At 44.4% G+C, this 72,089-nt stretch overlaps 1 protein-coding gene across 9 annotated transcripts; it reads right to left on the reverse strand.

The window, feature by feature from the left end:
* Window positions 1–4,845: 4,845 nt before the first annotated feature.
* RNF152 (ring finger protein 152) lies at window positions 4,846–59,566 on the reverse strand. 9 transcript variants are annotated; one of them, XM_074899553.1, is made up of 4 exons: window positions 59,495–59,566; window positions 46,798–46,881; window positions 18,849–18,973; window positions 4,846–16,538 (listed from the first exon to the last, which is right to left on the reverse strand). In XM_074899553.1, exon 4 carries the CDS (start codon window positions 16,377–16,379, stop codon window positions 15,768–15,770), a length of 612 nt encoding a protein of 203 aa, XP_074755654.1. In that variant the 5' UTR covers window positions 16,380–16,538; window positions 18,849–18,973; window positions 46,798–46,881; window positions 59,495–59,566; the 3' UTR covers window positions 4,846–15,767. The 9 variants fall into 9 exon arrangements, with proteins under 9 accessions (XP_074755654.1, XP_074755653.1, XP_074755660.1 ...); XM_074899552.1 differs by lacking the exon at window positions 59,495–59,566 and adding an exon at window positions 58,955–59,242; XM_074899559.1 differs by lacking the exon at window positions 18,849–18,973.
* Between the last annotated feature and the right edge of the window lie 12,523 nt (window positions 59,567–72,089).

Below are 72,089 nucleotides of genomic sequence, written 5' to 3' on the forward strand. Positions count from 1 at the left end.
AGCTGCCACAAAAAGCTGCACAGGTTGCATTGTTCTCCTTCCGTAGGTATGACTGGGACTGGTCAAAAGTGATACATTGGTGCAATTAATGTGCCCATCTGCACCTGTGACCGATTAATTAGGCTGGGGACACAGCTGAGCTGAACAGTAGCTTGGGAGCTGCTTGCGTGCCACAGACAATTGTCCGGGCTTTCTAACTAGGGCTGCAATGGACAAAAACATTGGTTTTACTTATTTGTGTGTTTTGATTCCCCTGAATATGCCCTAAATGACAGCCCCTTTTTCTTTATTTCTTCCCAAAAACATGTAGGGTGTGGAGCTGGCTCAGTGACTCTGAAGGAGACATCTCATTTGTTGAAGTCTGGGGATTCTGGTCTGTCTGAGACTCATCAGACTTGGAAGACAACACCAAGTATTCAGATGCCTAAGCACTTAAAGCTGCCTATAAGGCTGATGAAAGGCTCAAATCAATTCGTATGAGTTAGGAGACTTGATATCCTGTGGTAAAAGATAGTGTCACTGCATATGCATTGTCAGCCATGCCACTGTATTTTTTCTACTAATACATTTTTCAGACATGCCAGGGAACACAATCAACACCCTTCTACTCAGTAAGGCTTCCTGAAGGATTAATTTAACCCATTGTATTTTGCAATCAGCCCCTGCCCTGGCAGCCCCTCAGACTGTTGCTCCACAGCTCTCAGCCTGTGAGAGGTGACAAAAGCACATGGACAAAAAAAAAAATCTGGTAACTCCAGATCAGGATCATGCTGGCCATTGACGAAACCCAGATCAGGGTATGCATTCTTCTAACACTGACAGCAAAGCAAATCAGCTAGTCAGTACTATGTCTTCCAGTTAGGACTTTACAAGTTTACATTTGCAGCCACTCCTTGGACCTCTCTGCTTTGTCCCCCCTTCCCTACAGCCATAGAGAGCCTTAAGCTACATCTTCAAACACAGACCACACAGTCTAAAATACCAACAAAACATTGCAGCCTTGCAGCTCCTACCACAAAGTCAACTTGCAAGCATGCCCACTGGAAGAAGAAGAGGAAACTCAGTCTAACATAGCCATAAGGGAAAGGAGTAACAGGCTCTTAGCTGGGTAAATTGTTACAATAGCATCATCAAGCCCAACAAAAGAAGAAAGCAAAGCAATGAAGAGCATCGGGGTTAGGGAGGCTGTATTCAGGCATTTAACAAACAAAGTTATATACTCACCTGGGTGAAGCTTAAAAATGCCACAGATAACAAACAGCAGGCAGCAAATCAGTCCTTCAGATAGCAGGAGAAACTTTGGAAAAGCAGTCATTAATTTGGCTACCGTGATGAATTTCTCCATGGCGAAAGCAACAACCCACTTCACTGCTTCACAGATTCATTGCCTAGGAGGCCACGAGGAACACTGTGATAATTTAACCTGTCTTCCTGCATAAGACTTCAGCTACCAGCAATCTTTTATAATGCCTTCAGCTGGCAATAAAGGGGTGGTTTTGACGAGACAACATCTTTCATACCTTTGTGTGCAGTTGTTGCCTCACTCTGTTTCTCATGGGGACCCTCCTCCCACCTTCCCACACAGGCAATGGCAAGAGACAGACCAGCAGCAGAATGGCTACAACCGGCCCCATTTTACTTTACTTTCATACTCAGAAAAATACGGAAACATCACACCAAAAGGTACCATCAGCAGAGCAAACCTGCATGGCACGCTCTCCCTACACACCCCATATAGCAGCAGTTACACAAATAGCTGAGCAGGTTACAGCTGGCTGGATGCTCATCCACATTATATGGTGTCATATATGACTCCCACATTGTAGACACAGCCCTCGATTGCAGCAATGTAGCCTAGGTTAGACACAAATGGCAGGATTCAGAACCTGGATCTCCCGATGGATCCCCAGGTAAGCTTAGGTCAGTCTTTTCATTTTTTTCTCCCTTCTCATTCTCCATCTATTTGAAGGAGTAACGGCTGAAACACAATTTCTGCTCCACAGATGTGTTTTTAGTGCTCAGCACTCTAAGCTATTTTAGTTAGCTTGATAACGTAAGAAAGGCTTTTACTCACTGAAGCAATGCATCAAGTCTTTTAACAAATCTCCTTTATATGAGACTTACACCACTAAAAACATCAAATTCCCCTTTTTTTTCAGATTTACTCAGAAGCCATACTTGGCATTACTGAATTTAAAGACACTGAAAATGTCCATTATGCCAGTCTGTTGATGGCACAGGGGAAAAAAAAAAAAAAAAAAAAACAAAACCAAACGAAAACCAAACAAAAAAAACCAACAAATATTGCTATTTGAGAATGTTTCCATTTAGCCTGGGAATTAACAGCTGTAATGGATTCTGAGATTTCCTCATCTGTTAGACTGGGATCTACTGAATATCAGTATTTCATGTCACATTCTAAGTCTCCCTCAGGGCTCTTCTCCCTTAACCACTTAAATTTTTCACTGGTGAAATTGCATCATTTGCTCTCTACCTGTTCTGTTTGGCTAAGAGCTTTCATGACTCCCAGTAAAATTTCCACTCTCCTCCATAGATCACATCTCCCTCACTCTCTCAGTACTCCAACTATGTGGCATAACTAAAGGCAAATTCAAAGCAATTGCCATTTGCCTGTATCTAATTTTGATGCAGGAGGCTACTCTTATTGCAGGCTTGAAGAAAATGAGCTTGTGGCCACAGAAACTCATGTTTTTTCCTCAGTTTATCACCTCACCTGACAAACCTAATTTATACTCTTAGTTCATCCCAGCTGAAACAATCATATTTACTAAACTATAAATGACAGAGTACTGTATGGTTTTGCCTTGTTTTTGATATTAGAAAACAACCAAACACACCATCTTCAGGCATTTCCCTTCTTTAATGATGCTCCTGTACAGTTCTGCCATGTGGTATTTGTCCCATCAAAGTGAAATTGGATGGCCCAATCTTAACTGCTTAAAGTCACTAAATGCAAAGCAATGTCATAGGTGTTGTGTCATGGCACTACTAATTAAGAGATTCAGCCTCTTGAGACTGCAGAACTCCACTTGCCCTAGGCTATATACAGGCAACAAGTACTACCATAATTCATCACTCAAGAATAAAATATATATATAAAATGCTAGAGGAGGCTGCATTTCAAAAGAAAAGGAATTACATGAAGAGAAGTAAAAATAAAATCTAATTATTTCCTGTGCACTGCTATCCCACTGTTCACTGCAAGCTCCAATTTAAGTTTTGCTTCTGCTTGGGTCATTTATTGGGGAGCATCTCCCATGTGGTTTTTCTAATTTCTAATAAGATTCAAGTCCACACTGTAGCTTTTTCATACTTTCGGCACATGCAGTATCTGTTTTTCTCTTTCCTCTACTCTTCTACCCACACATCATCAAAACAGAAATTTAATTATCTTTTAGATGGCTATCACTGTGTTAAACTTGGTTTAAAAGGTCAGTGGAAAAGGACACACAGACACTGATCATGAGGGTGCATGTCTCACTTCCATAGGAAACCAGGCTTAAAAATGGAACATTTACAAGGAAAATGAGCTGCACTTTTGCTCACAGTAATACACTCATTGGAAACACCACAGACTGCTGAATACCAAAAATTATTGGACCTCACCCTGGATGTTGTAAATCCTCAGAGCTCCTCTGAAGTCATTGGATTTACATTCATTAATACCAGTACCCCACTCATTTAATATTTATAAGGATGTGTGTCAGTTAAAGAGATGAACAGGAGCCAGCAGTGTGCCCAGGTGGCCAAGAAGGCCAATGGCATCCTGGCTTGTGTCAGCAATAGCGTGGCCAGCAGGGACAGGGAAGGGATCTGACCCCTGTACTCGGCACTGGTGAGGCCGCCCCTCGATTCCTGTGTTCAGTTTTGGGCCCCTCACTACAAAAAGGACATTGAATGACTCGAGCGTGTCCAGAGAAGGGCAACGGAGCTGGTGCAGGGTCTGGAGCACAGGTCGTACGAGGAGCGGCTGAGGGAACTGGGGGTGTTTAGTCTGGAGAAGAGGAGGCTGAGGGGAGACCTCATCGCCCTCTACAGCTACCTGAAAGGAGGTTGCAGAGAGCTGGGGATGAGTCTCTTTAGCCTAGTAGTAAGCAATAGGACAAGAGGGAATGGCCTCAAGTTGCACTAGGGAAAGTTTAGACTAGATGTTGGGAAGTATTTCTTTCCAGAATGGGTTGTTAGACGTTGGAATGGGCTGCCCAGGGCAGTGGTGGAGTCCAAATCCCTGGAGGTGTTTAAGAGTCGGGTCGACATAGCGCTGAGGGATATGGTGAAGTTGGGAACTGTCAGTGCTAGGTTAACAGTTGGACAAGATGATCTTCAAGGTCCTTTCCAACCTAGATGATTCTGTGAGTCTGAGGTAAGAGAGTATATCTAGACCTACACACATAAGTGTAGGCATGCATGTGCAAGAGCACATGTACATTCCAGTATCACAGAACAGTCACAGGGAGATGTCACACAGCTCCCATTCCAAAGGACAGAGATTTGAATGCAAGTTAAGACCAAAGTTGTATCAAGCTTGCTGTGCTGAAGTTGCCCAGGGAAAGAAGGGGAGTGCAACCTATTCATTTTTCTCCCTCTCTTTCACAAGCTCATAAAAGTGGCTTTCTGATGGACCACTTGAAAGTCACCTCCACCCATCTGAAACTTGGCTGAGATCTCAGTCCTCCTTTATTACTGCGCAACTCCATTAAAGCTCTCAGTGGAACCGATGAGTGAATGTCCCAGCCAATTTTACTTTTTGTATTAAAAAAGCACACACTAGTCTATTGAAAATCATTTTGAAGAATTTTAATCATAGCAAATGTGTCTGAACAATTCTCATAAAATCAGCATGTCCACATGTACAAAGAACAGGACTCCAGAGACTGGCCTAAAAAAATACCATGTATTAGAATGGAGTGGGGGGAGGAGGCAGTTAGAAACTCAGCAGTGTTTGAGATGCCTTCTAGGACAGACAATGCAAGCAAAGAATGCTTCTCCAGACAGTCAGATTTATCGACAGCACTTTGACTTCACATTTGTAAAGTCAATATTTGGCAAGGTTTTGACACAGTGGCCCAGCAGCTCATGTATCTGTGAGGGCTGATTAGCCCTTCACAGGAAAAGAAGGGGGAAGTCTTCTAAAACCAAGTTATACGCGGTTTTGCTTTTGAAACACATCAAGGACTTCAGTTCATGGCCAGTGAACAGTGCCAGCCTGCTTGTTTAGCTAGAATATAATTAACAAGGGGTGGGGAGGGAGCCTAGGAAGGACAAGGGACCATGTAAAATAGTATAAAAAAAGGAGCAGAGATGGTGGTAGAGCTGTAGGAGAGCCATGCAATACCTGCATGCCCAAGGCTGGACTCAACCTTCCAGCTTCTGGTGCAACTATTAATGAGCTTGGAAATCTGGAGGGGGAGGGAAGAGGATATGGCACTATCAGAGGGAGGTCTTTCTGCCTTCTATTCTTAAAATAAGAGCCAAACATTCATTCAGCTGTTGTTTTAATTAACATACTAAGTGCATGAATATGTACACACGTTTTCAAGGTTGGCACTGAGATAAAGAACTAGCTCTCACTTCAAAGCTATTCTGAGGACACTTCAGCTGATATAAAAGATTGTTCAGTATTTTTCCTTTGCCTTTTTGTTTTAACACCCGTCAAAGTCTATTTGCTTTCACCAAAAAAACCCCAAACTCCAACCATCCCTACTCCTTCCTATCTCCCTTAGTAATACAGAAATCTTTGCTAATAGGGATAGTGCAAAGAAATGCCCAGTGGGATGGGCTTTTTAGGTCTGCTTTAGATTACAGCTCACTTGAAATGCCTTTGGAGTAATTAGGGATACTGTAGCTGAAGTAATCTAAACTGGTATCAACTGCAAGTAGTTGGAAATACACGCTGGGAAGCTGACAAGTAGCTCCCCTGGAGAATATGTGCAGGTGCAGTTGGTCCCGCCCTCTCCACTGCAGCCCTGTACCACACCAGCCCACGGGTCTTGAACCACTGTGACTGCATCATGGAGAACTGCCTCGTTGCAAGGACTTGCCTCAGCTCCCTCTTTGCTTTCCAGCAACCGCCGACAGCATCCACCGACTCCTGAGCCTTAAAAATACTTCTCTGAGGTCCTCTGCTTAGCAAGGTTTAGGCTCCAAAACAGGAAACCTATTTGGATTCATTTGGATTCATTCAGCTGAAATTCAGGGGCACCTCTGCCTTCCCTCAACAGAGTTTAAATAGATACAGAACAGATGGTATAAACATGGCCTGAATGAAGAACAGCTTTACCCTTCTGTTTTGGTTTTTCAAAACAATAAGCAAAATGAGGGTGGGGGAGGAAGGATGCGAAACACTTTTTAGAGCCTACCACAAAAGAGAATCTAAGCAGCACACTAACCCTCAGCACTGCGACAGATGCAGCACCCTGCCACAAGGCAGCCTGCTTTGGGACTACCCTGAAGCTGAATAGAAGGACAGGTTCTCCAGTTTGCAGGATACCGGGTATCCAAGTTTGTGACAACATAGAAAGCTGAAGGAATCTTACAGAAAGGTTCTCACCTTTCTTTTAAACCTTTAAAGTTGTATCTACAGCAGTGGAACAGTAAGAACCCACCCTGTAACCAGAGATGTCATGTTGGACCATTCCAGCAAGGAGAGTATTCAGTGTGTCCTTCCAGCGCCATTGTTTCAACAAAGATTTGTGGTAGGTTACATCCATGTTTCATCTGGTTCAACACACGCCTCAGGACACCTCCTCCCCTTGGGCCACTGAGCAAATGCAGCAGGGGCAGACCGTGCCAGAATTATTTAATCAAATTCCTGTCCTCCTTTGGCAAAAGTCAGATCACTGACCGGATCAAGGATTCAACAATCTCTTAAGGAGACAGATAATTTGCCCTCAAAATTGGTAAATATCTCCTTATCAAAGGCTGCTTGCTTTAGATCTATAAAATGAAGCCTGCCACTGTGTATAGGATATATGACAGAGATCCTCAGAGGCCCAGTCCAGTAACAGCTTTAAATGAGGCATAAGACTCCAGCTTGATCTCAGAGAACTGACAGTCACAACCAATTCCATATATAGTGCTCTGTGTGCTTGACATCCAGAAAGTCCAGGCTCTGCACATTTCAGCAGGCATTTTAAACTTAATAGGCAGCATGTGACATTTCATTAAGATTTTGGTGCTATTACAGTTTTCAGCTGTTAGGAGGTTTATGAGGTATTACAAAACAGAAGCACATACATACATTTTGAAACTCAGTAGACCTAATCCAAGCCATGAACATGGATTTTCTTCTTCCTTATCTCCCTCCCCCAGCAAAGGAAGTAGAATCGCAAAATTAATGTCACTGATACACTGAACAACAAAAAACCCAAAACAAAACCAAAACAAAAAAGCTGTTAATGATCTTATCTTAAAAATCAGATTGTGCAAATAATTTCTAGTCTCTAGTTATTTTCTCATGTTTTACTGCTTCCCCCCCCCCCAAAAAAAAAAAAAAAAATATTAGGGCTATAGTAAAGAAACATAATCCAAAATACTAATTTAGAAAGAACCTATGATAATAACAGTCGACAAAGAGGTAAATAAAACACTGTGTGGAGCCCTGGAGATGTTCCTGTTTCTGTGGAGACTTGTTACCATTTTCATCACTGAAAACGCAGCAGAAATTTGCAGCCACTCATATACACAAAGCTAGGTTTTTCCTTGCAAATCTGTAGGGAAACAGGCTGGCCAAAGAATGGGCTGAAGAAGAGGAAACAGGAGACGGCGTGCTTGTAAGGAAGAGTAAAAAGTGCTCTTTAAGTTTTGTGTCATAAAGGACAAAAGAAAGAACCCAAACCCAAAGATGCCAGGCATCAGCAATAACAAACACATACAGTATCTGGGATATCAAAAAAACATCCTCATTTATCCAGTACTCCTGACAACATTTCTCTCAATCCCAGAGGTTTGCTGGAGTTGCTGCCTGCTTGTTCTGCCTGGATGGCTACAGAAAGACATTCAGTGTTGCAATTCTTTGTTTATCAAAAAACATGCTCCTTGCTGGTAACGTTTTACAACTCTTATCAGGCTGTTCAATCCAGCTGCAACTGTCCAAATCTTGTCTTCTCTAAACCAGAGGAGGTCAGAAAGGAAAAGAAAGAACACTCTATGTATCCATTGCAGTTAGCCAGTTTAGCAACTACAATCATTAAGCGGGGATTCAGTTTTATCAACCTGTAGGTTTAACAAATCCCTCAGCATTTCAGCACAGCAGGAAGGCAGTGATTTGAATACAGTTTATTTCTCCTGAGTTTTTAAAATCACCAATACTCTGGATTCCTAGGGTGGTTTTTGGTGTGGGTTTGAACTGCAAGCTTCCTTTGGGTTAAGAATTTTCAGTTACATCCAATGAGCAATTAAAAATTGAAGTTATAGAAATACAGGTTTCTACATCTTGAAAACAACTGCCTTGGGGTATTACAGAGTCTCTCCTAGTCAATATGCTTTCAAATTTCAAAATAAAACCTTCCCCAAAGCAACACTTATTACTTCAGACGTTCTTTAAGAATCATGCAGACTAGCCAAGTACCAAGAAACAAACACCTAAATCACCTCTATTCAAAAAAGTATTTAATCATGTATGACTGAATCCCTTCACCTTCCTTAGATTTAATGCTTTAGTGCTTTCTCGGTTACCACATTTTCCTAAATCTTGTCTCAGCTATTTCAATACATTTTTTAAGCAAATCTTTGAGAAACATCTACAACTACTATTCCAAATAATTTAAGCAAGAAATTATTCATTTGCAGTTCAATCAGCAAATTGGCCATGCTTGGGAACTGAGTTTCCTTTTATGCTCATAGTCAGCCACATGTATTTATCCTATGACACGCTGCTTTGAAAGTACTGCAAGATCTACCACCATTGTTAAATTCTTCACAGCGAGATCACACACTTTACAATGACAACCTAAATTCAAACCACCTTGCAGGGGAAGATGTTTTCAGATCTGGAGGCAGATCCAGATTTCTCTCAAACAGATGTAAACCCATGGTTCAGACCCAATCACTGCATGCAGGCAGCTGTAAGGCAATGCTTCCAAAACTGATCAGTGCAGTGACAGCACACACACATCTTTTTCTAATTCTCAAGATAAGCAAGTAAATAACCTTCAGCATGAAACTAATCGGGTTTCTCTATTATTTTATTTACTCCATCTAGAAAACCAAGCCAGAAAGCTACAGACCTCCAGTCTAATCCTACTATTTCTTTAGAGTGCCACAGCAGTACTTCTGTTTTCAGCTTCAGATGTAACAGTTTTTAGCTGTTTGGCATTACCAACTTCGTCAACTTCATTATTTGTCCTGGGAGATGGCCACCTGCTTTTATACCTTCAGTCAACACCCATGCAAATAAAACAAGTTTTTATTTTAAACAATGTCACACATTTGCACACACCAAGAATTCAAGGCTTTGCCTTCTTTTTTATCCCAACTTCTTCACACTGAATTCCTGTTCAGCTTCTGTCCAAGTCCTGAGCTTCAGTGATGCTTCAGTACCCTAAAACATTTCTGCACACACATCAAGTTTTTCAATTAGGTGAAAAAATGCACTTTTGAAATAGGCAGTCCTCCAGCTCAAAGGTGTTGAAGGAAAAGCAAGATCTGGAGTTTCACTGCCATTCTCAAGATACAACTTGACAGAAATGACATATGCAGGCCACTGCGAAACATGCCCAGTAGATGTTTTTTACACATACAGATCTGAATTTCCAAGCTACTGCCTAATCGTATGCTCATTTCCAGGTGTCCTTCTCCTTCTGCACCCTTTCTTCACTCATTCAAACCAGTTCAGGCTGAGAACGTATGTTGCCTTCAAGCTTTCAGGGGAGCTTTATGCAGTTCTGTTTCAAAAGACCTCCACTTGAACTTACAGACTCCTGATAAGCTAAAAGCCCAGACATCTGTCTGTTCCCTTTTGGGTGGACATCCCAGCCTGGAGCCACAGAGAAATGATGTGGCTCCTCACCTGAACTCCAGACAAGATGTCACCTGCGGAGCAGCAAGTCCCATTCAACAGCAGTAGGAACTGGTTTGCAAGAGACAGCTCAGAGTGGGCGGCAGCTCATCCCACATGAAACCTAGGTAACAGTACCTAGGCTTCATGCTACCAAGCTATCTCAGCACCTCATCATCCCAGCACCATGAAGTACATGACCTTCCAGAGATAAAAGAACATAAGGCCCTTTTACTAATCCTCTTGGCCTCTCTACTACATGTGAGCACATGCTGTGTGGATAACCCCCACCAGGCATGGAAATGCGTCCCCCTGTGCTCATATGTACAGGGGCTCCATACATGTCCACGAGTCCCCACACTTAAGCACTTCAATGTGATTAGATGAGGACAGTGAAAACAGACTTGTGTAGATCTCAAAGGGACTGTGGGATGGGTAGGGGGGATAGGAAGTATTTTCTTCTGGCTGTGGATCTTATCTAAGCACTCAGAATTGCCTCTGATGTTCAGGAACATGCTTAGCACAAAAATTACAGGAATTATTTAGAACTTAAATTAAAATGTATTGAAGCATAAGGAAATGCTTGAAAAATGCATTTTCCAACCATTTATTAAGCATTAAATTTCACTGAACTTGAAAGATCATTTTTTTCATTAGAGATGCTCAGGGCAACTTAAGAAATGTCTGTAAAGTCGTTCAACTTGAGGACGAAGCAAGCAGCTTTGCTTGTTGACACAAGCACGAAAGAGATAAAGTGACAAGGAGAAAGAACACAACAGCCCCAGCTGTCAGGCCTACGGACAGTGCACAGCACCAGAAAGGTCACTAACACACTGTAAATCCATTACAGCATTTCCCGACAATCTTGTCCTACAGAAGCTCTTGCACAAAAACTTTTGCCTTCAGGGCCAGCAGATCCTTCAGCAACCTCCCAGATGATGCTGGACTAATTTGCTGCGATGTACCTTCTTCCCTCCCTCCCCCCTCCATCTGGCCACAGAAAAAGTCTGGAAAAAAACAAATCCAAACCATGCTTTCTGTGCAACTAGAATAAGGAAGTGTTTCAACTCCAACGTTTACCTGAGATGTGTTCACTTGACATGTGAATGTCTCCTGCTGTACTCATGTGTGTCTCACGCCAGCAGGCCACATTGCCTGGGGGCAGTTTAGCTGTGGATGGTGGGTGGAGCCCAGTTCCATGACTGGGAGAAAGCAACATCCTCCACAATGTGGCATTGCTGTGAAAAAATCCAGGGAACACAGAGGCTTGGACCAGTTTACACAGTAGACTGGTGCCTGGAGCTTTTGATACTGGGACACCTACAGAAGAGCTCAAATCATGTATGAATTGTTTGGTTTTGGTTTAGCCCTGTTGTGAATGTAACAAAACCAGTGCAACGTCAGCCATCTCTACTCCAGAAAAGCATGTGCAATATTAGAAAGGTTGGCTGCCCAGGGCTCCAACAATAATAATGTGACTGAAAAGGGGGGCTCAAGGGGAAGGAGAAGCCAGCATGCCAGTCTGACCAATACATGCTTATGTCAAGGCCAATAATCCCTCACTTCCATAAGCAAAACATTTACTTAAAACTTTCAAGTCATTTGATTAAAACAGAAAAGGAAAAAAAAAAAGTTGTGTGGCTCAGTAGTCATCAGCTATAAGTCTGTATTCCAAGGTAATTAAAATACAAACAGCCTCTTACTATTTACCACAACCCACAGTTAACACTTTGCCCTAAAATGCTGCCAGATGAATTTCAGCCACCCCCTCATAAAATACAGATCAATTCTGCCAAACTCCCTTTCATACTCTTCATTTGATGGCAAAGAAACAGAGGTACCATAATTCACTTGATACCATTCTTTTCCTGCTGATGTTTTATTCAGACTGAGTTTCATTATTAAAGATGAAACTTTGTACTCATGATTGCTCCATGTTTACAAAACATCCAGGCTCCTTTACATCTTGGTTAAGCACGAACAATTACTGAACACACAATTTCCTAAAAAAATCCTGCATACTAAAATAGCATATTTTGAATTTTTAAAATTCGCTAAACAAAATTTCACAGAGTGAACCCTAAAGTCTGTTTGCCAAGAAAGCACAAGCCGAAAATGGAAGCTGGGATCCTCCAAGAAAAATAATGAAGCTGGACCCCAACACACACATCCTTCCCATTAAATAAGCAAATAAATACACATTCATACAGAGTAATTTGCTCTAAAAATGCAGGTGCCTGAGTAATTACCCACAATTTTTAGCATAAATTTTGGTTGCTCAAACAGTACTGTGTCACAGTAAATTTCCTTTTTTTTGGTGGAACTGGGCAGCGATTTCTTACTGGATGCCAAAGAACAAAAACTCAAAAACTAGCCCAGAACCTGATGATTCTGACACAAGTCCAAATGTGTTTCTCTACAGAGAAAAATTACAACGACAAGGCTGGTTTTAAGAACAAACAAACAACAACCAAAAAAAAAAAGTTAGAGGTGTATATAGCAGTATCACTTTTTAATGCCAGGTATTGGACCAAGGAATGTGACAGACTGCACTGCATTTTTAAAGTAGTATGACTATCAACATACTTAAGAAACATTTTAACACTGTACATTACAACAAACTACTTAGTTCACTTCTACACAAGTCAGCAAAAAAGCTAGGTGATCCAACGGGATATGGCAGCTGCAAATTTAAAATGATAGTCACAGTCTAAAGCCAGAACAAAAACATCTCCAGAACTCCTATTTATAAAATGGAATGAACGTACACACCGTGCGTGCACACGCAGGCAAAAATCTTGAGGTTTTACTTATTGCTCTTACACAAGGCTGTGAGCAGGCAAATGTCTAGATCAGAAATTAGGTCAAACATGCATCTCAGCAGGCACAAAAAGTACAGGAAATTCATATTAATGAAACGATGTACTGTGTTACGTAATATAGGACGGTATTCTGCTAATATAATACTTACGTCATTAATACCGGATAAACTCCAGGTCTGCCTGTTACACAATGTGTTATGCAGTGTGGTATTTTAACCTAATTTCTGATTTCTTTTTCATACTGCACCCTCTATGTAGGGATGAAGAGGGTGGTTTTCAAGATACCCGTTCTTTGCAACATCAGAGAAACCTTGGCCTCAAGAGCTTCAGGCAGGCAGGTACAGCTGGAAGGAGATCAACGTTATCTCCAAGACCTGCTCTTTGACTGCCTCGCGTTTTGGTGCAGTCATTGACAACTCGGATAAACAAATGCAGAAGCTGGTGCAAAATGCATCAGCACTGTTCTCGGAGCATCTTCCAGCTACGCTATATGCTCCTGGTACACCCAGCAATAGTTACAGGGGATAAGGCAGTAGAGGGTTGAGTCCTGTATCTGGTCACTTCCTCAAGAGTCTTATAAAGGCATTATTTTTTTGTGAACTGGCTTTCCTTTATATAATAAGCAGCACAGCATAGATGTCATTAGAAATCTGTTTCTAATCTAATCTTGTCACTAGAAATCAATTACCTACTGGCAACAAAAGACTAGCACGTTCAACAAGACACGTTTTGGAATACCTGCTATTCCCTACTGCAAACAAATTAAACAATGCTGTGGAGAGGTGTCTATGTAATTACAACACTCATAAGCCAGGTTCAAGGCATACTGCACATGGGCCTTGCATGAAAAAGGCATTGAACGTGTTATCTGAGGATTTTTTTTTTTTTTTTTTGCTGTGCTATGCATACATGACAGTAGATAAAAATCAGCACAATGGTTTCTCTGCATACATGACCCAACACACATCGTAACAATTAAGCACCGTATATGCTATTCTTCAGTTAACAAGAATCAAGGAATAACATGTGGTTTGGGGAACAGAGAGGGAAGAAATCCAGCATGAAGGCAGAGGTATGTTCCTGACAGAAGTCCTAGCTGAGAGCGTTTATTGTGAACCAGCAATTGGATTTTGTGATACAACCAGAAAACCACTGACGTCTACAGGGCCAACCTGGGCACTGCATAGTCAAAATTGTTCTCCAGTGTTATAATATGGCATTGAGCAATCTTTAATTAATTATTAGAAAGAGCAGGAGACAGATGACAAGAGGTCATGCTTCAGGGAGGTTACACTTTTACTTGCAAAAAGCAGCAGTGCAAATCTATAGATTTTTCATTTTATTAAGGGTCTGTCATGTGCCCCTTGATCCAATCCCTAAATCTCACACCAATTTCAGCTTTCTGACCTGTCAAATACCCGAATTCACACTGAGCTCTACTTTACTTACGAGCAGTACTACTAAAGCTAGTGGGACTGCTTAGAGCAAGGTGCTACTGTGGTGAAGGTTCAGGAATTTGGCTCTTTCCAAGAAGTGAACTGCAAATGACTGAGGTCTCATGACACTCACAGGTGTTTGTGAAGGAAAAATAAAAACAAAAAAACAACAAAACCCAACACTAACTGTGTTTTTCTCAAATCTGTCATGAAAACCAACACTTATAAGACTGAAATGTGGGAAAAGGGCCCATTGTGCTCACCTATTTTGACACCAAGACAACCACAGTGGTTTAGGAGGGATAGCCCACCCAGTAGAGGGTTTGGTTGGCCTGGGTTCTCCTCCCAGCTATGTTACTGCCTCTTACTAGATGATTGCATACAAGGGTACTTGGTCTCAGTTGGGATGGTGAAGCTCCCTTAGAGCAACTCCTCTCACACCATCCATGGGTGTACAGTTGCATCTCCTAGGAAAGAGGGAGGCAAGATAGGTCTAAATTCTTTTAAAACAATTAAGAAAACCCAATCTCTAGTAAAAGAACAACAACAATTTGCTATCACATCCTTGCAGGAGTCGTCCTAGGACTTCTCGCAACCCATTCCTTCAGTAATAGCTATGAAGGCCAAGTCGCTGGAAAGCCCTGCCAGATTAGAGGTAAACCAGTACATCCAATGTTTAATATTCAAAGCCATCCTTTGCATGAAACCAATTATGCAGAAGTGTTTTGGCTGCATTTTTAGGTACTCCTCCTAGCCCACTTCACTTGCCTGCTTGGAAGCTTCTTCAAATAAATGCTGGAAATGCCACTTCCCTGTAGTTTAAAAAAAAAAAATGGGGAAAAAAAAAAGAGACACAAAAAACACACACCATGGAATGAAATTATTTCTTGTAAAACATTTTGTTTTAAAAGTTATTGGTACAACTCTCTAACTTGGTTTAATTAATGTGCAGTTTAAAACATATAAAATGCCTTACTACCTAAATGATTTCTTGGTTTTTATAAGTCTCCCTCCCCCCATTAAAAAATAATGCATGTCTGGACTGGTATTGAACACCTTGTACAGAGTCGCACGCCAATTCTCCTTTAATTCTACATGAAGCAGTTTTGATTTTAATCTACTGTGTTTAGAGAAGAGCTCATACTGTATACTTCACAGTATAACCAGCTACACAGATGTCTTTAATCTTGTAACACGATAAAAAAAAAAAAAAATCACTCTAAGTTGCAGTCCCTTTGATAAATGATTATGGTGATGCATGCAGTCCTCCTCAGTGCCGCTGCCGCCAGACACGGGACATGATTTTCTCCACACGTTGCCGAGAGGCTTGAGGCCGCACTGCTGGGGGCCACGGCCGGGCCGATGCGCCGCCACCCCGGTGCGCAGTGTTCTGCAGTCATTGGGCAAAGCTGCGGTGAATTGTCTCGCTCAACACCACCACCACCACCACCCACCGACCCGACCCAACCCCCGGGGAGCACACTCCCAGCCTCAGCCACAGGAGATCACTGTGAAACGCTTGGAAATGCAGGACATGTTGTGGAGGACAATGCCCAGGAGAAAGACCAGGACACAGGCCACCAGGATCACAGTGCAAACCCCTGACCAAGTGGAGCTTTTCACAACACCTCTCCTGTCCGGCTCCTCTATTCCCCCTTCGGCGGGAAGGCCACCCTGCAGCGGCTGCTGCTCCGCCGGGATCGTCACCACTGCCAGGGACTTCTGCTGGCTGCCGGGCAGGAGGCGGCAACCAATGTCTCCTGGCAGCAGCGCCCTCTCCTTGGAGAGGGGCAAGGGCAGCATGTAACACCCATTGCTGGGGAGTTTGATGAAGACTGGAGTGTGCTCTGAGGTGTGGGGGATTGCAATGACGGCGATCACCTCGGGGTCATCGGGCAGCTGCGACACAGAGTACCCTGGCGGCAGCTTGGTGATCCCACGGCACCAGGGGCAACGCAGGTCCTTCTGGCTGGTCCTCATCTGCTGCAGGCACACCGAGCAGCAGGTGTGCTTGCAGTCCAGCAGCTTGGGCCGCCGGCGGGGACTGTAGTAGTTGAAGCAAATCTGGCACTCCAGCAGAGAGTCCTGGGACAGGGTCTCCATGGTGGCTGGCGCAGAGAGGTACAGCAGGCTTCGTGAGGAGCCCCACTCCGGCACCCTGCAGCCGGGGGGCAGCCTCCCTGCTGCTGCTTCTCCTCAGGGCAGCACTGGGCAGCAGCTATGGAGAGTGCAGGAAAATCCCCAGCCTGAACCTTTCAGTACCTGAGACAAACATAAAAATGTGAAGGAACAAGTTACTTACAAGAACCAGTGGGAACAGAGTTTGGCTAAGAGGGAATGAAAACTAGCGCTGACCTTGTAATCTGACAGGAGAAACAAATTTGCAGCCCTTAACAAGAAAGCATCTTCCCACTGGTTTCACCAAACTGCCCAGCAGCAAACATTCAGGTCAGCCATCACCAGATCTCCCTTTTATTTCTTTTTTTCTTTGGCAGCTATAAAATTTCTACCAATCCATCAGTGCGCCACTCACAGATATATTTATACACATAACAGGATAGGCTGTAGTTCACTAAGCAGGTCCTTCAGCATCTACCTCCTGTCATATTTTCAGGACTTTTCAGGCCTTCCTGCACCTTAACAATTATTCTCATGTAATCCTTTAAACCCCCGAGGATTTCTAGCTATTTGGCTCAACCACTAAGTCTGAGTGAAAGGTGGGGGAAAGAATAAGTAAGTTAAAACGGATGCATTTCCACAGACTCCTGAACTCATGCTTGCGCATGAATGAGCAACCAAGTAACTGTACTGAAACACCCATACTTGTGCACAATGAAAAGGAATGCTATCGTTTTCAGTCGAATTAACTGTTTGACTGGTTACAGGAGCAGCTTGTTGAACATGAAACAAACCTTCTCACTGATGAAAACCTCACCCAAGACTCTCGTTTAGACTCACACCTGGCTCTGTTTAGACCCAGGACCACCAATGCCACAGAGAACAATCTGTTAATGCACTGAATTAAGGGCAAATTGTTATTAAACTTGTTCTGAACTATTCAACATAAAGGGATTCTTTTCATTTCCCCAATTATTTCTTATAGCTATGCAAAAAAATTCAGCTGTGTTTACTTTCACGGTGAGTCGTTTAGCTTTGCTTGATTTTGGTCGCTCCAACACATGATAAATATGAAGGGGGTAATATTTTTACAACTTTTTACACTGCCTTTCTTGTTGTATTTGAAGAAGTATCAGCCTGAATTTGCATCCAGAGAAAACCAAAAATATCTGCACTGTGACCTTTGATCTTCTCTTAGTGCAAAATAGCACCTGAGGACCACAGCTGTCAGAGGACTTCTTCCTTTCCATACAATTATTTCTTGCTCTTCCCTCCAGATCATAGCAACTAGGTTGCAACACGCTAATCGATGGGTGACCTCAGTAAAACAGAAATAACGTCATTCAGGAAGAGAAGGCAGGCATAGATGTGGGGTTTGCAATGCAGGACAGCCCTCCGGACCACACTGTCCCATAGCCTGCTTCTGGCAGTTACTGTTATTTGAATAAGGAAAACAAAATACACATCACCTCTTCAGATGGACATTGGCAGAACTGGCCCTGCTGCTGACTTTGCAACAGCAGCAGATTTTGGCTCACAAGATGCTTCAACAAACACACAGTGACAGTCCTGACTCAGAAGGGAGCAGGGGCTGCAGTTACAAAGGCAGAAGCTTGTGAAACACATGCAACGGTTGTGGGGGAAACAGCACGTGCCAGCTGCCTGAATGGCACTTTTGGGATGTTTTCCCTGAACATGGCACAGAAGCCACCACTGGGAGAGACCCTGCCAGCATGAAGCCAACATTGGCACCTGCTCTGCACCGGCACCATATTACATACACATAGGGTTAAGCGATACTCTGTGTGCAGAGGGAGCCTACCACTGCCACAGAAGGGGCTATGCATTCACTGCCTGCCTGCTTGATGCACACCAAGGGAAAGTGCAAGAAAAGGTGTAGAGGTTTTATCTTCTTTATCCTCTCCTTCCTGTTACTATCCCCATATCCCTGTGGTACAGGCAGGCACAAAGGGAAGACTGTCAGAAGGGGTCATTAAAAGACTAGCGTTCAGCTGACAAGAGAAAAATGGAAGAGAGCTATCCACAATCCTAGAAAATTTTGAGAGAAAGCCCCAATGCCTGGAATTCAGAAGGCTTATGTTTAAAAAAAGAGTGGAAGCACTCCTGCAGATGTAAATCAGTACTTCTGCACAGGAGCTCTGCCCTCTACATTTTGAATGTCAGTGAACTGAACTGGTGAAGTTCTCTGATCTCATTTTGATGCCACCTAAAACCATCTCTCTCCACTTACAGTGCTAAAAGTAAACCAGTTTATATGGATGTGACTGGGATCAAGATAATTTTTCTGACCACATATCCTTGTCCAGGAGTCATATATACTCATGCACTATCAAGTCCCTCATCACTGTCCCAGTGACATCCTTACAGTAAAAGATTAGTGCTAGGAAAGAATGAGATGAGGTATTTGGAATGGAGAAATAAAACAAAAGTCACCTCCAGGCAAACAGCACCCTAAGGAAAAAGAAGAAATCCATCCCAAGATCTAGGCTGGTTTGAACACTAGGTAATGCTGAGAAGCATTTTTCCAGGAAGTCGAAGTTTTACATCATTAGTGCAATCTGTAGGAAGAAAAAAGGAAAAGAATGGAGCCAAATTAAAAGGTTAGGATAGGGCTTACCACCTGCATGACACACATTGTGCAGATATGCATGGATATATTTGCAAAAGCTGTAAATATAGTGACAGCCCCATTTGATTTGGTGCTGAACCAAGGCAACAGTGACTTCCAACTGTTGTGTCAAGTTATACTTTTTTGCCCCCCTTTTTTTTTTTCCCTGAAAGAACAACTACAAACTATTTCAAGTACAAGGTTGCATTGTGCATATATCTATACTGAATTATGACATTTCTTACCTTCCCAAATGTCTCAAATAATGATCAGAGGTGTATTTTGACAGATCAGTGGTAACACAACTGATAAGCAGAGAGGTTAGTATGATTCCTTCAGAATATGTCTAAAGACAAGTTAAAGAGTAGCCACAGCCACCTACCTAATCCCTTGGTCTCTGCTGACACTGTCTTGTTCAAAGGTTGGGCATGTACTTCATGGGTGCGATGTAACCTTATTCCCAACCATACTGAGAGCCCCACAACCCTCCTGCACTCTGCCACAGCTCAGCTTGTGGATAAAAGAAAGTCAAGCTGTCATATACAGTCAGAATTAAACTGCATAAGATCTATGTGATTCATTTTGCAGTACGTGGTTAGGAAGGAAAAAGCCACAGGAGCTCTCTCATACCAATTCTCTTTAATAACGATGAGAAGATTTAATACTGCAACAGACCTCCTGTTGGATAGGGGACTGAACTCTAGTTTGTGATCAGTGCACACCCAGATCAGTTGGAGGTACTGAGCTATCACAGGTGAACACCTTGCTCAAAGCTTACTCAGACCATTTTTTGTGGCACTTTGAGCACAAAGACCAAGAGGGAGCTGGGCTGCACATGAGAGCACAGCTGACAGCAAACATCAGCCAAAAACATTGTTTTGTTGTTATTTGCTCTCAGCAATGCCCAAGGGGGGCGGAGAGGACTGCTGACAGGAAAACAGGGTGGGGAAAAATCAGAAAAGACTGTCAGGGATATCTGTAGGTGTCCACAAAAGAGACAGCATATGTAAGTGTGGATAGGGGCACACATGTGGAAGGGAGGGCTGGGGACTATGACAGTGAAACTATACACACAAACAGACAACTGTGAGCAGTGATTCTGCCTGGCACAAACCTGACAGCAACTGGAAGTTCTTCAGGGCCAAGATCTAACAAGTAACACAAATAAAACCTAACTGTCTATTAAAAAGTCCACAAGCTCCAAAACTCAAGCGTCAGAAAGGTGCAGCAGGAGCAAAGGAAGTAAAAAGAGACGGGCCTTGAAAAGAAGTCCTCTGCCTCCTCTACACCCTCTTCCCCTTGCTGTGGGTCTGCCCAACATCCACAGGGCTGCTGCTGGCCAGTGAGACAAGAGATTCACAAGCAGTTACAGAGATCCAGGGATGAACCTGCAAAGCTGCTGACCCCTGCAGCAGATGATCAAAGTGCAACCGGATGGCTGAGAGCACAGCACAAAGGTCCTCCTTGCAGATTTGGGCTGCCCTCTGTATGAGCCAAGAATTTTTTTAGGATTTGAGAAATGATTGTGTGACTCGAGCAATAAATGTCTGGAGAGAATAAAACAAGTATTTCAGCTGTTTGTCAGTCATGCTACCTGTTCTGCTGGTACCTTGCTGGAAGCCACAGCAGAGCCTCAAGCTCTTTCTTTGGGTGAGCAGGAGGCCAGTAATGCCAAGGTATCAGCTTCCTATTCCCCAAGAAGGGGGATGGAACATTGGTTGCTCTTTTGCAATTTGTAGCTTCCCAAGCACCACATAGGGAGGTACTGCAGGGGGTGAACAGATGAAGGTTGCTGCAGCTAGTATAGCACAGCTACAGACAGTGAGAAGAAGAAGAAAGCACAGGTTTGCTGCAGAGAAAGCTTTGCAGAAACCCTAACTATAAAGTGGTCCCCAACTGGCCAGGTCAGAAAATACAGCTGGTTTTGGAACCCAGTGCAGAGAAAGACACTGAACATCCACGAGGGGAGTTTGACAAGTCAGAGAACAGAGTAATGGCAAATTTTTGCCTACTGACATAATATTTTTTTCTATGTAAGGACAGCCCCAGTGGTACTAAGCAATGGAAGCGACTGCCTTAAAGGGGTGCTGCCTCCATGGGAGAAAACTATCTTCACACATACCTTCTAATGTATTAGGGCCCAAAATTATATTAGCCTGAAAGCCCTGAAAATATACTTTAATGATGCCCATGGTATCTAATACAATTCACAGATGATTAAACATCATATCACATTTTTAAAGACTGGCTTCAGGGCATGCTGATGTAGTTAGCTGATCACTGAAAGAAAGCCTCAAAAACTTTGCACAGACTTATGCATGTATTTAGGCATGCTCTACTTGCTGTACATCAAGGTTAATAACAGATATCCAGCAAGGCATTGACGATACTTCACCTTTCTCAGGAAGGTTTATTACGTAAACTCCCCAAACACATTATGAATTCTTTGACAGTATTACTGAGTATGTATGATTTATGATGAAGAAAGATCCATTAATTTCAGGTGCCCTTAGGCTGGAAAGGAGATGGGGTTGGGGGTGTGGGTACTGTTCTCAATAAAGGAACTAATTGCAAAAATCATCTGCCCACAGATATGGAAGAAACACTTGCTAGAGTTGCTTCAAACTGATAGTGAGGAGGAAGGAACATATTTTATATTTAGACGGATTTCTGCTACAAAATTCAGCATCCATGCATGTTTTCATCAAATTCATGTTTGGTCAAAACACAATGGGGCTGTTGAAATGCCCAGGATGTAATACCTGATTTCCCCTGAATATCCTTCACTAAATGATGCTATTTATTTTTAGGCTGTTCTGTAGCACTAATTACCATAGTAACTAAGAACAGCACAACAAATAATTAATTTATTCATCACAACACCCTTGTTAAGAGAAGTATTATCATCATTATATCTTTTCATCAGCTAAGAAAAGAAGTGCTGAGAGATGAAGCAGTTGGCCCAAGGTCATGCAAGCACTACCCAGATTGCCTCTCACCTCATGAGCCACCAGGCAGAGGCGATAGATTCCTGACAAATTCGTTTTTGTAACAGAGAATCAACAAAACTCAGAAAACCATCCATTTCTCCCCATCTCTTCCAGCTGGCAGCATCTCCATGGTATGCCTGAGATTTTTTGTGGCTTTCACTGAATTTACCAGCTTTTCCATAGACCGTGAAAATTACAAGAGCCTGTGATCTCCATGGACACTGTTCATCCCCCATGTAGATTACAACTGAGAGGCTATATGCATTTTGAGGGACAAAAAGCTAGCAATACAACAACAAAGTTCATCCATTCTTCTCTCCAGAATTAGCTATTTTCCAGGCACCTTCCTCTAAGCCAGGCAGCCTACACCCACCATCCTTTCTGTTCATTTGTTCACAATTGCACAAAAATACTGCAGAACAAAAGCATTTTAACTTGGCCAAATCCTTAGCCAGTGCAAGCTGGCACTGTTCCTTTAGCCAAGACGAGAATCAGGTGTACACACTCCAAGATGCATAAAGCCACAAGAAACAAAGCCAAGTGAAACTGTGATATATGACCCTACAACATCCTATGAACCAGCGCCAGGGTATCTGTGCTGATGGAGAGACAATGTGCTCTGGATGATCTCAACCGTGCAGATCAAACAGGACAGCAGTTGTCCTGCCTCTCTGGCAGCTGAGCGATCGGAGGTGGATCACGAAAAAAGAGCCTAGCCACAAGGTAACATCCCACAACATTTACCTTAGAAATTGTCACCAGCCAGCCCTAGCAAAAGGAGACAGAGGCAAAAAGGTCACCCATAGGAATGTGACTAGAAGTTTATGGGTTTGGAGCAAAAACAGGTGAGGCGAAAACACCAAGCTTTGGTGCTTATAGAAAACAGAGAGAGACTCACATGCTGCTTGTTGTTCCATCTCACGTCCCCAGCTGCGCTGCTCCCTCCTTTTATCTGCAAACTTTGACACGTCCACGTTCCCTGGCTCCAAAGACCTTATTTTGGTCAAATATGACCAGGATAAGCTGCACTTTGTTCCAACAGCAAACACTACTAATCACCTGCAACGTGCCAGGTCAGCAAATGACGGGTACAGTTTCTTACTGCTGAGTCAAAGCAGTACAACTACACTCATCAGACAGTTTCATGCAAGGTGCTCTACCACTATCTGAAATCAAAATATTCCACAGAAATGTGCCCATTTCAGACAGACTTCAGAGAGCATACAGCTTTCCTGCCCACAAAGCCCCTCAGCAGCCCTCCATGCAGGTGGTCCTGGAGCCCAGGCGGTGGGAGCCTGACCTGCTCCTCACCAGCCCAATTCTGACACATCTGGAGCTTTTTGACAAAGTCACTTGTCAAGCTGCCACAGAGCTGCAGTTCCCTAGATCTCCCAGGCTCCCTTCAGCCTGGCACAGCACAGGGGACCCCCAGGTGCAGCTCATCCCTACCAGGAGTGTGAAGGTACTCCTCACCACTTCTGCTCTCCGTAAGTCCTAGTGTTTCTCTTCCTCCACAAGGGGTGTGCTGACAAGATGAGAGACCTGACTGTGGTCCTAAGACATCCCAAACCTGAAAATTTCCCCACAGAGGATATTAAAAAGTTCCTCCCAATGTGCAAATAAACAAAATATCCAGCATTCTGAGCATCCCAAGGGATGGTGCTCATTTCTACAGCCTCCTCTGAGCTCAACACTTGCAGGACCATTAGCACTTCTTCAGTTTTGTTGGTTGCTCTTAATTATGCCTGACTCACTCCTAAACCCCAGGGTGAATAAAAGCCAGGTTTTTCTGCATAGAAGTGAGACCCATTTGCTATTCAAACTGAATCAAGAGGAATGGGGCTGAGAGGGGTGGTGTGAAAAGAAATCTACCCCTCACCTCCTGAATAAAAGCAGCACCAGTAGTTATTTATGACCAGGACATAGGGAGTAGGCGGTTAGCAAAGACAGATTTAGAAGTTGTTTCCTAACTTAAAGTGAGGTCACAAGTTAAGTCACTAAGGCCAAAATCCCACAACCTTACAGGAGAAGCTATGGAAGTTAAACTTGCTCTCTTTAACAGCTTCTAAATGCAATGCAACGTCTTCTAAGCAATTTTCATTTATGGCAACATGACAGACCTCTGTGATATTCAAAATGCTGAGAGCAAGGCATGAAGCACCTGATCACTTAAATGACAAACTCTGCTCTCCCATTAAAGCTTTATGCTTCATCTGCCATTGGTAGACTTTGCCTGATACCTGAAGAGAAACTTAAAGGATTCTTCCCTCCCTCCCCTGAGGATTTTGTATTAGACTAACAAAATATACCATCCAAAAAAAAAAAAAAATTATTTTAAATAAAGTTCAAATGCAGACGTTTTTCACTGATACAGGTCTGTTGGTGATTGGGTGAGATCAGCTTAAATTAGTGCACTGAGACACCAGTCTATAGTTACAGGAGAGAGTGCTACCGCTCTTCCAGGTCATTGAGTGGGTTTTGATAAAACTGGGTCAAAACCTACCTGCCTATGGGCCCAAACAGAGGAAGAGAGGAAGGAATCGATACTCACACATTCACATGCTGCCTATACAACGCCAAAACCAAAGTCCTTCAAATGAGTTTTAATAGCTGCAACCCTGCTCTGCGCTCCTGCTTCGTACCTACCTAAAGCTTAACAAGCTTTGCAACTCTCCCATCACAGCTTCCTGAGGACATGATTCTGCAACCCACATCACTGAACAGCTACCTTCACACAACTGCTCTCAAGGGCTGGGTGGTTTGGGGTTTGTTTTGTTTGGGTGTGGGCAGGGGTTGTTTATTTCTTTGCTTCAGAAAAAGAAAAAAAAAAAAAAAGACTGCAACAGACCTAGGGGGATCAAAGTAATACATCCTTTTATATTGAAATAGATGGGATTAAGAAATTGGAAAATACATCTTATTAGAAGCCACACAACAGTGAGTAAGGAAAGTCTCTTCTTTCATAGACCATAAAGAAGTAGAATAAGGTTTTAAGGACGTTAGGTGGGGTGGGAGGAGCTCTTTTCATCTTTTTACCTTTCTCCTGAAACCTGCTAAGTAGGCAGCCCAGGGGAGTAAAGCCCCGTTTATCAGGAGAAAAGCTGTAACAGATATCCTAACACAGAAGAACCCCTTCCAAGAGCTTATCTTCACAAGAGAGTGGAAGATAGCCAACTAATATGCTTCCTCAAGGTCAACTGCTCTGTCACTTCCTAATGCAGATGAATCGTGATCTTCATGCATTTTCGGTTTCTGATAAGTGCTACAGCTACTCCAGGTCATGGCACTGGTCATTCTGGTTTGCAGACTACAACCAGAAGGAACTGGAGCCCATCCAAGAGCTCCTTTCTTATTGGAAACTAATCATTCACCCTGTAACACTCTGTCAGCTAGTAATATTAATACCACCCTCACTTCCTGAATTTTGGGAGCCGTCCAACCCTCACTGCAAATATGGATCACAAGCAGAGTTAGACCAAGCCTTAACTGCATACATATTGATGGTTTCCTATTTTGTGATTTATCTCTGTCTTCGCCCCAGTAAAATCCTCCAAAAGAGATTTAGCAAGCCATACTGGATAAATAATTTCTTACAATACTTTTCCAAACCACATGGTACCACATGTACCCATGACTAAAAACACTCCACAAGCTCCAGTTCAGACAAGTTGTGAAGCTCATGGCCTGACATTAGCCACTGAAGTTAAAGGGATGACACATCCTCTTGAGGTCAGTTTGCATATTTACAAACTTAATGCACTGTTTATCAACACAACCACTACAGAAGCCCTTTTCAGCAGCCACAAGCAGATTGAGATAATCTCTAAATGCAGATGCTTTCAATTCCTCTGCACCACTCTAAAAATGTGTGACCTGGGGAAACACAACACAACCTTCCCGAAAAAGCTGCAACTAAGCCAACTGGTTGCACATCAACTAACCCAAACAGCTCCACATCATGACTCAAAGCCCCAGTACCACCAGGGAAAATTTCAGACTAGTAGTGAAACAACAGACACGAGAAAAGGCTCTCAGCTCTCTTCATGCCCATGGACACGGGCATGCCCGTGAGAGAAACAAGAAGACTCCCATGGATGGCCTTCTGGGGTGAAGCTTAGAACAGAGTGAAGGGATTTGCATCAAGTCTCTCCCTCATATGAACCAGTACAGTTTGCAAACAAAAGTAGTCTCACAGCTAAGCAGGTCAGTGTTCTTGAGAGTGATAACCGTAACTCAGGTTAGCAACTTGGGTTAGCACCACCACAACCCTCTCTGGTGGGCTGAGATAAATTACAAATCTGGGAGATTGAACTCAAAACTGCAGAGCTGCTGGCCCATCTGCTCCAGCAGCCACGGTGTGATGGGAACTGGCCATTGGCTGCTCAAATGCTCAGGCACAGGAAGATAAACTATTCTTGCCCGTATTATGTGAAATGTACTGTTGCTTTCCTTCACAGAGATGGCATTCAGTTCCAAGAGCCACTCACCTTCTGTAGCTGCAAGAAGTTTATCAGACCTGCCAAGCTTTGTCAGGTTGTATTTCATTCTTTACTGTGAGTTTCAAAGTTCGAGCCAGACATTACTCATCATATCTCTGCCAGTCAAAGTCTGGCTGGTTTTGAAACATCTCAGTGTGAAAATACCCTCCATTTGGCAGCACTTAACTAACAATATACAGCATTTTTGCTGTATGAAGGAGTCCAAATGCTCGGAAAGGGCTGTGTTACACTACATTAGAGCAAAACAATAAAAACAAAGCAAACTGCTTTACCTCTTAATTTTGGGTCCAGTTCTGCAGTCCTTGTAACAGCAAAACAAACTTAGAAAAGATAACTAACATAATATTGCTAATGCTCAAGATTTCATCACAATCCTGACAGTATACAGCCATGGCAAGTCCAAGGCTCTCAGGATTATGGACAATCACTTCAGTACTCAATAAAAAGAAAATTGCTAGCCTGATTTTTCTGAATAAAAGCCTTAAGACAAGAACTTCAGAAACCCCAAATCCCAATTAGGTAGAACCCTTAAACTTCACTCTCTGTCTTGCAAGCCAGTCTCATGATTTCTGCATGTGAGTTGGTGTTAACTAAAATGTAGTTTTGAGGTGAATTCTTTAGCAGTTTCAGATCAAATTTAGCAAATACTTTCTCCTTAGGCAAAAATGGTAATTTCCATTAAAATTAAATCTCATTTCAATTTAACTATTTTCTTTCAGAAGGAATTTATAAAAAGGTAATACAAAGGGCAAACAAAGCTTTTTGTACTCACTCTGGAACAATTTTTCTTCTGATGTGGTCAGTCACTGAGTGAGCCAGAAGTTATCCCTCACTCACATCACTCTACTGCTGAATATGGAATATTTAAGTCTAGCAATACACCATGATTTCTTTTTCTTTCTCAGTCTAGCAAAAGCAAATGTGATAAATACACTACAGCTACCATCAGCAGTTTCATAGCAACATGTTGTCAGACTGTTATTCAGTGGGTTTTGCTCGTTGGCTTAAAAAAAAGAATCACAATGTGGAGCATTTTCTACAGACAAGTCACATTTCATGATGTGATCAAAACCTGAAGAGGACTACATAATTGAGAGAATTGCTGGTTTTTACAGGTGTTTCTTACTAAGGATCTAAAGAATCTCACTATGAAAAGACAGGTTCTTCAAAACTTTCTAAAAAAGTCACACATCTCAATGGTCTCAAGAGTATATTCCAAAATCATTAATTGCTTTTAAAGACTTACATCAGATAAGCTTCACCACTTATTTCACCTTGAATACTGTCTTCAGTTTTGGGCCCCTCACTACAAGAAAGACATTGACGTGCTGGAGCACATCCAAAGGGCAGTGAAGCTGGTGAAGGGTCTAGAGCACAAGTCTTATGAGGAGTAGCTGAGGGAACTGGGGTTTAGCCTGGAGAAAATGAGGCTCTCTACAACTACCTGAAATGAGGTTGTAGCAAGGTAGTTGTTGGTCTCATCTCCCAAGTAACAAGTGTTAGGACAGGACAAAATGGCCTCAAGTGTGCCAGGGGAAGTTTAGATTGGATATCAGGAAAAAATTCTTCACCAAAAGGGTTGCAAAGTACTGGAACAGGCTGCCCAGCAAAGTGGTTAAGTCACCATCTTTAAAAGGTCTTTAAATAAGGACACAGTTTAGTGGTGGACTTGGTGGTGTTAGGTTTCTGGTTGGACTTGACTTTAAAGGTCTTTTCCATCCTAAATGATTCTAAGATTCTATTCCATGTAGCCTCACACAGAATAGCAGTCAGGAACCAAAGAGGTGCCTTAGGGTCTACTAAAAAAGAGAGATAAAGGCCAAAAGTCTGTGTTGCCACTCTAGAAAGTGTTGCATTGGGAGAGACGATCTAAGAAGACACGGTGTGCATACACACAGCTTTATGCATCTACGCAAGATTCAATAGACTCCACTCAGTTGAGATCTTTATTTTGTTATAATATTGTATCTGTATGCCTTACAGTGGTGCACTGAGCACTGGAAATACATCAATGCACACAGTCAGACCTATGCCAAGGAACCACACTGACTTATGCTCACTGAGGATTTGGCCCACAGACAGAAAATCAAAGTTAAAAAACAGATTCAAAAAATACCTCTTTACGACTGCCAGAACAAGTTCTTGACTAGGATGAATAAAATTTCAGCTCCAGACCTCGATTTGCATTGTGCCACAAACTACAACATTCCTTGCTTTCCCACTGAAAGGTTTTCAGAATTACTTAGTTTACTGACAACATTGTTACTTTTTAGAGTTGAGTCAGTGTTTTCCTAACTTTTGCTTATTAAGTTTCTTCACTGCCAGGTGTCTTTCACTTTAATGATTACTGCTTTTGGGTTTTTGCCAACCACAGAAATTATCAAAATATTTTACTAAATCAAGACATAAAGAAAAAAATACATCATATTTTGCCAAATAACAGCATGGATTGGAAAAATCATTTTCTATTCTTTAAACCACTCCTCATACTGTGCTCTGTATTTTTTAAGTAGTGAAGGCTTTGCCAGTTCCTTTCACACTGAGTTTGCAGAACACCTGCCAGAGTGAGGTCTTTGCCAATAAACAGGGTTCTTAAGTGCTGTGGCAATTAAAAAAATAATGTAATCATCAATACAAATAATTAATACTATTATTATTACTAACATCCATGCTTTTTGGTCTGAGCTCTGATCTTCTAGAGCAGCTGCCTCTAGAAAAGAGAGAGCAAAGAGAGCGAGTGCCAGCAGATGGCACTCCAGAACATAAAGCATTAAGCACCAGGGCTTGCAGGACCAAGAAAGCCAGTTCTGCTTGGCTGTCCCACTAGCCTGCTTCAGCTCCCCTTCAGCGGGTTTGGTTTGGTTTAGCATGACAGGTCTCCACTTTCCCACTCCCAAACAACAGGGACAAATGCTGCCACTCCCAGCTTTTAGCACCATAAGATTATCCTGGTGCTGGATGGGATGCATCAGCAAGGTGAGATACACCTTGCACAGTCATTTCTAAAAGAGAGCGGGGTACCAGCACACCCAAAGCACTGAGCTCATTACTTGCTCTCTGACTGGGGGAAGAGCTCCCACAGGGCAGGTAGAGCTGCTTTCCCACACTGTGCATGGAGAGGTGGCAGTGTCTTACTGCCTCCCACCACTCTCCCTACACTCCTCCAAATAAGCAGCAAGCTGGGATATAGCTGAAGTAATGCTGGCTTTTATTGCTTTAAGATAGAACCACTAACAAAAACTACACTCTAATGATTAGGAAAACAGTTTCCCTTCTGTTTATTTTTAGCTATGCCCTACACATACATAACAGTTCACCTGTATGGTTAGGAGGCATCACTACAGATGGTTCCTTTAGGCGTGCTGAAGACTCCCACGCTCCTCCAAGCCTTCTGCCTTGCCCCAACACTCGTGTTCCTCCTGTAGCTACGTCAGTCAAGCCAGCACTTCTTCCAGTCAAACACTGACTGTCAGGAAAGCTGCTGCCTAGTAGTCCTGTCAGCCAGAAGAAATAAATTCACCTTAAAGAGCTGTGGCTCATCTGATCTTTGAAACTGTCATCCAACTCTAAGAGCAACTGTTTGTTTTGCTCTTGCTGGAAACCCTCCCAATCCTTCAGTCTTCAAAATAAGGCTCTTTAAAACACTCTGCAACTTGGGGTGATAGGAGGAGGTACCCTTAAACCTAGGGAGACTATGCTATTCTCATAGAAAAACTGTGAAATTCAGTTGGTTTTGTCCAACTCTAGGCATCAAGTATGGAAGTCACTGTTTAGAAAGAATGAACTGGCTCAGATGACAAAGACGCAATTCCAACATTGTTCTCTCATGTGAAAGTTTAGAGTTTAAAACACCAAAGGTCATACAAGTGGGTGGAAAAAAAGCCTGCATTTTTATCAGAAGTCTTTATGAATTACCTAGAGGATATACAAATATGGAAAATAACCAGCCTTCTTGAAAAAAGCCTAAGTATTTACCACTTAAACTCTCTCTCCTGAAAGGCAAACCTGTACCATGGGATCCATCTGCTCATATAGAAACAGCAGAAAAGATCTGTCAGAAAGTAATTTCCTTTCCTCTCCTGTATTTGTCAGTGGATCACCGGCATTTCCCCCTGTAATTGGCCCCATATATAAATGGGCACAAAACTGAAAGAGTTTTTGGTCATATCTGCGGATATGGACAACAAACTAACCAAATAAAATCACGTAATGTGTCCTTCTTGCAGAAGGAAGTCACAATCAATGACACATAATATCCATTGTGTTTTAGGAAATTCATTTTTATCTAGAATTCCAAACTCACTTCCTCACAAGCATAAACACATACCTTTTTTCTTGATGGTTCACTGACATTACCCTCTGAAAGCTACATGACTCAGCTCAAGGTTTATGTACTATGCGTTGCACAGAAGTTTGCTCAACACCTGTTTTTAGAGCAAGTCTCTTCTAATACACAAAGATGGGCTGATGGCATGGAAAGAAGAATGGGGCAACTGTTCTTGCTTACTCTGCCTTTCTAGGTGCCATCCCAATGTGGATTTGGTTCATAAAATATTCACCTGTGGAAAAGCAAGTCATGAAGCATAACTGTAACCCACACCAATCTTAACACTGAGCAGCAATGAAGCGTGTAACTGTCTGGTGATTATCATGAGACATCAGAAATACTTCCAAGTTCGCAAGTTGTGCAGTTGTTGCTGTAAGAACTTACTCGGAGCTTTTGTTCCCATGGATCTCCCTGAACAGATGCATGGATGCCCTCCTTGATATTCCATCCACCTGATCAGGAAGCAGAACTAAGGGGTGCCCAGGCATCTGTATTCTCCTTGCTATTAGATCCAAAAAACTGACTTCTCTAATGAGCAACCTCTCTTGATAGAGGAGACTGCAATTAGTGTGGACTCTCAGGAGCTTTAATGTTCCCAAGCAGCAAAATGTAGACAAGTGCATTGTAAGCGGGTTCAGAAAGGCGCGCAAAATTCTCTGGCACTGACTAGTCTATAGATATGAAAAGGGCCAATCCCTTTGTAAGTTCTGAATTTAAATTTAGAAGAAAATATCGTATATTTAATGGAGAAGGGGGACCAAAGAGGTAAGGAACATTGGAAGGAAAGCTTCTTGCTTTTAAAGATTATCATTCTATCCACCTATATTCTTTTTTTAGCTTTATTTTCACAAATGAGCATTTTTTGCAAGTAGGCTTTCAGGCTCCTCAAAATAAGAGTGCAGGTGCAAACCACAGGTGCTTTAATGTGAGTAGTACAACCATAACAACACAGGCATAAGATCTTCTTTAAGAAAAAAAAATCATTAAATATTTTCATTCCCTTATGTCTAATTGCATAACCCCTCTAAAGAAAGCAGTAAAGGTCACTGAAATGCACAGGCCTTTGCTGATGGAAAAATGCTATTGTGTATTGTTCAAAATTACACAAAAGAATTGAGCACAAGTGCTAGAAAAATGAGACCTTTAAAGGATTGAACTGAAAAGTTCCAATGATATCCTGATGTGTACAGGTTGCAGCCACTTCTGTGTCTCTCTTTATTTGAAAAAAAAAAAAAAAAAAAACAACAACCAAACAAAACCCTATCAAAAAAAAATCCAACCAAAAAAACCTCAGTTTATAATCTTATTGAAGGACAAAGTTGTAGATTCTTATCACTTCATTAAATTGCCAGTGCATGATGTTTTTTTGTTCTTGTTTCATAACTACCCATTAACATAAAAGGTAAGTTTCTCCAATGAATCACATAGTGGAGTTTCAGCCAGCAGAGGAAGGAGTAGCACAGGAATGTTACCCTGTAACATTGCAAAAAATTAGTCAGGTTCCTCAAAATATGAAGCTCCTCCATGGGCTACAGCAGTAAAGTTCCTGTAGGCATGGAGTCATCTTTCCATTGCCCTTCACCAAACACCACCACTTATTTTTGGGTCATGCTGACTCCAAACAATTGGAGATAAGGAAAAAGGCAAACATGTCACAGAATTGCCACCTGTCTTTTTAAATAATTCCTCATTACCAAGGTGTGACCATAGGCAGCCCTCTAGCTCATGCCTTCTTGTGTCAGGGATGTGGCTGCATTGGAAAAGACCGGGACTGTAAATCAGGACTCCATAAGGGAAGTCAGTGTGAAGTTTTTTTCTCCAAACTATTTTTAGCATGGGCATAAATAATATCCTCTTAAAATGCACATTTCCTTACCAAAATCCTTTTCACCAGCTTACCTTGCCCTTTTGCAAGGAGGTTCAGGAATGCCAGTATGATAGTATGAATTCATTTATGAATGAAAATAATTATAAATTACATATTAGTTTAAAAAACAATAATGACAAGGACTTTGTAGATGGATAAACAATTTCTTTAAAGATGTGAAAAGCAGCCTGGGTCCAGTCCTGCCAGCATTTTTTTGCGCCAGTGATCCCCCTCCATATGAAGCAGTTCCACTGAGCTGGGCAAAGTGTCCTTCACAAAAATTGTTCTCAAGAGCAAATTGGGCCAAACTTGCCCAGAAACCCTTCCAGTGGAGAACATGTCATCCCACAAGCAGCCCTGCTTCCCCCAAATGTCCGTGTATGTGACATGCTCTGAGAGGAAAGCCTCACTCGTCCGAACCTTTACATAAAGAAGAGTGAGGCCAAATCTCAAAATACTCAGCAAATGCTTTCAAAAAAGGCAACTGCGGGATTTTTAAGACCACCTCAAAATCATTACATGTCCTAGATTTCCCTATCTGTTTTAAAATTCCCTTTCAACTGCTATTACTTGCGTTTTCTGTGGAAGTCACACAAAGAGCGAGAGTGGCAGTTTGCAAGAGGTGGCAAAAAAAAGACAGAAGACACCATGACATTGGGAGAATAAAAAGAACAAGTTTTTGTATACTTGAAAACTTTCAGGATGGCCACTTTTCTTCTGAAGGGAGGTTGCTAATTAGCCAACCATAACAGTAGCAACAGCATCCTTGTAAAAACAGCTCACTGTTTATTAAAAGCAAATTTGGGAGCAATACGACTTCACCGAATTCTCTCAGTCTTCCACACATGCTTAATCTTCATACACTGACACATTTTCTACTCCACAAACTACGTATCAGTCTCTTCAATCAACACAACTCCAGTATTTCTGTTGATTTCTATTTTAAGACAGGAATCTACTTCAGAAAGTAAAATCCAAAGTCTTAAGAGTACTTTATTTCCATTCCCAGTCTCACTCCACTCCATGCTTCAAAAATACTTATGCCAGACCAGCAAGAGAAGTTTCCACAGGCAAATCAAATCATCATCTCCTACTTGCTGTACTTAAAACTTACAGCAAATTCCAGTATCCTAGTATCACACTTACTGCTGCAGGGCAAGGCCATTAAAAATGGTATTTTTCACTTGCAAATTAAGCAAAGATGCTGATTGGAAATAAAATTAGAGAAAAGGGAGTTGTAATGAAAATTTAGGGTTTCAAATGAACACCTCATGAATGAAGTGAAACGAAGTTACGTTACCTGTACTAAGGTACTAAGTGTTGCCTTTCTACTAAATACTGCAAATTAGGCAAACCATTTTCAGAACTGAAATGCTGCTTATACCAGCTGAAGGTACTTGCAGACAGGATGACCCATGTTCCCATTCTCCAACACGGATTGTGTTTCCCAGCTAGATTACATCTCCCATAACCACAATAGCAACTCAACATGAAAAGAGGAGATGGAAGCCAGCCATAAAGTCAAGCCCCAGGGAAGGAAGGGGAAAACAAAGTATGCTAATTACAGTTCCATGGGAGATGGCGCTAGCATTCCTAAACCTAACCTTTCAATCCTGTTGGTTCAGTGAAAGGAGATTTGGGTTTTTTTTCCTCTCCATAAAACAAACCAATGAACTTCGACAAAATTAGGATGCAGAAAAAACTTCCAGAAGACAATGCAGAACAAATCTTCAAACCCGCTGCAAAACCAACTGAAGAGGCAAACAGCTTCACACTTTTACTGCTCAGAAGCTAAGGAGGAGGGATTTTTCTGCTTCGGGAACATTCCTGAGGCTTCGTAGCAATATATCCCTGACTCCATCATTCACCACACAATTCTTCCCATTTTTAGTTTAAAAGAAAACCACTACACAGGACTGGATCTTTAAACCCTTATTCATCAAAACCCCTCAAGGCTTTAGCTAGGCTGCACCAGTGCAACAGAAACACAGTCTTCAGTGGTGCCCCAGCATTTGACAGTGAAGTGAAACAGAAATAGAGGAGCTCATGGTTTCTGGATGCTGCAAGCGCCCCATTTCCTCACACTGCTAACATCTGCTTCTAGAATACAAATGGGTCTGGGTTTAGCAATGGAACAAGACAGACAAAACACAGTACCCACTTAAACATGACAGGAAGCAATCCCTTTGGTAAACTCCAGATCCCTGTGCAAGTTACTGCAATGAAAAAAAAAAGATTCAGAGAATTAGGCACAAACAATCTAGCCTGATGAAAAAAACTTATTATTTCAACACAATTCAATAATCTGGAATATCAGTAGTACTGATTACCGGCTCTTTTCAATGGCCCCTTGTTCTTCCCCTTACTCTGGAAAAAAAAAAAAAAAAAAAGGCTATTCTGAGCTGCAATGCAACTGAAGGAGCAGTAAATGCATCAAGCATGGGTCTATCACAGGGCTGGCTCACCTACATAAGGGGCTGGCTTATGAATTGCAGCATTCTCTCCAAGAGGTGGCTAGTACTTACTTTCCTCAAGGCAGAACCTCAGGAAGAAGAAAATACCTGAATTAACACTTCTGTAGAGAGTCCCCAACAGAGTCTCAACAGTGGCTGACTCAAAGTAATCTGGGGAAGGTAACCAAAAGTCTGTTGACGGTGAGCTTAAATTCTGAGCAAAGATTACACCATCATCAGTAAAAAATTAGGGGGTACTCCTTAAGAAAAAGTTTAAAGACACGTTGTTGCCATACTGCTTCTGTGATCTGCAATTCAGAAAACATCTCTATTAAGAGTTATGCACTGGGGACAAGTGTCTGAAGTATTAATATGGCCATTATTGGACATCTCAGTTTTACCTGCATCAGGAAAATCTAAACTGGCCTAAATTTAGCTTCAAACAAGCCTTCTGTCCCAAGTAAGCTGCATGCAACAGGGTCAGGACTTCTCCAAGCCACATGCCCGTGGCAGACTCAGTGAACCCACACAAGAACCTGGGTATGCTCATGGCAGAAGGAAATTTTCATTCACTAAAGGTAAATCTGACAAAATGATATTCTTTTCCCTTCTCCCAGATGAAAGTTTTAAGTACTAGCAATTTCAGTAGCTCAGCAGAGCTCCACCAATCCCTCCTGCTGACCTCATAACACTTTGAAGTGCATAATTCAATATTCAGGTCAGAAAGGAAAAGTGAGTATGAGGGTAAGGCAGAGACCTGGGTTCCTGTCCCTGCTCCAATGAATGTTTAATTATTTTATATTAAAAATTCATTTGGAGAAGGGCTAGAATCCAGGCAGTCTAATGGGCTTAACTATGAAAATAAAAAGATCCATGATCAAATGCTACCAGACAAACGTGGGAGCTCAGTCTTAGCTTCCTTTGGGCTATCAGACCTAACTCAGAGAGAGCAACCACTAGCTCCTCCATTGCTTGTATCTCAGCAGAAGGTGCCTCACTCCAGAAAGGAATAAAACGGAGCAGTTCAGCACATCTTCCTGGAACAGAAAGAGAGCTGCCAGCTTAAAAGACATCCTCTTGATTTCCCCTTGCTTTAGCCAGCTCAAACATCTCCTTATTTGAGATGCAGGCTTTTGCAAACCCCACTCTTGGGCCAACTTTTCTCCCAGCATTGCACAAGAACCCTCGTTGTCTGCATCCCACAGAATACAGTAGCTGGAAGTTTGATACCACAGTTTGTAACGATCTACTTTATGGATCTACTCTGCTGAAAATGTTCTTGAGTTGCCTTGGTGTATTGAAAACTTTGAGCTGTGTGACTGACATTGCAAATGACAGCCAACCCAACTGAGCTAAATGCTGAACATCAAGTTCTGCATGCTCCTGTCCACTGTTCCCCCTCAAGTGAAAGAAATCAAGAAGGTGCAGGGATTCAAATACTCAAGTCACATACAAAGACTCACTCAGTATAAAGAAAAAATGGAGCTATTCAGAGACATTTCACAATCATAAGAAAAAAGTCCACAAGTAAACTACCCATAGCAAACAGCTCACATGCAAGTAGTTTTTGATTTAATACTTCTCAAAAACAGGGCAACCTAGCAGATTTTCTTGCCTGTGAAGGTAAACTCACTGAATAACCACGCTGCCATGCAAAGGATAAAAAGGGTGGGTGGAAGGAAGCATTCTCTTTGCAGAAATCAGGAGCTGCATCTCCTGTGCAAACTGGAAGCCTCCCTCCACCCAGGCTGCCCCTCTGGTCAGCTGTTGAGCAGGAGCCAGGCTGGGGACTCACTGGGCCGTCTGTCCAGCCAGGCACCACCAAGGCGGCTGGCATTGCATCAGCCAGTGGGCAGGATGCTGGAAAGCTCTGGTAAAAAACCTGCCTAAGGATGGCTACCTTCCATCAGACACTGGGGTATGGCTTTTAAAATTAAAGCATGTGCAACCATGCCTCCACCTCAGCCACAAACATGTCTGTCCACAGCAGACGTAACAAAAATTCATTTTCAAAACAAGCTGCTCAATTTTTTTTGTTTTGTTTTAGTTTTTTTTGTTATTTTTTTATGATTCCTTGTTCAGCAACTGGAACCAGCATTGCCTTCAGCAAAAGCCACATGTAAAGGACAACACAGCAGTCAGCTGTCACTGTGTGACATGAGGGTAGACAGGATAGGTGCATTTTTTTTACTTTCTAGAAGCAGATGAACTCCCACTGAATATTTAACTCAGACTTTAAGCTGTTTTCACCAATCACTTGAAAGTTAAATAATTATCCTGTTTAAAGAAACCTAGCAGTTACATTTTGCATCCCCCCCACCTCAAGCAGCTATTGCTGTTGTGACAATATTCATCTTGTCCATGATGACTATTATCTGCTGTATAAATATTGATGATCTCAGTAATTGCTGTTCTGTACATATGCTTCTCACAGATATAAATTTCTCTGCCTGAAGTAGGCTGCTGACAAAGTACTTTCCTCCTTTTGCATGGCAATGAAACATCACTGGAGGTGCCACTGAGAGTTTTTAGTCCGGGTGGGGGGGAGGAGAACAAGGGAAAAAGTAACAAGTAACAACAGCCTTTGGAGAGGGGGAATGAAGCAATGTTTGCCTGGACTGGGAAGACTGAATAGTCCCAAAGAAAAACAAGTTAGCTAAGCCGGTATTCAGACGGCTTAAGTTTAGCTTAGGCTGTGCCAACACCAGAAACAGCTCAAAGAGAAGGAACTGCTCTGGACTCAACGCTGGCCACCACTGCTAACTGGGCATGCCGTGATGCTTGGGACATGTAGTGTACAACATGCATGTTGTACCCACCCAGTGGTTCACTGATGACAGGGGTTACTTTTTCTGGATCAAAACCCAACCAGAAAAAAAAAGCCAGTCTTCTACTGGAGGAAGAATACCAAGCTGAACATCACGCTGGGACAGACTCCCTGTGCCACCCTGTAACCTTTGCCAGCACATGGTCAGCATGTCACACAAAAGCAAAGCTGATCTTGAGGCACACAAGAGCCATTCATAGATATCACAGGCACACAACACAGCATCACTTGAGACTCTTTTTACTGGTTAAATGTATTTGCCCAGCAGACTTTTATGACAAGTCAAGTAGTCCTCTGCTTCCCGCAACTGGCAAAAAAACCCCACCCCACTGCATGTTTTGGTTAATCTGATCATACTGCCCCACCATCTGGCAGTACAAAGACATGGTTTTGATAGACAAAGCCCCCCCACAGGCACACAGCCTCACGCTTCCAGACTTGAATTTTGCCTCTGGACTTTAAACAGCCAACAGTGTATGAGAGATGAAGGCTTTTCCTTACTGGACACAAACTTTCTACAATATAAAACCTGTGAGTCTGAACCTCAATAAAATTACCCCTCTGGAATTCCAGGTCAAGAGATGAAGATATTTTCAGCCATGTAAAGTTTGACAAGATATATACTGAGAGAGCTTCCTTGTAGAAATAACTCTTTTTCTAAGGTCTCTACCCATCATTCACTGTATCTGTAAACCAACACTGGACAGACACCTTTTTTTAATTTAAAAAAAAAAAAAAATCGAACAAACATATGCTACAGAAATTAAGGGGAAACTAAAAATCTACCTGATTACATCTGAAGATTAGACAGGGTACAGAGAGGATGCAGAAAGCAGCAGAAGACACTGGACTCCCTATGGGAGGCTGGAGGCTAAGGACACGAAGAACAAGAGGTGGGTAGGGACAGAGAGCGAGCTGGAAACAAGGGTGAACACAGATAACATTGCAAGCAACATTTGGAGTGCCCAGAGGTGGAGAAAAAGGAACTGAATTTTCATAATGAGCAAAAGAAATAAGAGTCTGCAAGTCTTACTTTTTCTCTTGTCTTGTTCACAGAACTACATAATAAGTCATTATACCTAATCACAGCAGCATCTAATTTTTTTTATATATATTATATGCACATGAACAGACTCGGTGAAAGTAGTTACTAAACACTGATACAACCAATCTTCCTCTTGTGACACTGAGTGTTAAGCCATCTGCTTGTTCAGTGTGGCCCTCACGATATAATTAATTCCCCTCCTACCTTCTGCAGCTTCTTTCCTTCCCCCATAATTTGTACAGTGCTTTGGGGTTTAATATGTTACAGTCTCTAATGACAACAGCTGTACATCTGTGAATCCTGAAGGGAAGCTGATTCCAGCAGAAAATTAAAGGTTGAACTCTTACCAGTAACTCTGGGCATTCTTAACTAATACTAAGGCACATAACATAGTCTAATTAGCCCAACAGGTCCTTTAAAATAAAATCCACATGACCTCACTGTCAATTCTTACTCTGAGTCATTTTGCAGACCAGTTGAAACAGAGCCCTGCATAATCCTCTAACAGCATGCTGCAATGACTGAAGCGGACTGGATCCTAACTACAATAACCAGGTAACCTGCACCCTCTCTGCTCTTTTTTTTTTCCCCTTCTGCTTTTAAGACAAGACACAATCTAGGGGCCTTACGCAAGTATGCAGTCTTACCTACATGGTCACCTGCATTTCACAGACCTACTTTGTTTGCATGCAGATTAGTTATAACACCCACTATATGCACACGGAATGCTCTACTGCTAATGAAAATTATTTTGCATGCAAACACAAAAAGCAGGTGGCCAAGCTACTAACTATCCAATTCAGAAGCACAAACTTAGCGTTCTCAAGCTTTTACATGCATATCAATTTGAAAGCAGTGAAACGTAACTCTGAAAGTCCTGTTAAAACACCCTTAAAAAACATGACTCAAATCTTAAGTGACTTCCTGACTCACTAAAAAGTTAAGTTAAATTTCCATCTATTTTCCAGGTAGCTTTTAATTCTGTGTTTCACTCTGAAATCATGGTCACGTAACTTTGCTAAAGCTATGCCTTTCCGTCATACCTTTTTCTGCACAGCAATGTCAGTCTGGAGTGTAAAGACCTCCATCCACCATATCTGCATCACCCAGTTAATTTCCTTAGCAAAACTGCAGTATTACCAGCTCGGTGTGTTTTCAACAAGAGAGTAGATAGTTTTATCACATCTGTGCCAAAGTCACTATGTCCACAAAAAAAAAAAAAAAAAAAAGCAGCTTTTCTGGGTTTGCATCCCTCTAAAGTATCTCTTGTGGAGATGTGAAAATGCAATTTCACTATAAAAATAAATACAGTGGAGTTAATAATTTCTTGTACTGGGCACATGGCCATCTATTTTCATTGCTTCCAAACAGCCATCACACTCTCAAGATCTGGGAAGCTGACAATGTGTGGACTGCTTCTCTAGCTCTTTCTGATTAGCATCAGCTTTCCTGAGAAGAGAATGAGGGTTGCAAGATGGTGTTTGTGCCTCCCAGATGCCCAGCACCTTTTCTTAACAGGTAAGGTCAGGTGGATGCTACGTCTGACTTCCTCTACTGGTGTGAGATCTGTAAGTGAGCCGGGCAGTTGCAACCGAGGCACAGTGAAAGAGGGCATCTTGAACTGTGATGAAGGAATGTTTAAATCGTGTGCATGCATCCTCAAAGTGGCACAGAGATGTGTATGGATTTGGGAAATGCAGCACACCTACTAGTCTTTCCCTTTGCTAGAACAGAAGTATTTTGCACCAGCTTTTCACAGGAAAAGGATGCACAGGAAGAGATTTTGTCAATACCTGGAGTTCTGTGCTTTACCAAGCTAGAAAATCCAGCCAAAAGACTGATGGAAAGTATATGAGCACTATTCTAATCAAATTTATTTACATTATGTACTTGTGAAACAAAATACCAGGTACCAAATACATCACCCAATAATTCAAAGAAACCTAATAAGCAGTTTGCAATTCCAAGCAATCTCCTGAAATTGCTACTCCTACAAACCTCTTTCTTCTAGCTTTTTGGTTGCAGAAGGTAAGGCGCCAGCAATCTATCTCAGTACAGGAGCTGATGAAATGGGGACATTTACAAAAAAAGTAATACAATACAGTTCACAAACTGGTTTGCTTACCCAGGAAACATACTTAGCAGTCTCCTTTTATGTAGCACTAAAGGACTGTAACTTGTATTTCTTCTGTTTATGATTTTTGCAGTGGCCTAAGACATTTTCTTCTTCAGCTAATGCTTAAGTGACTCCTAACTTTCGTATCAAGAATATTCAAGCTCCAGAGAGTCTAAACACCTGTATCCTGACACATGAGAACCACCCCCACTCCTAGGTGCACTACAACCAAATCACAGTTCTCTTTTCAGATGAAGCTGATCTTCAAAAACTAAATATAAAAAATATTAAAATAAGGCCAGCAATGAATGCACAAGTGTCCCGAGGAGGAACAGTAGTGCTCAATCCTCTTTGTAATCCTCTCCAAATGTTGAAGGTTTGCTGTTTTTTTTTTTCTTTTCCAATAAAGCTCAGCTGATTTAAACAATTTCCCCGATACTCACCAACATGGGAGAAAAGAGGAAGAGCTGATGGAAGATGCTGTTCCTTTTGGGCAGTTCAGTGCTTTCAGTGCTCTGGCTTGTAGGTTTTTGCCTGCTCAGGAGGCTCTAATGGAGAACACTGATGGAATTCACTGGAGGTCACAAAACACTGCCAGGAGTCAGATGCAGACAAGAAAGATGCACTGAAGTAAAACAAACAAAACACCAAACAAACTAACCTCTACCTTATCCACTTTTTTTTTTCCTTTTAGCTTGTTGCCTGCTTATCTTGCCTGCAATCAGAGAAGAGGCAAGAAAATAAAATGTTAATGTGGTCATAGAGGTAGTTATTTAACCCACAATTTCCCAAAAGCTTTTAAAAGTAGTAAAGGATTTTCCTCTCTTGAAAGAGGCACAGTTATTTCACACAAAAGCTCAGAATTTGTCATGTGTGACGTTACTGAAACACTCAAAGATGGTTTCATCCACCTAGGCGACTACATGTGTTTCCTGTGTCCTCTCCACCGAATAAGCAAGTAATGCTGAAATAAAACAGGATCTGCACATTACCCTCTTTGATTTGATTTGGAAAAGGGGGAAGGTGACACATTTCAAGAATATGCAGCATATCACACCAGCAGCTTCAGACCCTCTGAAAGCAGTTGCTGGCTTTTGCTCAGACCCGTGTGTCATGAAACAAATGGAGAAGAGAGGCTCCTGCACTGCGATGCAGGGACAGCTAAGCAGCAGGCAGGTCAGGCCACTCAAAGAAGTACACCACACACTGCAGAGCTAGGAGTTGCCACTACCTGTGGTACTAATATCAAAAAAAAAAAAAAGCAGCTAGTGAGCTAACAGAAAAATAATTGCACATGGCTATCCAATACCCTAGACTAGTTTTAAATCAATGCAACCATGCTGTAGTTAGAAAAGCATAAACAAAATGAAGAAAGTGGAGAATCAAACCTACATTTATGTACTACCAGAATACAAAGTGGAATTACTTTGTCAGTGACCTCTATGTCAGTGACCAGTTGGAGCGCATGGAGGTCTGCCTGGGGATGGCTGAGGAGCCAGCCAAGAGCTTAAGGGTCAGGATTAAAGGGAGGGCAGGGATGGGAGACATTATACTGGGGGGTCTGCTACAGGCCACCTGACCAAAAGAATTAAGCAGATGAGACCTTCTAAGGACACATAGGAGCAGCCTCACTTTCACAAGTCCTGGTCCTTATGGGGGATTTCAACCACCATGGTATCTGTTGGAGGGACAACACAACAGGGCATAAACAATCCAGGAGGCTCCTGGAATGCGTTGATGACAACTTCCTTCTCCAAGTGATAAGAGGAGCCAACGAGGAGGTGCTGTGCTGGACCTTGTTCTCAGAAACAAGGAGGGGCTGGCAGGGAGTGTGAAGCTCAAGGGCAGCCTTGGCTGCAGTGACCATGAAATAGTGGAGTTCAAGATCCTTAAAGCAGCGAGGAGAGCAAACAGCAAGCTCACTACCCTGGACTTCAGGAGAGCAGACTCTGGCCTCTTCAGGGATCTTGCTTGGCAGAGTAGCATGGGGCAAAGCTCTGAAGGGAAGAGGGGCCCAAGAAAGTCATGCAAGAACACCAGAAGGCCTGCATGGATGAACAAGTAGCTCCTGGACAAGCTCAGACACAAAAAGGAAGCCTACAGAGGGTGGAAGAAAGGACAGGTAGCCTGGGAGGAATACAGAGGAACTGTCTGAGCAGTCAGGGATCACGTTAGGAAAGCCAAAGCCCTGACAGAATTAAATCTGGCCAGGAATGTCAAGGGCAACAAAAAAAGCTTCTATAGGTACGTTAGTGAACAAAGGAAGACTAAAGAAAATGCAGGCCCTCTCTGGAAGGAAACAAGAGACCTGGATACCCAGGATATGGAGAAAGCTGAGGTACTCAGCCTCAGTCCTTTCTATCTCAAATGACCTTTCTGTCTCAGCCTTCACTGCCAAGTGCTTCAGTCACACCATCCAGGACACAGAAGGCAAAGGCAGGTACTGGGAGAATGAAGAACCACCCACTGTAGGAGACGATCAGGTTTGTGACCATCTAAGGAACATGAAGGTGCACAAATCCATGGGACCTGATGAAACGCATCCACGGATTCTGAGGGAAACTGGCCGATAAAGTGGCTAAGCCACCATCCATTGTATTTGGGAAGTTGTATCAGTCTGGCGAAGTTCCCACTGACTGGAAAAGGGGAAACAACCTCCATTTTTAAAAGGGAAAAAAGTAAAACCCAGGGAACTACAAAGCAGTCAGTCTCATATCTGTGCCCGGCAAGATCATGGAGTGGATCCTCCTGGAAACTATGCTTGGGCACATGGAAAATAAGGAGGTGATTGGTGACAGCCAACATAGCTTCACTAAGGGCAAATCATGCCTGACAAATGTGGTGGCCTCCTATGATGGGGTTACAGTGCTGGTGGATGAGGGAAAAGTAATTGAACATAATCTACCTGAACTTGTGCAAAGCATCTGACACTGTCCCACATGACATCCTTGTCTCTAAATTGGAGAGACGTGGATTTGATGGATGGACCACTCGGTGGATAAGGAATTGGCTCGATGGTCACACTCAAAGACTTGCAGTGAACGGCTCAATGTCCAAGGAGACCAGGGACGAGTGGTGTTCCTTGGGGGTCCGTGTTGGGACCGGTGCTGTTTAACGCTGGTGACCTGGGCAGTGGGATCAAGTGCACCCTCAGCAAGTCTGCTGACAACACCAAGCTGTGTGGCGAGTCGACACGCTGGAGGAAAGAGAATGCCATCTAGAGGGATCTTGAGAGGATTGAGAGGTGGGTCCATGCAAACAAGGCCAACTGCAAGGTCCTGCACATGGGTCAGGGCAATCCCAAACACAAATACAGGCTGGGGGATGAGTGGATTGAGAGCAGCCCTGAGGAGAAGAACTTGGGGGATGGAAAACTACGAGCCAGCAATGTGCAATCGCAGTCCAGAAAGCCAATCACATCCCAAGCTGCATCAAGAGAAGTGTGGCCAGCAGGTCAAGGGAGGGGATTTTGCCACTCTATCTGCTCTTACAAGACCCCACCTGGAGTGCTGTGTTCAGCTCTGAGGCCCCCAACATCAGAACGACATGGACCTGCTCAAGCACGTCCAGAGGAGGCCACAAAGATGATCGAGGGGTTGGAGCACCTCCCTGATGAGGACAGGCTGAGAGAATTGGGGTTGTTCAGCCTGGAGAAGTGAAGGCTTGGGGGAAACCTTATAGCAGCCTTCCAGTACGTAAAAGGGACCTACAGGAAAGGTGGGGAGGGACTCTATCAGGGAGTGAAGTGATAGGATGAGACGTAACAGTTTTAAACTGAAAAAGAGCAGGTTTAGATTATATATAAGGAATAAATTCCTTACAGTGAGGGTGGTGAGACATTGGAACAGGTTTCCCAGATAAGTTGTGGCTGCCCCCTCCCTGGCAGTGCTCAAGGCCAAGTGGGACGGGGCTTGGGGCAACCTGGTCTAGTGGAAGGTGTCCCAGCCCATGGCAGGGGGAGTGAAACTGGATGATCTTTAAGGTCCTTCTCAACCCAAACCATTCTATGATTCTGTGAACTTGCAAAATTACTGCAAGTTGATAAATGCATCTTTTTCTTAAAAGCAAATTTACATAAATCACTGATTTTTACTAGCCTTTTCTTGTTAAATCAAATATATATATATATTTTTGGTTTTCCTCCATGCATACATGTGTGTGTCCGTATAAAGCCTTTTCTTCAACCTTTTACTTTTCTTATTTTGCCACTGAGAGAAACATAGAAAAAAGAGGGTGAGAGAAGGAAGCAGAGAAGAGGGATCTTTTTGTATTTTGCTGTGAAATTTAAAAACGGGTGGAAAACATTTTTCATGGAAGTTTTCTGGTTTGGAAAAACGCATTTTCCATTTGAACTAATTCAGTCAGCTGAGCATGCAACAAATATTAAGACTAAATAGTTTTGGACCAAAGGGCGTGGCCCTTTGATTTCACCTCTAAAAATAAAGGTATTTCTACACAAAGGAAGCCAATCATCAGTTCTAAACTGACATTCAGAGGATTATGATCAGATCCCCCTGCACTCTTCCTATGGCCCTGGAGTACGCTGCTGACCCACAGTGACACCAATACCGAGGAGCATCTGAGCCTCTGTTGAAAGTGTGTAATGGCTGCCTTTGTTTGCATTTGAGAGCACATGCCACAATTGGCATTTTCCAGCTTCCCTTTCCCATTACACACATAAACACACAACCCCACACCCATCCAGACTCCCCTTTCTGTTTGATCCCAATCTTCCACGGGTCTCTAATGAGATCCACAAATACCATCTACTAATCAACTCATCAGTAATGCAAATAACCCATCTTGGCCTCTCATCAAGCATCTCTCCAGCTTAAACAATGTGCCCTTAGATTGCACAGCCCTGGGTACAAAGCTTCCATGTCCCTCTGAAATAACCTCGGTGTGACAACGCTACGTACGTCACGCTTCATGGAGGTGGGCGGCAGCCTGCTGAGCACAGCCATGTATTGGGAGCCTAAGCAATCCCTCAGCTACTGTAACAGCTTACGAGCACTTCTGTCCCTAGCTCTGCAAACATGACACAGCCAGATATCGCAAATGCAGGGATCTTACGGAGGAGGTGGTGTTCAGCTACAGCAACATACCTTCAGGCCTCCTAAAATGAAACATTGAATAAGCAACACAGCAGAACAGATACAGCACTGCATTGACACTTAAAAAATAGGAACAGGACTTTGCTTTAGTCCCTCCAGGGCCATCACTCACTGCTCCAGGGATGTCACAGCAGTACTGTTCTCCAGCCCTGTCCCTAGATGGACCTCAGGCTCACGCTTGCAGCCACGTCCCCAGTCCCGTCTCTGTCCCTGTCTCCTGCTGCATCACTTGCTGTGCCTGGGGCTGTGGACGGACCCCATCAGAGCACTTTGAAATCGAATGATGAGAAAGGCATACTTCTGTGAAACATCATTACCGCCCTATCGGAGAAGCGTGGATAGCAAGAGTTTCCAAAATAAAGAAATTCATCTTTATTAGGCCCCTAACCTTGGCATCAGGCCCACACTGCCAATTCTCTCGTTTACAGGGAAACTGGCATACAGAACAGTTAAGCAAACAAAAGGAAATCCTGCAAGAATTGGCTCCAAAAATACCGAATGTGTTTTGATCCCACAAAAGCGAAGACAAGCTATACCTGGACAAGCAACTTGCAGCTGTAGTAGTCACTGATGTTAACAGATCTACCGTGCCAGAAGGAAGAAAACAGGCTCCCAAGCATCTGTAAAATAGCATAATTCAGGTTTACTTTTAAATAATTTTATCTGGAAAGTATTGCTATGGAAAAAAAGCTTAAGGAATTTAAATATTCCAAATAACAATACCAGCACTTCAGCACCCTCCGGTCTTGCTGTGACCATGCACACGTGCATTGCCGAGCACAGCTCAACCGCCAGCAGTTCCCCTCCTCGCAGAAGGGAGGATTGCTGGGCTTCCATTGCCACTCTCAACAAATCTCTAGCTTCTACGCAGCAAGTGTTTGTACAATAGAAATCCTACTATCAGCATTACCAGCTGCGCCCAAAGCACAAACAACGCAAGCACGTACACTGCAAAATCTCAACACTTGTGCGTGTGTAAACAGTGCACTTCTGGAAAGGCAGAGAGAGTATTTTCAGAGTAAACACCACAAAAATTTCGGGTCCTTTAGGATGTCAGAAGGCCGTCGTGATCTGCTGCTCACCTTCATTATTTACCGCCTGCTCAGCTAAGGCGCCTCTGTAACTCACAGGGATTGCAACTACATTTCAGAAGCCCATTTTGCCGCCGTGAGGACACCAGCTTTGAGAACTGAATAAACTTTTCCTCTCCCAGCAGTCCAGCTCTTTGGTGTACTACCCTTCCTAATGTTGGCTTGAAGCCATTAAAATACCAAACAACACAAGAGCAGGAAACGCAGCAAGAGGAACTAATTTCTAAACCTCACCACTCAATTCAGCCACTGCCCCAGGGAGATAAGCAGGAGAAAATGGGGGGGCTCCTCATAGCCCAGTCCTTCTGGAGACATAAGAGACGTGGAGATAATAGGCATGCTAAAGCACTCAGGCAGAAGACCATCTCCACCCCAAATTACTCACTTTTAGAAACAGGGGCTCCAAGCCCATAAGAATACCTCCTCTTACGCAGCTTTATCTGCAGCTGATAGGAGCAGAAGGCTCATCTGCTGAAGATGCCAGGACTTCGTGAGACTGGGACTTTAATTAAGAACCCATTCCTGAACAGAAACATCTTGAAAGGTGTCTCCTTCTCAGCTTTTGAGAGAAAGCAGGAGGAGGAGGCAAGAGAAAAGGCTGATGCTTTCTCCTTAACAAAACCACCTACACATGTACTTTTTCTAAATATGCACAATTAGGGCAAGTTATGTTTGGGTTAAGGAGGCTGTGCAGAAAAGTTCTCAGTCCCAGAGGAAAGAAAGGCTAGGGAAAAATATTAGCAAGAAAACTGGCTTTGTTAAAAACTGAAGAAAAACTAAACTGGATGGAGAGTGTTTTGGTCCAATCCTGGATGAAGTATACTCAAGCAAAATACCTGTCCCTGAGAAAACCTCATGCAGCACACAAACGTCTGGGCCATATTTTCAAGATTGCACTCATTAGAAGTCAGCTATCCACTGCCTCCAGTACACCGACATCCACTATGCCTAAAATCATAACCATTATCTTTCTGCTGTCATAGCCTTCCCCTTTTCTTTGCAAACCACCCAAATATACTACTTCTGCTTAGAGGAAACCATTTGACCACAGTGGCTATCAGGCCTGCACAAACTATGGCACAAAGACACTAATCGTGCAAGCCAGCCTACCCAAATTACTGAATGACATTTGGCAAAGGCATCAAATAAAAAATGAACCGCTGTCTCATGAAGAGCCTACAAACACACTTCACTGCATACTGTGGGGTTCAAACACCAGATCCATGAGCCAAAGGGAGCTGTACCACTGACAACAGACCAGGAATGGACCCAACTGGGGCAGAAGCAGCTCCAGTGGGTGCAGCATATGTGCAGTTTCCACCCCTGTTCATGAACGACACGTGTCTGCACCTGACATTTAGTGCAAACACTCCCCAGGACCAGGAAGGCTTAACAGTCACAAGAGTTATAAAAAGGAAAACAAGAAGGAAGGGTATAAACAGAAATGCAAGATCCCTTCCATTGTAAGGCAGGCCATCCGCTTAGGAGTGTTACTCGCAGACTGAATAGGAGGGAGCTTCAGAGGCTGAAGAAGGATCTTCCTCAGGTTAGAGGCAAGTGGGTGTCAGTGCCAGAAGGCTGGCATGCTGCATGAAGGAGACACAGATCCACACTGCCAGTCACCGCAAGCCAAATGGCTCCAACATCCTCACTCCTCTCCACGAGGGTGAAGGGCACAGGGGAAACTACAACTCCAGCACCTAGGTATCCCTCATAGGCTTGCGCACCTCAACACCACAGGTGCTTGCATGCTTTTTTTTTTTCTCTAGCTGCATTGGGACAGTATTTCAGATCTGATTTACTGTCTAGACACAGCCTGCTACACCATGCGGTACAATTGAAGAAGACTGAGAGCACCAGAGTGTGAAAAACAGATTGGTCCAAGCTTTTTCTTTTTCTTTCTTTACAAACAACACATTGTGCAGTCTATATCAACAGCCTCACAAAAATGCTCTATCTGTCCTGCACCTCAGAAGCTGGCTGCTGAAAGAAATCCAGAATGCAATTAAAACATGGATTCTGTTAAGTTTCACTTCCCTCTGCAATTTTATAATCATCTCATCCATCAATTCTGAAAGAATAGTAATACTGGCATCAGCTGGCTCTCCACCTCCTCTGCTGAGCCAGCTTTTTCAAAGCCCTGTCCCTGCTCCTCAGCATCTGACCACAGATGCTGTGAGGAAGAGGAGAGGGAGAGACAAACTGGGGGTGGAGAGAGGCCAGCAGGGCACACTCAGCATGGGAGCCACCCCACGGAGGAGCCGTTTCTTTCTCAGGGGAGTCTCGGCAAATTACAGTGCCTGAAGACCTGCCCAAACATGCTTACCTCAGAAGAAAAACATACACCCAAAATACAGAGAACAAGATTGTCTCAGGGGTTAGCTGAAGCCTACCCAAAGGCAGATCAAATCCTAGGCATGCAGGCTCACTGCTGCTTTCCAGGCTGGAGACGGCCAGGCCAGTGATGCACAATTCTTTCTTATTTGCAAAACCTCCCCCCCACCCCGAAAGACATGTAAATCTCTCCATCATACAAGCCGCTTCTCCCAGTTACCTTCCACAGATTAGACAACATTCTTAGCCCCCAAGTGCCTTCAGACCAGAGCTGAAAAATCAGTCCCATGCTCTTTTAGTAGTCTCTCCTTTTCAAATATGTGAAGTTCAGTACTCAAACATTAGCTCTGGGACTTACATATAGAGGTAATGTAGGGAGAATTGGTTGGTGCCAGTTTTTAGTATCTGGCTTATTAATTATTTTGTAAAAGTGTACAGTCTGTTGAGTCATCCGAAACTTTTTAAGACACTCTGTTCTGTCATTATTTTATGAATCTGGTTTGACATGGTTTAAATCTATCATGGCCATGATTTATATCACAAACTCCCAAGAACACAAGTCTGACTTTAAAATAATTCTCATCCCAACTGTTTCATTGCAGGTCAGCCTGGCCTGTTCCAAGACCAGATTTTGTTGGCAAATGTATTTTCTTTGCTGGTATCATCCACTTTTCCTCATCTAGTTTAATGAAACAAAAAAGCCCAAAGTACATAAAGAAAGCCAACTGTTATGCTCATACAAACATAATCAGAAATTTCTGCTTCATCCTCTCTTACTGCAGCAGGAGGTTTATGTTTACCACCCTCCCTTCTCTGAGCAAAGCTGCAGGAAGAAACTCTGTAAATCAGTCAGAAGACTGACATGCAGGCCAAAAGCATCTAATGGCTCACTGGGACTACAGACATCACTTCTCTGGGAAGTGTCTGAGTCACACCAACTTGCATTTCAGCTGGAAGCCCAGCCTCTAGAACCTGCATACTCTTGCTTGCACTATCATGCTTCTATTCATTCCCAGAATATAAAAAAAAAAAAGCATGAGCAGCCAGTCTTCCTCACCCTTCTATGAAATGATGTAATCTCGTTTCAGCCCCATAAAATGGCACATCCACCTAGACTTAATTGTAGAAGGTAGGTGTGATCAAGCAAGACTGCGTACAACGAAACACTGAAGCAGAGCAGAACACAGCATAGCCATTAGATGTCAATTATTTTTATAGAGTTGGCCTAAACCAGCCATTTACCCATTGCTTGATCTCAGAGGATGCCTACAATAATGGCTCTAGACTGAAAGCAAGGAAGATTAATCCCCTAAAATGCCTCATTCAAAGGTAGTGGGTTAGCCTTTATCTACAGTTTGAACAAGCAAAAATTACAGATGTGAATGGGAATCATGACTGCACGCAACTCTACCAGGGTATCTAGATCTGGGACCTCTGGAAAATTATAGGTGGCACTGGTAGTAACAAAAGACAGACACAGGCTGGAATGATGGTATCAGAAAGCAAGGGAAAAGCAGGTGGCATTTGCTGGGGATGCACAGGAACAGAGGGGAAGAAGGGGGAACTGGAGATGGTGAATTTAAGAGGATGAGAAAGTAGGCTGCCATAGAGGGAAGAGGAGGTCAGACACAGGCAAGTCAAAGAGGACTCAGGAAGCACCAGAGCTCTGCCTACTCCATCCTTAAATGGGATCTGACGGTATCCTGGCTCTGGGCTGCAAAACCCCGAACACAGCAGCAGATGACCTGCTGAGCATGTCACCCCGATCTGGCAACTACCACTATCCACAGCCGAACAGTGCTCTTACACAGGCCATTATCTCAGGGTTAGAAATTAATGCTACAGACCAAAGGTCTATGCCCTCTGGATGACCCAGATCACTGTAGATTCATGTGACAGGACTAATTTTTGTCTCCCCCTTTTACCTCTGTATAATTATAAAATTACATATAAATCCAGCTATGTTGTTTTTAATACAAAGACTACAAACTTCAGCACTTCAAAATTAGGAGGTATCATAATGAGATTGCCCATACAACCTTCACCCAGCTCCTGTATACAACTGCACTGATGCTGTCTCCAATTCAATAATCACAAATCATTTGAGTCCTGGAAATCAACTGCTTTGGGAAAAATACATGGTTGTGTGATAAAATCGAGGGCTGTCTCTCAAACCCTGCCTCACTCAGTGGAGGTTAGGAGGATTAGTGAATGAGGCAACGCAGGAAGAAAAAGAGACAACCACCTTGCATGAGGAAGTTGGACGTACTGCCTGCAGGCAGGAACTATCACTTCCTCAGCTCAACAGTCTTTGTAAGATGCTCAGCAAGTCCCTGAAACCAGTGTTTCTCCAGGTGACCCTTAACAGGGCAGTTCCCAGCCCTCTGCAAAGCCAAGACATCTAAAGATAACTGCAAGGGTGCCAAGACTTACAGCTGAGGTCAGTCATCCTTGTGCTTCCAGCAGATGAACTGCTACATCATGCCAGGTATTCTGGAGTGAGTGAAAAATAAAATCATACCCAAGTATTTCTTTGAGGCAGCCAAAATTGAAGGCGTTTCAATCATTTGAGCTTTATTTGCTCTTTGACTCCATTCCTCAGCTGTGAAAACGATGACACTACCTGTTCCTGAGATGCTGCAAGAAGCAGTACTTGCCCACCTGCAAAGTCCCCAGGAAGGAATTAGCAGTACTGCTCAGTTCAAGGTTTGGGTGGGGTGTAAAATAAATAGATGTGGAGACACATGCAGAAAGTAAATACGGGAAAAAGAAAATGAATTATGCAGTAATTACCTATCCACTGAAAGAAGGACTCTGTGAAAGGGAAAAAATGATGCAACCGTAGAATTAAAGATTGTATCATAATGCAGCTGCAAAGGGGAGCTATGCAACGTTAGTCCTGGCACTTCCTTGCTTTTGTCCGCCTGATTTTGTAACCCCATTGTTCTCCTAATGTCATTATTTTGTAAGTAATTTAAATGCAACATAATGATGAGCTCGTATGTTTATATCTTTTCATCATTAATAATGTGTGGAACAACTGGCAGACTGCTCCCAGAGTGATTGATGCTTCCAGCAGATGGCTGTGAACGACTCCCTCCTTCTTCCACCTTTACCCGAAGTAAAGAGCAGGGAGGAGAGGGAGACTTTATATTTAAACTTCAATTCCATGCACAAACATTTGGGGATTCTGGGGTCATTTCAGACAAGGAAACCAAGACCAATATCAATCAACTGCTCTGAAACAAATCGTAACCGATCAGATCTGAAGAGTGGAGGCACTGAGCAGCTGATGTACTCTGCCCAAGGTCAGAGGGAAAGCTCCCAAGGCTGGATCCCAAATAAACCCACTGACAGCCTTTTGCCCAAGCCACTGAATTCCTCCTACCTCCCACATTAAAACTTGTTTAAGTATAATTATTGCTGTTAACTGCCGGTCAGGGAAGAAGCTGATCACCTCCGGGCTGTGTTTGCTGAAGAATGAAGCCAACAAGCAACTTCTGAGAGCATGTCATAGAAAACACAACTGCAAGCAAACGTTACGGTTCTATGTGTTCATCCTGGCTGATAATTGTTATACTGGGTTCTTTAAGTAAATTACCCTGTGTGCCTCGAACTTCAGGCAAATTGCCAACGTACCTCTCAGACGAGTCTGGCTCACCCTGCTTCATGAGGGAAAGCAGCTGCAATAGCTAACTTGTTCTATTCGCAGATGATATTCGCTGGCAAGAGGCAGTGTGTCTGACAGCATGCTCACTATCTAGGCTTCGTGCTTTTTTGTCTTTGCATGCCCCTATTTGTAAACACCCCCCCCCCTTTCTCTTAAGCAGTATTTTTACCTTGTCTAATGGGTGCTGGCAGCTACTACCACAAGCTTTACGAGCTCTTTTGTTCATAAGAAAGCAAGCTTCACTTCCATCTTTCCCCATCCTCAGAGAGCAGAGCCTGCAAAAAACCCAGAGCTATCAAGTCCCCAAGGTGCAGCCAGTCAGTGCCTGCAGTGTCCCAGGCACACAGGCAACACCAGCTCTCTCCAGGGCACATCTTCTGGAAAAACTCCACTGTGGAAAAGTCCGTTGTGGTGGTGGAGGCATTGCAATCCTTCCCTCTTGGCATGCAACCTGCTTAATTTCATTTAAAACCTAACAGAGAAAGCGCTACACCATCACTAAATGTATACAGTTAGGACAACACAGTTAACAGGAACAGGCAGAAATGTTACAGCAGCAACATTCTACCCCACGACTGCCTGTTTCAGCATTTCTCACACTGAAGCTTGGGTGGCTGGTGCCATCAGAGGAAGAACCTGCACAGGATGTCTGGTCCAAGCCCAAGAGCCCATTCTTAGCTACCAGTCAATCTACCATGCCACACTGCCAGTGGTTGGTGTCCGCAAAGGGGAAAGGAAGGGAAGCAACATTCTCCTTCACTAAATGCTGCATCTCTAATGTAGAGGCTTACACTCAGATGCCAGAGGTGCCCAGCCCCATCTCCAGCAGGCAGAGTTTGTGTGAGGGAAGAGGGACGAGCGTCCCCCTTTGCCCTGCTGGCGTGGCTTGGTGCTTCACATCCTCTGTAACCCATAACAGGGAGCCAGCTACACAATTCCTTCATCTCACCTTGACAGATGCATCTGATCTTAGCTGCATCACAGGCTGCCTGAAAAGGAGTGGCATACAGGTGTTTGAGATTCAGCACGGCCCTCAAGGGTGACGCTTAATATTTTGACATTAGAGAGTGAGACTGACAATCTCTGGAGCCACGCTCTATGCCACAAGACAACAGGCATGTATTATCTGAAGACCTGCAGCAACAGAGAGGGTAGCAAAACATGCACTGGCTGAGGAATATATGCTTCCCACATATGCTCCTTGACACCCTGATGCTCGTATTTCTTATGCCGCTGCCTGAACAGATGCTTGTCTTTTCCTTCAGTCCAGGTCTGGAAGAAACATGCCCAGTGCGGCTATACTGAAAAGCAGTCCATCACAGGCACAGCCTGAGTGAGGGCAAGACTGCTTTTCCTAGTACAATTTTGCCCCAGATTTCCAAGGCAGACCACCCAAGACACCCATGCCAGACTAGCTGCACCTACACCAGGGCGCTCAGCAATACAGAAGCACGTCTCTGGCGTCTCACAGGACGGCATCAGCTCAAGTATACACCTGCCTAAAGCAGCCGTGGGGAGGAGGCCGTGTGGGAATCAGAGACTGTATTCGCTCACGGAAGCTATTTTGGGAGAAACGTACGGCGCCGAATGTCATCTTTTCATCAGTGTCAAATTATCGTTGAATTCAACAGTATGACGCTGGTGAACACCCAGATAATCATGCTGCCATTGCACACGTGCAAGTTTACACACACACACCCCTCTGCATAAATCCTGCCCAGGCTGCACATTCCCATCTGCTCCAATGCTCACCTCTGTTCAGCCCAAGGTGTCCTGAAGGTCAAGAAAAACAGGCTCCAAGCTATGGCTGTCAGCTTGCCAGCCTTCCTGAATCTCAAGTGGCTTCAGCTTGACAAACAAAAGGGTAGCCATGCTGTGAGGAGGCATAACAAACAGGTCCCACCTGCTGGAGATCTGTGTCCTCTGCCCTCCTGCCCCTCCATCGCAGCCACCGCAGCTCCTTCCAGTGTTACTCCACACCCACTCCTGCCCTGGAGACCACCTACACCTCGAGAGGTGGCCATGGCTACAGAGGTGCTGAATGTTTGACCACCACACATGCAATGCCTGGCTGGGCAGCTGCTAACAGGCAGAAGGAAGAAAGAATAGCTGAAAACAGTCTCCTTTTCTTCAGAGAACGTGCTGCTTCAAAGATGTCCCAGCCAGCCACTAATCTTATCAAGTGGGACATTAACGATCTTCAAGACTGCCAACCATTGGCACAATCTGGTTGCAACTGGCCAAACACAAAGGGCAGGAGACAGACAGAACTCATTTCCTGGGGAAACTAAGTTAAAATGAAATAAAATAAAACTAGATTAAAATTATGGTGCGTTTGATTAGTGGCGTTTGCTCTATGTCCCAGGAAACAACAACTTGTTCAATCAAGTCTGCGAGCGGTACAGCACACACAGGTAAACTGTAACTGCCCAGGCTTTTATGCCTCTGGAGGGGCAAATTACAAGCTCAATTTACATCTGAAGGGGCACTTTCCGCAGCAGAAAGACAGGGAGGGCAAAGTCATTTTGCATCTGACCGAGGTGAAAGGCCCTGTCAGGGCTGAAGGACTTTTACTCGGCCCTAAGTGTGGAAGCTGTTGGGGCTCCTCTCTCCTTCACAAGCCCCAGCCCTGGAGGTGATCTCATCCCAGAGATTTCAGCAGCTCTGTCCTCGCCACCAGCGTCCCTCAGCCCACGCTGCGGCCGCTTGGCCACCGGCACCAGGAGGGTGCCTTTGAGGGGTCGACCCTGCTGCGGTCGGACCAGCAAATGCTGAGCCCCGGCCAGCCCAGGACACGGGGAGATGCTGCACGACTAGCTTGCGCTGATGAGGGCTCGAAAGGTTTCGCGCAGTTTGACAGACCGTGCTACGGAGCTACATCGGTTCCAAGGGCTCCTCTGCTCCCTTCGCAGAGCCCAGCACAGCAGCAGCAAATCTTATTTGTGTAGAAAATAGAATCGGCAAAGCAAGCAGGCAACTCTGGATAGACTCAGAAACAGCTGTGGAATTCCTCTGGAAGAGCTGCTTACTGTAAAAGGAAGGAAAGCCCAGCCTCCCATCGCACTTCCAGCCCTTCCAGCCCACCCACCCACCGGTAGAGGCAAAGTGTAAGAACAGGCGGGAATTTAAGGCATGCCAGGATCCCAGGCTCTGGAAATTAGTTTCTCACATTCTCCACAAAAAGAGAGCACTGACGCCCAAAATCTACTGCCTTGAAATCAGACAGCACACCATTTACTCGGCTGAATAACCACACTCAAGCCAGTGGAATTACTTGCCTGAGTAACTGCTACTTGCTGCACAAATGGGCTGCAGAACTGGCTGACAAATAAATAAATACTGGTACACATAAGGCAATGTAAAAGCACCCTTTTAAAAGGCCGGTGACCTCAGCCAGGTCCCAAAGTCAATGGCCATGTGGTCAAAATCACACATCACCGGGTCTTTGGTAAAATCACACCAACTGATCAGGGCATCATGTAGATCACATGCATCTCTCTAGACCTGTATCCTCCAGGCACCATCCACTGATTGGGGTCACGGTCTGAAAAATATTTCACTGACTTAGAAAACTAAATTCTGCTCGAAAGGATGGCTTGAGCACTTAAGGAGCATAAGCTTCATTAGTTTCCTGCAAGACTTCAGGTCCCAAGTGCAAACTAAACCTCCATAAAACTCCAGCAGAGAAGCGCCCCTACTCTGTCAGTATTGGTTCCAAGTACGGTCAGCTCTTCCATACTGAACCCAAACACAATATGGTATTTGTTCTCAGCACCGTGCAAGCAAAAAAAAGATGTAAATGGAAAGCTTACGAGAGGCAGTCCTGAGATTAAAACCTTTGCGTGCAGGCTTGCTTGTGAGTATCCCTCTTTAATTTCACTGGGACAACACACATGACTCAAGTTAAAACTGCTGAAGCCTCTGTCAGACTGTGGCTGATGGACCTCCTGCTCCAATTCATCGAGGGGTCAAGGTGAGAACCCTGAATTGGAGCCAGGAACAGGTACGGCAAAAACATACCCAGGGATTTGGCAAGGCCAGAGGCCCAAGTGACTCACTTGGGAAGGGTGACCCAGTGCCCAAAAGCATCTACCTGTCCGTTCCCTGCACGCTCTGCTAAGCCATAGCATGTCTTTGGATGAACTGCTCGTTCCGAGTTACCGCGTTTGCTTATATAATTTAAACACATTGGATTGAGGCCGAAATAGTTACTGCCCTGCGGACATTTCTAATCTGGATAATCCACAGCACTGTCCAGTACTCCCAAAGAGACTTCATAACATGCGAATAAAACTTCCACCAAGTGTGGCTCAACTGCCTTTCCTCCCCCCAGACAAACAGGAGAAAACAAACATCTTTTTCATTTGTCTTTACATACCTGGCAAGCTGTTCAAACCCTCTGACAGACCTTACAGGTCTGAACCAGAGGTTTGGGCTTTTTAACTGTACTCTGCCAAAAATGCATGTGCGTGGCGGGAATTTTCCACAGAGCCCGGTCCCGACAGTCACGGACACACCAGTGCCACCGACAGCACCCAGTCCGTAGACCTCGGTCAGGGCTACTTTTACGTTTCGCCTTTCATGCAATCAACGAGAAGCTGAAATCCAGTCGCGCACCGTTACACGGCCAGGAACTGCCAGGAATAGCGTTTCCAGCAGAAGGTTTTTTCCTAAATTGCTATTATTATCATCCCATGAGCTCTGCATTAGTTCAGGCTCAGTGGGCATTTCAGAAAGGCCCGTGAACCCAGCCTGGGTATGAAATGCTAAAAACAGGACCTTTGCATACATCAGAAGTTGGAAGGTTACAAGTACCTTCCAGCGGCCTCAATCAGAACCAAAACCTAAGCAAATCTGTATCAAAGGAAAAGATCTCTGAAACATACTATAACAAAAAAACAAACAAAAAAAAAAGCTAGCAAACAAACCACGGACTATATCGGTGAGGAGGAAAAGAGTTTCAGCGGGGAAACAAGAACAGAGGAATTACTATGTAGTTTATAGTTCAATTAATAGGATCTTATCAAAAGCCTGTTTGCTTTTTTTTTTCGACACCTCTTACACAAACACATACCTTACCTAACGCCTCCCCAGCTAACAGCTTGCTATCCACATTTTAAGTGTATCCCTATTTCAGAAGAGGCAGAGAGCTACTTCCGAAGGAGCCCCTCCACGCACACCCCGGACGGCGTGTCGGAACAAAGCGCTCGGGTGATGGATGTCGGCAGGGTTCGTAAATCACATTTTTGCAGCTCGACCTCAGCCGGGAGGCAGCATCTAACACCGTAACAAACTCCGAGTGCCGCCGCTCTGCAGAACAAGGATCCTACATGGGCAGGGGGCTTCGCGCCTCTCCTCTGCTCTGGTTAAAAAAAAACCCTAAAAGCCGTTTTCTAAATACACAGCGAGGTGTCTAGCACTTAACGACAGCATCCCAGTTACCGCATATCTTCTCCACTGTCAGCATAAATGAGAGGAAATCAACCAAAAAAAAACCAAAAACCAACCCAAACCAAACCCACTCAAACCCACCACCAAACCTCCGGCAGGAACAAAGGACCCCCACCAAAACCCCGTCTGTAAATTATCCGGATTTACTTGTTCAGGAAGCGCAAGGAGAACCCTCCTCCTCCTCCGCTGCAAACACCGCCGATGCGATGCCTGCGCGACCCCGCCGATTCAAAGTACCCTCCGCGCCCCCCCGCCACCCTCCCGGGGCGCGGCGGGCAGCGGGCGGCCCCGCCCGCGTTCCGGCCGATCACCGGGACCTCGCATCGCGCTGGGCTGCGCCCTCCCTGCCGGGGGGGAAGGGGGTGAGAGCGCCGGGGGGGCCGGCGGAGCTGGGGAGCGGCGGCGGAGCAGCCCCGCTGTGCCCGCACCGAGCCGTGCGCGGCGGGGCCGGGCCGGGCCGGGCGGGCGGTTACGAAACCCGCGTCTCCCCCTCGCCCGGGCGGGAGGGAGGGAAGGAGGGAGGCGTGGCGGGGGGCATCCGCGGCCCCGCTCCCCGCCGGGAAGAGGAGAGGAGGAGGGAGAGGCGCTCCCGCCGCTGGATCTCCCGCACAACGGCATCGCCCGGCGCCCCCCGAGGGCGCGGGCCGGGAGGGGAGCCCCGCCGGCGGGGAGCGGGCGCCCACTGACCTTGCCGCCATCCGCCGCCGCCGCCGCGCCTGCCCGCGGGGTGGCAGCCCCGCGCCCGCCGCCACAGCCGGCGCCCTCGCCCCGGCAGCCGGCGCCGCCCCCTGCCCCCCCCGCCCCGCCGGGGTGGGGGGCCGAGGCGGGGCCGAGGCGGCGGGGAGCGCCGGAGCCACCCTGGTACCCCCCCACCCCACCGCGCCTGGCGAGCGGCGGGGCCGGGACCCCCGGGGCGGCAGCGGCAGCCGCGGGGACCCCCGGCCCTGCCCGTCCGGCGGGGAGCGGGGAAACGGCAGCGCTTGGGGGCTGCGCAGCCCTGGAAGGGCTCTGCGCCTTTACGGTGCAGCTTGTTCTGCCCCTCGGCCCCGGGCGAGGGGCGATCGCGCCCGAGAGCCGCCGCCTCCTTGGCGGGGCTGGCAGAGCAGCGCGGCCCTGCGCACCCACCGGCGCGGCCCCCGCGGGGCCGTTAAGGTCCCCACGCAGGGCGGGTTCTCGGGCTGAGAGAACCGGTGCCCTGAGCCTCGAAGACCTTCCGTCCCAGCTGGAGGATTTAGGGCTGTGTTACCGGTGCACACTGAAGTCAGCGAGAGGAACATGTGGCGCGTTGCCTTCCCCTGGCAGACCCGGGGCTGGGCGAGGGAACAAGGCTTCCTTCTGATTCCCTGCACCGAGGCCTGTGCCTGCTACAGAGCACAGGACCACAGACTCATTTCTCTGCTGCCTGTGGAGAAAACAATCCCGTTTGCATCAACAGTAAAAGAAAAAGTGCATACGTACCTCCTAGTGTCTCACATGGGATCAGTGCCGGCAAGCAGCAAGAGCAAGGGCAGACAAGTGTCTTCCCACTCCTCACTGCCTCGTCTTTCTGCAGAGGCAGTGTTGTCTTGGGGCAAACAATCACAAGTGGTGTGAAAGCAGACCTGCAGGTTATCCAGGTGCTAGTTTTGGTTAGAACAGCCCTCCCCAGTTTCTGCAGCTCCACACTGAAAGCACTGCCTGTGGAGGAGTAAGACCTCTACAAATCAGCAAAATAAATCATTTTCACAAAAGGCTGCTTGGTTTCCTCCACTTCCTCCTCTCCCCCCTGTCCTCTGCAACAGGGATATTTTGCAGAGCAGGGTCTCCAGCAAGCCAGGCTTACCACTGGGGAGAGTCTACAGTGCATTCACTAGTACAACTACAGGTTCTGCCATAAATATTTAAAGCTCAATTACCACTCTCAGACTGAATGTTCAAAGCAGATTTTCACATCCCACAGTGTTTCTTGGTTCAAACCTTTCTAAACAAATAAATGAGATAAGACACAAGTCAAATATGCCAAATTTCAGCCACCAGTGCGAGTCTGGTTCCCCTCTCGTGTCCACCTCCGAAGTATTAGTGACTACCATCCCTGACCTCTCACCATGTATTTCACACCAGAGGCATTGTTTTAGCACATGCAGCTGACTTTCTCTTCTCTGCTGACTGGATAGAAGGGCTGTAGGAAAGATTTCATTGCTCTCCCCTTCCCCATCACCACCCAGCTGACTAATCTGAAGAGCAAACACCCAAATTGCTTCTCCCGAGGGTTCCCTTAGCTGGGCAGTGGGACTGTGGCCACCTGCCTTTCCCCCTCTGCTCTAGGGGCCGGGCCGGGACCCATGGCGCCTGCCGTCACCCACACCCTCCCACCCCAGCCACTCAAGGCTCTCCAGGTTTTGTTCAGAAAAAGTCTTTGAGATGCTGGGGAGGGGAGGTGCACGGTGGTTTTTACGATTTAAGGAGATCCTGATGCCAAATTCACATTGGGTAAACATCGTGTAACATCCTGGTTTTGAAGAGATGCCAAGTTTGAGAAGCACAACTCCTTACATGCCTCTGTGCGCCAAGTTCCTACCATTCCCTAGATCAGTTCCCCCTTTCCTCCTTAGAAAACAAGTGTCAGTTAATGCCCCCAAGCAGTGCTACGATACCAGATCTCCATTGGCACAAGAGAGGAAAATTCATTACAACATGCGAACAAATGTCCCTCTGACTAAGTGCCAGCCAGCACTGCCGCAAATGATGTCCATCAGCAAGGCCAAGGACTACACAGATGTAGAGAAAGATAAGCAGCTCGCTGAGACAGATCCCACAAGGCAGTGCTGAAGAGCATTGGCACGATGACTTTGTTAATTATATCACTATTGTGGCTGCTATGGTTTTATCATTACAGCAGAGTTTAGACAGCTCAGCTGAGACCAAAACACCCCCATACACCCCCACCCGGGTTAAGTGGGCAGCAAAGAATCAAGTATTCCTGCTTTTAACAGCCAAATACAAGGTCCTGATCGTGGAGGGGCTAGCGCACATGCTGAGATTTTAGCATCTGACTCCCTCTGCTGAATGGATTAAAGTTAACGTAGGTACACAGCTCCTGGCAGATGCGCTACCAGATAGATGCAGCAGACAAGAGGAAAGGGAAAGGAAGCTTAATTACTCCCAGGAGGATTCGTGCACGGCTGCTGTCCTCTCCCAGGCTGCACCTGTTATGCGAAGAAGAGTCTTTAAATCTCTAGGGAAGAAATCTTGAAAAGTTCCCAGCAGTAGGCTTGAAATAAAGGAAGGGAAATAGATTACAGCTTCGGATTGCTCCACACGCTTTATTTCAATAAAACTCTTTTCACCAGGACATGGATTTGTAAAAGGCAGCAAGTTATTTCAGTACCCACCTGATAAAAACTGTGCAAAAGGGCTCATCCAGCGCCAGGGGCATGGAGGGACAGCCAGAAGGACAGCCCCCCGCTCTACCATGTAAAGGCAGCTGTGCTCTGCTGCTCTTTGCTATTCTCTCACCAGTTCGGTTGGATCAGGGGATCTTTTTCCATCTGGATTTTTGTAACAATTTTTATAAGCACATCATACCTAACAGTCAATTAGAGCAAATTGCTCTCAGACATGTTCACTCAAGCACAGCTCGTACTGGGGAGGTGGGGTCCCCCATCATTCATGGCGATAACAGCAGCAATCCCTACAAGTGCTGGGGTAGCACTGCGATACCGTAACAACAGTAACTAACTCCTAGTTCCTCCATTATGATCACCAAAGGGACCTCTAATACGCAATATATAAGACCTCAGTGTCCAACTTCCAGCTCCAGGAGCGAGTCACCAAATAATCATAAAACCAAACTGGAGCTTGTGAGCATTTTAAAAATAATCAGCACATAGGGGATCCATTTCTTTTTGTTTCTGAGCCCACAGTGGAGACTTAAATCATATTCCCAAGGTTTATTCTGCTACTAAGAGGCATAGGAACTTTTTTTTAGCCTCATTTCCTAGAGAAACAAAGTTTATATCACCATGCTGTCTGTATATCTTCTGTCTTCCTGTTTTCCTTCAGCTGCTTTTGAAACTATTGGCCAAACTGTCAGAGGAGGAGAAAGCAGGGACAGTAATGTCCCTACTTTTTTTTTTAAATCACTAATGGGGCAGAGGAAAGAAACTTCTTTGACCCCCACCAAGCAAGAGTCAGGGAGAGCTCAGCACTTCTCCATTTGGTCCAGCAGCCAGTGAGCACATATGCGTGAGACAACAGTACCTAACCAAACTTTATAATACCTCCTGCTCACGTAACATCTTTCAGTGGAAAAAAATTAAGACTTCTACGGTCTCAGACCTCTGGGACTAACCGGAAAAAATTACATTAACCATTAAAATCACTACTGAATCATGGCCTGTCAAACCTCATGCCTTGCACAAAAGCTTCACAGAAGGCCATTGCCTGAAACTGCGAGGCAAAAGTACAACCCGTAGAGATTAAAAAGGCATCTATCAGTGGAAAGAAGTTCAAGCCCCACCGATCACAGGTAATTGTCACTCCTCATATTGATACCTTGTGATAAAGTTATGATGAACATTTTGGCTCATCGAAATCTTACAGGCTCGTAGACATTCCCTTGTTCTCTTCCATAAAACACTGTTTTATTGCATGCTTTAAAATATTCAGCAGAGTGAGTATTTTTACAGATTGCTAACCTGAAAATGGGCATGTAAAAAGGCCACATATTTGCAGTAACTCAGTTTAATAAATTGCTTCGAATCCCCAGTCTCTCCCTCAAAAATAAATCTCTAGTTCAGAGAAGAGCCTTTGCCCCTGTGCTAACATTACAGACTTCAAGCAGGAGAATATGGTCAATGTGTTTACCATAGAAGAGCAGCAAATTCTGTATTTACTTGTATGCCATTTAGTCCACTTTTTGTCCTGGGGTTGGGTACAGAAATTTGACCAGTAATTCTCTCCTATGATAGATTGTAAATGCTTGTCTACTAACTATAACCTTAAAAATGAAGGTGCACTGACATATTTAGGCACAAAAGGTAGGGAAGTTGCTCTTCAGTATCATCCCTCTGCCTTTACAATCAAAGAGGAGATGTCCCAGGAGGTGATTCAGAGCAGGTATGCCCCTTGTATACTCTGATGAGTCACCTTCTGCCTGGGCTAATCTCCCTCTGCAGACAAGATAGAGGAAAAAGCTTCCTGCGTTCAAGTTTAGTGCCCAAAGACAGTCAGCGCAAATAGCCCCCCTGAGGCTCCCAACCCAGGACAGAGTGCTGTTGCCTCCCTCAGAGCAGTGGGCCAGCCTAAACCAGTCTCAGGAAGCCACCTCGGAGGAGTCAAAAACCCCTGTGTCCCACCTATGGCACCACCTCACCACCGGCCTCTGGGCAACCTGTGCAGATGTGCCGGAGATGTACCAACCTGGCCCCCTGGCCACCGGCCCATCTTGGCACCGCATGGCTGAGGTGGGAAGGGACCTCTGGAGATCATCCTGTCCAACCCTCTGCTCAGAGCAGGGTCAGCAACAGCAGGGCGCTCAGGGCTGTCTCCTGCTGGGTTTTGAAGGTTTACTGCCTGTACAGAGTGCTGGATAAACACACCAGGGGTGCTACTACAGCAGTTACTCTCTGTACAGTCCTGGATATTGTCTCTGCTGCTGCAGTTGTCAAGAAAAGAAAGAGGGGGGGGAAAAAAAAGTGTTTTGAGCTCTGGTAATTATCTGCAGAGCTGCACTTTTATCTCCTCTTACACCATCACAAGGCAACGTTTAGAAAAATACACTGATACAAATCATCCTTGCTTTTTACTGTACATCAGGGCAGTCATACCCATATCTTCTCAATAATTAATAATTCACTGTATATTAAACAAAAGAGTAAATATAGATGTGAAAAATGTTCTCACATCAGTGAATTGCAATCACCAAAACTTGATTATATAAAAAACCCAAACTCTTCTGTTATCCAAAGCAACATTGAATTTGTTGTTGGGTATTAACTATACTGAAAGTCCATTAGTTAGACAGCCCCTCATTCATCCATGTTAATTCACTCTCCTCCTTTGAAGTAGCCGACGTTTAAGAGAATTGCAGCCCTCATATACAAACACAACACAAATAAATGACATGCAGATATTTCACCATAATTTACTGAGTGCAACACCTGCTTCACTGTTGGGGTGTTGCGTGCTAGAGCATCATGATGGCTCTTTGGCACCAGCACACTACAGAATAACTACAGATAGTCCTATCGCTGACAAAAAGCTCCATTAAGAAGAAAGCTGAGGTCGCAAACACAAGCATTCAAAGCCAGAATACACCCAAATTAAGGCTGACTGTGCAAGTCCCTCCTGAAATAATTAAATGCTTTAATTACATGAATGCATGCTGCTTTTCACAGCATCCTGGACTCCCCTTCAATTGTGTGGGATTTCAGCAGTGCAGCCCCATCATCCTGCTCCCCACCAATGACCTCGCCTGTCATCTCCCCCCGTGCCACCACGCCAGTTCCATGTCCCAGGCTCCTGTGCCCTCACCCCTGGTCTCCAGCCCTGGTAGGTCACTTTCCACTCTTCAGCACAATCTCCCAGTTTTCCTTGCCAGGCTGTAACCCACATTTCACCCCAGCAGCTTCCAGCCCCCATTTTCCAGCCCAACTCCCAGACCAGGTTTCTTACAGCAGGGCCCAAGTATCTTCTCCACTCCAAGTCACCAGCCTCCATCTTTCTCTCTAGGTTGCTTTAGTCCACCTATTTATGGCACCTCCACAATTCATGCCCTTCCTTCTCACTGTCTGGGGTCCAGGAGGTGAACGACACAGAGCACAAGTCTCCATGGTTGTGCCAGGAGGCACCAAGAGCAGCATTGTCAGAAACCTCCTGCTCAAGTCCCTGCAGCCATAGACCAGAGCACAGTCTCCATGGACAGAAACATCAAAAAGATCAGCAACTGAACTTACCAGCCTCGACCAGGTATGGGCAAACTGCAGTTTTCCAAGGGTTTGTAACTTGGCTGAATCTGGGTATTTTTGACAGGAGCTACAAAAGATCTTGCATGCATGAAAGTAGATTTTCCACATAACATTATCACTGCCTAATTGTGGTTTCCGTTTCCAAAGAGCAATGGTGCTACATCTTCCATAAGAAGCTGTTTTGGAAAAAAATTTCCTAGAAAGAGCTGAACAGCCAGAAACATCCCTCTAGAATCAGACTGAGGTAGTCATCTGGCACAGAAAATGTTAGCCTAAAAGGTTAAGTTTTCAACAAGTTACAGAAGATGCAAAAAAAGTGGTTCAACTCAACACTGACATTAATTAAAGTGAACTGAGTAGGAGAAAGGTTATTTTCTGTAGCCAAGCACAAGTACCATATGTATTACCCTTAGGGTAGTATGAGTCCACAGTTCACATTGCAGGCCTTGAGAAGATGAAATCGCACTGTGTAAACACTCTAAACATAGTTCACTAGGACTGAACAACCCAGCTGGTTCAGGGTTTTTTTTTTACACTCCTTGATTGGTGTTACAAAACCTGTGGTTACCTCAGAACGCCCGGCCAGTTTCCAACAATGAAAGTCCAGCGATCGCCAAGACAGGTCCTGCCACGTACTTTAGCAGAGAAAATAAAGCAAGGCGTGGAAGTCTCTATGTTTATGCAGACTTGTTTGCTTGATGTTTTTATACTACATATTTGCAAACCACTGCCAGCCCTTACCTGCACAAGCAGCTACACTGAAGCATCCTCAGCTGAGTAACTTTAATCACACAGTTAAGTGTTAACAGGATTAGGACTGAGGGCTGGAATTTCAGTGTCAGATCTGAAGCAGGCATGGAAAAACAAGCACACTGGGATGTTTATGTGCTCAGCACTAGCATTCTGACACTTCCTGAAAATTACTTCATTTATAATTAACACTACAGCTGCAGATTCACCACTATTTAAAATGAATTAAGTAACAAAGCTCTTTATGAAATCTTACGGATTTCCTGGCATAGACAGCATGGCTAGTTAAGTACATGAATACAAAGTAAATATGTTTTTTTACTGGGACTTCTGAAAATGTGACCACTGTCAGTGTCTCAGCAGACAGGGTGGCATTGCTGGTGGACAGGAAATACTTCTTAAACAATGCTGTCCCTGCAAGAGGTGTCTGACTGGACTACCCCAATTGAGGCTATCCTTGCACAGCAATCTTACATTCAGGGCCTATTCCTGCAGTCCTTGCACCCCTGCAAGACGCTTGGGGGATTTTACCTGTGTCTAGTTTGAAGACCATGCAAGAAAATGTCTTGAGGATCAGACCCACCAAGGCAAAGGTATTCAAACCTGTGTCAGTATGTAGAGAGTCCAGTGGACTACAGATGCTGCTGTAAGTCTTTATGGGCTTCCTACCTCCTGTCCTGCTGAAAACAAGATGATGCTGAGAGCATTTCAGACCTCACGGGCTAGAAAGACACTGTGGCTTCAGGGCTGCAGACACCCTTGCTGGTAGGGGTCCTACCGCGGGGACCCCCACTAACATGGCAGAGCCATATCCACTCTACCATGGCAGTGGAGAGCCCTCTAAAACACTGTCTTTTCCCAGCCTCGCTCAGTTAGCATGTGTTTTTCCAAACAACCTGCTTATGGTCCAAAAGGGAATAAGTTTCTTATTAAGCTGATAGATCCATCTCATTAATACTCGCTCTCCCAGAGCTCCAATTAAGCGTGTTCATGTTTTCTAGGACAACGCCACTTATATCACATTTGAGATTGCTGCTAGAAAATACTTACAGAGGTTCCCAGTTCAGACCTCTGGGCTGTGAGACTTGCCCTATCCATGTCAGTCCTGTGGCACGTCAGGTCTGATATGTGTCTCTGATTTAAAAAGAGTTGTTCAAAACCTCTTATCCACATTTCCCTTAAAGGAGAACAAACCTCCTTAGAGTCTGGCTGAAGAGCAGGAAGACGTGGCTGAAGGGCAGAAAACTGCCCAAGCCTCATTTCTGAAATCAGATGGGATTTACACCCTTAAACCACTAGGAAGCTTCTGAAAAATTTACTGTGTCACTGTCTGAACTGATAAAAATTACTTGTGAGAAAGGCTTTTCAACACCTTTTTAGGCTTAGAGAAGGCCTCCCCTCACTCAGGGGAAGAAAGAAAAGATTAAAGGCTTTATCTTGCCTTTTTCAACATTCCAACTTGCCCACTGATTAAACTGGTCAGCAAATCAAATCCTCTGAAGAGGCCAAAGGGTATGTCTGGGTGTGAGTCTCACAGGTGTGAGCCTTGCAAGGCCACACCAATTCCCACTAAAACAGTGGAGGAGTTTCCATTGACTACAATAGAATTTGGATGGTCCTACAAAGAAGTTGCTAAATAACTGTTAGAGCTGACTCCCAGCCCATCTGTCTGCAAGGAGGTGCAGGCATCCTTCTTACCGATGATAGAGAGAGATGTGTAGGAGGGAGTAAATTATGTCTCTCCTCTTTGCAAGGAAGGTTACCTTGATTCTCGGATATTTCATCCCAATTTCAGCAATAATAATAGACTGACCTGCAAAAAGAGCTCATGGGAGCTTACATGCAGGCTGAAACAAAGCTGCCAGGTTTCCGCCAGGGAGGCTGGGGGGCAGCTGCCCAAGGCAGACTTGGGGCTTTGGAGAAGGCTTTGTTTAAAGTTGAAGCACTCAAGACTGTTCTGTGTATTCATCATCCTCAAAGAGAAGTGCTTGGCTGTCCTCCACCGAGGCAGGGGAGTGCAGGGCAATTGGACCCTCAGCATCTGCCAGGGAAAAATAATCCAGAAGGAACATGAATAAATAAAATACGTTTTGCTAGTCCTATTATTACAAGACTTTCTTCATGCTCTCCCTCTAACATTTTAATTCCCTTCCAACAATTTTCTGTTTCTCTGACAGCCTATCTGTCATTTTCCATGTTTATTATTTTTTTCCTTCTTCATACTTCTTTCCTCAGATTTATTTTGAAGAGCATTCACTGCCCTCTCATTCTCTCTTTCCCCTGGTGTCTTCTCATGTTCTCCCAATATTCTGTATCACCTTGTCCATTATTTTAATTATTTTTAAGGGCTTCTCTCCCTGTCTCTCTTCCTTTAAATCCTACACTGCTATTTTCACCTTAACTGCATATCTTCCCCCTCCATTGCTTAATTTTCTACACATTTTCCACTTTTGGTCTTCTTTTAAAACCATGGTGACATAGCTCCACAATACTTTGCAGACCTCCAAGCCTCTTTTATCTTATTTTTTTTCTCCACAGATGTTTTCTTTCATTGTCATCTTCCCAACTCAACAAAGGAAAACCTTTGACTCCAAACCATTGCTTATGCTCAAATGGCAGAGGTGCAACTACCCTCTTCTGGAAGTCCCTCCCCAGCTGCTTACCACCAATCCAAGGGCAGGAACCCAGACAAGGAGAAATGGATCCACAAAGGAAAAAGTGGATGGGAGAAGTGGGAGCAACATACCTCCATCCTTAGATCACGTGTGCCCAGCCAGTGAATAAGGCTATTACTGGGTAAGTTACAACTATAGCAGTCAATACACGCTAGGAAATTCGTTGCTAAAGGACTATGAGTTTGGCTGAAAGCTGCAGACTCTAGTTCTTTCAAATTACGTGATGCTGGTGCCTGAAGGAAACCGTGGCAAATGAACACAAAGAAAATATTTACAGGCAAACCTTTCCAAAGCAGAATTCACTTATATGTGGCAAAGCTCAATCGCATCTTAAAGTCAGAAGGGCTTTGCTTTCTCTGAATGTGTTTTTACACTGGTTTGTGTGTTGCTAGTGACAGATGACAGAAAGCAGATTTTCTACTCCATGTGACAGACTATAGCAGGAGTAGAAAAATCCAGTTTTCTGCAGGCTCTGAACTCAGGATCAGCATCCTTTAGGCAAACGCCCAAACATAACCACAAGAGAGAAACCAACTTCCCTGAACCCTTCCCCTGCTTGGTATTTCACCTTTCCTACCCATCATAGCTGCTTTAAGCAAATTAGGCTGCTCTTCACAGGATCCCAGGTAGTTTCAATCTCATTCACTGTGGCTTTATCAAAGTCAGATCAAGCAGCATCATTCTTGATGCTGTTTTGTTTTTTGTTTTTGTTTTTTTTTTTGGTCATGCCCCATAATTCCTTCCCTGCTGCTGTAAAGTGTATTATTTGGCCTGAGCTCTCACAGCCATCTTCCTCATCTTTGACATGTTATAAATACAACGCCCTGCTCCAGCCAGATCCAGCCCCAACTGGCTTGCTCTATCCTTTATTTTACAAGGAAAAATTCTCTGACATGTGATGATGGCTCCAGGAGACTGCCAGGTGGCTTCAGGGGAAATGCTCAAATGAACGAGGAGGACCAAGCTGTAAATCCAAGATGAGGGAGCCTGCCTCTGGTCCCTTGGTCCTGCTGCTCTCAGTGCAGTCAATCCTTGCCTCGCATTGGGTTATTTTTGAGTGGTAAAAACAGCTGCAGTTGCAAGTTGCCGCTTGCCAGAGCCCAATATTTCTCCTACCTGTCCAGACATCCCATATAACAAGAAAGTGCTGATGGCAGCATGACAAACCTCTCTCTGGAACTGATGCTATGTAGTCACGTCTGCAGTTGAAGCACCATCGCAGCCTCAGCAGCGGGTTGGTTCTTGTTGACACTGTTTTCAGCAATGGAGGAGTGCAATGGAGTTATCACAGCATGAAAAATGGAAGCAAAAATAGCGAATATTTACAGACCGAGGTTATTCTGTTTGTCCATGAGGTGTGGTCGTTTTCTGCTGAGTACCTGTAATGTGCTCTCTCATTTAATTCAGCCACCTGTAGCTTTATTAAGAAGAGTGTGCTATGGCATAGGGCTCTCCATAAGGACCCACCAGTATTTTCTAAAGGTGTCTCAAACACTGCTAACCACTTCTGGGATGTTGGTTTTTTTCTTGAGTGGTATCAGAGGTAGAGTCTCAGTTTATGGCCCTGGTGATAAGGCTGCTATTTATCCACAGAGGTTTCTGTATACTTATCAAGATCGATAAATTGGCAGCCACTCCCCAGTGATGTACCCATGCCTGCAGTGATTGCGCAGGATGTGGAAGCTGACATATCTCAGTTTATCTGCTGATGGCTTAACTACCTTATCCCATGTGTGCCTCTTCCAGGAAACATCCATCAACATAGTCACACCAGCCAGATTTAATTGCTTCTAAACCTTCATCTTTAATGTTGCAATACTGTAGCAGCCGCAGACTATTTTATTTTAAAAAAACTCAACAACTGCTTCATTTGCTCTCATCACCATTGTCTTCTCCAGGTAATGTCGCAGCAGTCTGGCAGGGTTTCCCTGTGATCACAAAGGACAAATTTCACTCACTGACCAGTCCTCAAGCATCTCTCCTAGCCTCTTCCCTCGAGGCAACCATGTGATAGCCTGGGACGTGTCTGGGACGTTCCCTCCAGGAGCTGATAGCAATCACGGTCTTTGCCTCCCCATCCTCTCCCTCCTCTGTGAGTCATTACGATTCACTCCCGGTCCTTTGTTTCCTTACTTGGGTGTTATTTGACTGTAATGCTGTTCCTTGTCTTTCCGCTCTCAACTCTTAACGGCCAAGGTCTTTGTTCGGTCCCTTGTTCTAGCTTGTCCTTTGTTTGCCCAGACTGCGCCCCTGAGGAGCTGCATGCAGATGCGCTGGGATGGTGACGACCTGCTAAGGTGCAGATTTTTTCTGGCCTTAGAGGTGAGGAGCAATGTAGCAGAGACAAACACTCCCCGTTGTCATACTCTGCTTTGGCCCATTTCTCACATTCCCTCCCCTTGGGATCTTCTGGGCCACAAGCAGCTGGTGGTTGTGGGCCAGAATGGGTGATTTTCTCCAAAACTGAAGTCAAGCCCATCTACCTCGGAGAGCAACAGTCATAACAGAAACATCAGTAATTAACACTCCCATTTTCACCAAAATCGAAGAATTTAGATGGGGAAAAAAAAAAAGATACCAGCATCGTATACTGCACGTAAACAAAGGGCACGCTAAGCAATTGCCTCCCTATAAAGCAGATTTAAACGCTGGAGTTTTTGAGGGAACAGTTTGGTACCAGCATTGGCTTGCACTAGTAGAACTGCAGGCCAATGCACATTCATCACTCTAATTTTATACAGCTGCATTATTTTCACAGTTTATGGTGGCACCATCTCATTTATGAAGTACACACAGCAGTTACACATATGGCTGTATTATTTTCAGCACTTCAAGTGCAATTAGTAATTTCACCGAGCTAACACTGTCAAAACTACAGCAGCAGTACACACCGTACTGCAGCTGTCCAAA

The sequence above is a fragment of the Athene noctua genome, chromosome 2, assembly GCF_965140245.1.
Source record: "Athene noctua chromosome 2, bAthNoc1.hap1.1, whole genome shotgun sequence".
NCBI classification, from domain to species: Eukaryota; Metazoa; Chordata; class Aves; order Strigiformes; family Strigidae; genus Athene; species Athene noctua.

Excerpts from the sequence above, each read along its gene's own strand:
- RNF152 (XM_074899559.1), bottom strand. The coding sequence starts at position 16,379 with ATGGAGACCCTGTCCCAGGACTCTCTGCTGGAGTGCCAGATTTGCTTC.